Source organism: Tauraco erythrolophus, chromosome 13 (assembly GCF_009769465.1).
Source record: "Tauraco erythrolophus isolate bTauEry1 chromosome 13, bTauEry1.pri, whole genome shotgun sequence".
In the NCBI taxonomy this organism is placed as follows: domain Eukaryota; kingdom Metazoa; phylum Chordata; class Aves; order Musophagiformes; family Musophagidae; genus Tauraco; species Tauraco erythrolophus.
This window is the reverse complement of record NC_141477.1, coordinates 12,016,704-12,087,827: the sequence shown is the minus strand read 5'-3', so window position 1 is coordinate 12,087,827 and position 71,124 is coordinate 12,016,704. Positions and strand designations below refer to the sequence as shown.

At 49.2% G+C, this 71,124-nt stretch overlaps 1 protein-coding gene across 1 annotated transcript; it reads left to right on the top strand.

Annotated features, from left to right (window-relative positions):
• The first annotated feature begins 29,165 nt into the window (after window positions 1-29,165).
• Window positions 29,166-67,036, top strand: LOC104379194 (gamma-aminobutyric acid receptor subunit gamma-4). Its single transcript, XM_009986443.2, is given in 14 exon segments — window positions 29,166-29,221; window positions 34,596-34,744; window positions 34,948-35,015; window positions 56,428-56,526; window positions 56,528-56,649; window positions 57,254-57,336; window positions 58,753-58,890; window positions 60,395-60,547; window positions 65,248-65,303; window positions 65,305-65,401; window positions 65,404-65,450; window positions 66,745-66,808; window positions 66,811-66,891; window positions 66,894-67,036. Coding segments are annotated over 14 exon segments (1,356 nt in total).
• Window positions 67,037-71,124: the final 4,088 nt, after the last annotated feature.

The window sequence follows — 71,124 nt, the reverse complement described above, 5'->3', positions numbered from 1 at the left end:
TCCTTCCCACAGGATGCAATCCTTACCCATCAGATTACTCCAGCACAGGCTTCTTCCCCACAGAGTCACAGCTTCTTAGGGAGCTGCCACCCGCTCTGGCATGGGATTCTCCACGGGCTTCAGATACCTCTCCGCCTCATTGTCCACCTCCAGCAGCTCACAGAGACCATTCTCTGTGACCTTCTTCAGGCACAGGCATCTCTGCTCCAACATGGGGATCTCCAAGAGCTGCGAGTGGGTCTCTGCTCCACCGTTAATCTCCATGGGTGGCAGAGGGGCCACTACCGTCTCACCACGGGCTGCAGGGTAATCTCAGATCCGGCACACCTCCTCCCGCTCCATCTTCACTGACCTGGTGTCTGTGTGGCTGTTTCTCTCAGGTCTCAGTCTTCTCGATGAACCTCAGCAGTCCCAGCAAGACAAACTCCTCCCAGCAGATGCCCTGGGAGCAAGGTGCTTCAGAGCTCTCCAAGCAGCACCGCTGCAGCCATCTCCAGTCTGGTAGCAGCAGCCCAGCATGGGACCAGCCCACCACCTCCCCACTGCCTTTAGTGTAGGTCCAGCCTCAGTTCAGGCTCTTTTGTCCCTGTCTTAAACAGGGCATTCACAAAGGCACTGATTGGCTTGGCCCATCCTGAGGGAATGGGGAGGGTCTTACCTGGCCAGAGGTCAGTCTGACCTGATTTGGAGCTGGGGAAGCTTTTCAAAGCCACTTACGTGGCCGTTTTCTGCAGCCCCTCCCGTAAACCCAGCACATATGGTTCCCCTTGTAACATATTTAAATGCTTTCCCTTCCAATGGCAGGGGAGTGAAGGGCACAAGGTATGTTCAAGGCAGATTGGCTGGGGAGTTTGGGAACCAACTCAAAGACAGGATGGCAATGGTATGATGGGTGGGCACGAAGGAGACCCTGAGGTGTGCTCTTTTCTCGCAGTGTGTGGCCCATGGTTAGACTTTGCTTCTCCAGTAGAGCTCTTTGGCATTTCTCTATGTACAACATGAACTGAGCTTTCTGCTGCTCTACGGGCAACCAGAAGAGGACTTGGCCAAGACACTGGTTTATCCAGCCAACCACTCTGCAGCTGAACCATGCCTTAAAGAGACCATGGTAGGGACAAGGACATGAAGGCCCTTAGCCTAAATGTCTTTGGCCATGTGGTAAGTGGGCAGTTCAACCCACTCTTGCTGTGCTGTTCAACTGTTACAACGACTTCCACTGTTGCTTTGGCCCCCCCAAACAGCTTCCAGGCATAGCAGGTTTTACCATAGTCCAGAGACTTTTGCTGCAGGGAGTTTTGGTTGTGGCTACCCTGTTTTTGTAGATGTAATAGCACATAGCTGGCCATGCCATGTCACTTGGACAGTGTGTCATGTGCCCACGTGACTGTGTGGTCTGCTGGCAGGGAAGGTCAAGATGTAGGACCTGCATTTGGACACTTCATTGCATCTCTTCAGATGTATGACAAGTTATGTTTAGCAACTAGTAGAAAGAAGGATTTTCTCACTGGGTGAGAAGATCTGAAATGGAGTAAATCTCTTCAAATGCAAAAGCAGAAGAAAAATCACCTGTAAGAAATGCTGAAGTTCTTCCTATTGCACTAAGTTTGAAACATCCTATGTTCCCCTGTGATTTTTTTCCGCACTTTTGGCTAAAAATATCAATGATTTACCCAAATCCCACATATTCAACTAGGACTTTTTTCCCCCTCAACTACCACTGGGAAATAGCAGGAGAAGCAAATAACTCCAGTGACATCATTAGTTGTTTTCCATGCCTGAAGAAGGAATGAAACGCCCTCCCCGCTTCCCCGCATACCCTGAGCACCAGCTGGATGCTGCACCAGGGACTTTCTGGCGGGACAATATCTCCAAACATATTGCAACCTTGAACAAAAAAAGTTACGCATTTGAATTTGCTGCATTCAGCTGAATCCTCCTTCTTGCTCAGAGATTCGGATGACAGAAGAGGCTTGGGAGCGCTGGGGCTTGCAGCTGCTGTGGCAGATGGGTAGTTACCATGGGTCTTAGCAGTACAGGCTGCATACTTATGTCTTCCTGAGGAAGGAGCAGAGCTTGTGACCTTGGCAAGAACAGGCAAGGAAGGAGCCCACCACTGTTTTAAACCATAAAAGCTGGAACCTGAAGTTTTCACCCTTTACCCTGTCACCCCCCCACCCGAGTCCTTTCTCAATCAACTGCACAGGGTTGGCCCCAGCCTGAAAAGATCTTCCTGACTCAGAAGACAAAAATAAACAGCGATGTGAAAAGCTTCCCTGCATTATCACTTCTCTATTTGAACCTGGAACAAGGGCCCTGAAGAGGAACAGAGTGTAATTGCAGTGTCCACAGAAAAGACATACTGATGAAAACAGACAGAGCCGGGAGGATTGGCAGAGCAGAGCCATAGCTGAGCAAGTATTTATTACTCCAGCACTTAGTGCTCCGGCTGACAGGTGTCTTCGAAACACAGTAGCTGGGTTTTATTATTAGGTGCTTATACTACAGCCGTGCTCAGGGGGAGGGAACCATTGCTGTGTGACTACTGAGGTGCCAGATGTTGGGGAGCAGATGAATGTGTCCCCTATGCCAGGCTGTGACATGGCCGGCGGGGACAGCTCAGCCCCATCACCTGTGAAGGAGAGGGTCCCCTGGACCACAGCGGTCCTCTTCTGCCTTCATAGGGTGGCTGTTCCAGAAATCATTTCCGTGAACCACCTCCACACGAGGTGGGGTGAATGCCCTAAAGCCAACCCTAAGCTAGCTTTCATGCATTTGGGTGATAGGATCAGAAACCCCATCATCAAAGTAGGGTTCCCTCTGTGGAAGGAACTCTCTTCTCTGGTTCCTTCACCCTGTAAGATGAGTAGGTCCAACACTGCATGCCTCCCGTTCACAGGGCGCTTCCCAGGACCATTGCAGTGCTGGCCGCCTTGTAAGCAAACAGTGCTTTCTTCTGCAAAGCGCTATTCCTCCTGAACAAACACATCCATCAGCAGCAACATGGCTTGTGGTCACCCCACTCCATGGAGAACATCCTCACTTGGCAGATTTGTGGCTTGCCAGGATTCATTCTCCCTTACACTCCCACGCATTGGTGGGCTGCATGGGGGATCCCAGGCTTCACCACCACAAGCACACACTCACTGCCGTCAGAGGTGGGAAAAGGTGGCTGTCACTTCCCGCCTGCCCCCACCACCTTCCCTTTCCACGCTGAGCAGACAGGTGCTGTGTTAACAGCAGCCAGAGCAGCAAGCAGGGCTGCTTCCCACCACAGACACACTCAGCTCCTTCTGTGGATCCTCAGTGTCCTTCACAGGGATGAAGCTGTCCTCTTCTCCACTGCTAAGCAGGCAGCAAGTGATGGGCTGTAGAGGGGAACAGGTGATATGCCTGGAGCGGTGATTGTGGGTGTCAACCTCAGCAAAGCTTCTCACACTATGGCAGCAGGGAATGCCTCTCTGAGCCCCTGGTCAGGGGAAGCAGGAGAAGGAGCCCGTTCCAGCCCTGCTCTGACCCTAGGGCAGGGCAGACATCTTCAGTGTGGGAACTGCAGAGCTCCCTGGGTCTCATTCTCAGACAACCCTGCAATGTTACCAACAAAGCAGGTGTCTACCCCATGTACTGCCATGGTCCCTGCTCTACAGGAGGGTACCGCAGGTGGGATTCAGGTCTTCCCTTCCTCCCCACCGCAGGGCTACAATGGGTGTTTTGCAGTGGAGGGGTGGAAGACACAGCCACAGGGAACTCGAGTGGGACAGGGGAGTCAGCCAGCCCGGGGATGGCACGGACCCTGAGCTGAACAGGACTGTGCCACCCCAATCTCCATGGCCACCCTTTTGGCTAGCAGAGAGAAAATGTCTCTGAAAACGAGCACCGACTGATTTTCTTCAGAAGGGGTGAAGTGCAGGAACGAGCTGAGCATTAGGCATCTTATAAAAGCACTTTGGGATCCCTGATAAATAGCGATCCAGGAATTGACAGCAGTGGTTTCAGCAGAGGCGGTATTGCAGCCGTGATAGTCTAAGGACATAAGTGAGGCAAGGCTGGTAGGAAAAAGCAATATTTTTTTATTACACAGATAACACAGCTAGGAAAATAAAAGCCAAGCTTTCAGACCTACAAACTTTCCGTCATATGTGGTGCTGTAAACTTCAGACGTAGCCCTGGGAAGGACTGGTCTGGGCTAGAGCTTACAGTAATGAGGCAAGCAGAAGCGAAGGCTCCTAGCTTCTACGCAGAGTCGCAAGTTGTTTATAAGGGGAAAGGTAGTCCTTGGGCTTTTGTAAGGAATGGGGGAGAACAGGAGACAAAACAGCATTGCTGAGTTTTTCAGAGAAAAAAGGAAAAGCATGCAGTGATCTGGATTTAAAAAAAAAAAAAAGATATAAAAATGCATATAATACAGACAGAAACCTTCTTTAAAGTCAATGCACGGTTTTTTCAGCACATGCGGGTTTTACACTTGCTCAAGAAGCCTGGGAGCAGTAAGTCTCCAGTCTGACTCCAGCTCAGCTATACATCAGCCCAGATCTGTGCCTGAAACGACCATAACTCATCAGCCCATCTCCTGGCATTCGAGGGAAGCTGTTTAGGCTCCTCTTACAATTTCTCTTCGCTATTGTGAATCTTTGAATATCCATGCCAGACTATAATCCCCAGTTTGACTATAAAGCTAGCCTTTGCTTTCATACTGCCTTATTGCATCCTGCTTAAATTATGAGGGGTAGCAAGACAGGGTTGATAAGGAGGATTTATTATGTTTGAAGGACCATCTATAGCAACTTGTTGCTGAGTGACTCCCTCTCCCTCCTCTGGAGAACAGCTGCTACTAGAATACACTCATTTTCAAGTGTGAACCCTCAATCAACTAGAATTGGAGGACCTCACTCACAACCTCATTGGGAGGAGAGGACTGGGTTCACCTGACCATGGTTATAAAGGGAAGCATCTGTAACCAGCTGGCCTGGTGAGGGCCCTGACCCAGAGGAGATGTGGAGGTTGATCTGCAAGTGGTCCTGGGCAAGGGAAGTCCTGAGGTGGGGGTCTGTCATCACATGGCGGTGTTATGTCCTTCAAAAGGAGCAGAGATGCGCAGAGTTCCTTTCTTTGGGGTAAAGGTGCTCCAGGTGCTGGCAGGAAGGAGCCCTGGGAGCATCATGTGATGGCCATGGGGAGCTTGAGAAGGTGAGAAGCTGCACTTCTCCCAAGGCAGCAACTCCTCTCCCTCTTTAGGTTTCTATGTAGGCAGCATAATGCAAACTGGGTTCCTGGAAGCATGCGGGGAGCCAGCATCCCCACTGGGAACACTTGTTGCTGTCCACTGGGATGTGTGGGCAACTGTGCCACCTCCCAGGGCAGAAATCAAGTCTAACTTGTAACAGGGCACACCTGGTCTACTTTTGTAGCCCTGCAGGGGTACTGGGAGGAGGTCAGTCTTTTTAGTATGATTTTTAAAGAATTATTGCTGGGTAATTGGGTGATATTTTCCTTCCTTTGCTAAGTTTAGAGTGTAGTATTTATGCTGCTTGTTTGAGCTTTTTCCAGTCCTGCTGTCTGGGGATCTTATTTGCATAATTTTGTTGAGTCCTGGCTAATAATGACGTCACATAAAAACAATTCATTCTGCTGGACCAAGACTGGGATTTGTTGTCATGGTAACCTTTGATTTGGAGACTTGCTGGAAACGACAGGTAAGTGCTTGAAATTGCCATATTTCAGCATGGTTTCAAATGCCTCGGAAGTCTGAGGCCCATTTTTCATAAATGAAATTTCAGGGCTTGTTGAAGTACTTTGTAAACAAAAGTCATTTATTGCCTGAAGAAAATGAAGTGGAATTTAGTTGAAGAAAATACTTTTAGAAAAACGTAAGATTTCATGAAGCACTCTACAAAGGAATGGGTGTTAAACACAATCAGGATGTGCTAATGCTGCTTTGTTCTGCAAAACTCAGCCCTGGAGAGAAGAGATCCTTTCCCTGAAAGGGGAAATAGTCCAGTGGCCCTCAGGGCTGGCCCAGTAAGCAGATCTATGTGCGGGGGTTCATCTTCAAGGTATGAAGATGAACAGTAGCAGATCCAATGGGAACAATTTTTAATGCCTTCTTTGCCTCAGTCTTTAATAATAAGGTCAGTAGTTCCCAGGTGAGCTGGCCTAGGGTGTCTGAGTGCAGGGAGGGAGAGCAAATTGAAGCTCCTGTGATCCAAGAGGAAAGGGTCAAGGATCTGCTCCTTCGGCTGGATGCCCACAAGTCTATGGGGCCTGATGGTATCCACCCGAGAGTCCTGAGAGAGCTGGCGGATGTCATTGCCAAACCCCTGTCCATTATCTTTGGGCAGTCTTGGCTCACTGGGGAGGTTCCGCTGGACTGGAGGCTGGCGGATGTTACCCCCATTTACAAAAAAGGGCGGAAGGAGGATCCGGGGAACTACAGGCCTGTCAGCCTGACCTTGGTGATGGGCAAAGTCATGGAACAGGTTATCTTGAGTGCTATTAATGAGCACATACAGGTTAACCGGGTGATTAGGCCCAGTCAACATGGGTTTATGAAAGGCAGGTCTTGCCAATCAAAGCTGATCACCTTCTATGACAGGGTGACCCGCCTGGTTGACAAGGGAAGGGCTGTGGATGTAGTTTTCCTTGACCTCAGTAAAGCCTTTGATACAGTTTCTCATAGTGTTCTGGTTGAGAAACGGGTAACTGCTGGCCTGGATAGGCACACCCTCCTTTGGGTTAAAAACTGGCTGGATGGCCGGGCGCAAAGAGTGGTGGTAAATGGGGCTAAATCCGGCTGGAGGCCGGTCACCAGTGGGGTTCCCCAGGGCTCAGTGCTGGGTCCAGTTCTGTTTAACATCTTTCTCAATGACCTGGATGAGGGGATTGAATGTACCCTCAGTAAATTTGCGGACGACACCAAGCTGGGAGGCTGTGTCGATCTGCTCGAGGGTAGGGAGGCCCTTCAGAGGGATTTGAACAGACTGGATCGTTGGGCTGAGGCCAATGGCATGAGCTTTAATAAGGCCAAGGGCAGAGTCCTTCACTTGGGGTATAAAAACCCCAAGCATCGCTATAGGCTCGGGGAAGAGTGGCTGGAGAGCTGCCTGGCGGAGAAGGACCTGGGGGTCTTGGTTGACTACCGGCTTGATATGAGCCAGCAGTGTGCCCAGGTGGCCAAAAAGGCCAATGGGATACTGGCGTGTATCAAGAATAGTGCGACCAGCAGGAATAGGGAAGTGATCCTGCCCCTGTACTCGGCACTGGTGAGGCCGCACCTGGAATATTGTGTCCAGTTTTGGGCCCCTCGCTTTAAGAGAGATATTGAGCTCCTGGAGCGAGTCCAAAGAAGGGCGACTAAACTGGTCAAGGGGCTGGAAAATAAAACTTATGAGGAGCGGCTGAGGGAGTTGGGCTGTTTTGCCTGGAGAAGAGGAGGCTGAGGGGAGACCTGATTACAGCCTACAAATACTTGAGAAGGGATGGTGGGGAGGTGGGGGAAGGGCTCTTTACATTAGTGTTGGGTGATAGAACAAGAGGAAATGGGTATAAGCTTAGGCAGGGGAGATTCAGGTTGGATGTTAGGAAGTATTTCTTCTCTGAAAGGATTGTCAGCCACTGGAATAGGCTGCCCATCCCTGGATGTGTTTAAGAATAGGGTGGATGATCTACTTGGGGATATGGTTTAATGGGGATTAGGGATGGCTGGACTCGATGATCTCTAAGGTCTTTTCCAACCTAGAAATCTATGAAATCTATGAAATTAGTTCTAACTGTATCCCCCACAAGTGTGCTGTGTTTTACCCAGTCTGAATCAATGAGCCCATCTGTCAACGTGTACTGCATTAGTCAAAATACTCTGGAAGCCAAGATACTCACTCAGACCTAGATATTTACACGCTTATCTGGAGATATGATTATGAATGCTTATAACTTCTCTGAAAATCAGACTGGGATGATGTTACCCTCTCTGGGTATGAGGTGGTCTGAATTGGGGTTGCAGGGAGATGTCTCCAGCTGGAAAGCCCTGGCCTTTTGAAGAGAGATTCTCAGTTTGGAGATGCTGTGTAAACTCAGCAAAAGCTGTATAGGGCTGACTTCTTTTCAAAGTGAAAATCAGCCTGAACCCAAAGGCAGGCCACAAAAGGCAAAAGTCGACATTTGGCATCTGGATCCAGCCAACACTTTGGTCAGGGGTCTTTGATTCTGTGGCCCCTAAATATTCCCCAAGGGGATCCAAGGATCTGCAAGTGAAGTTGTCTGGCCAGACCATGGTGTGAAAACAAAAAGGATCTGGGTTGCAGTGTTTATCCACACCCTCTTCGGCATAACCAGTACCTCCCTGAAATGCTGAGTCTCTTTCTTTGCCTGGAATGGGGTGGCTATCTGGGGGAAACTTTCCTCTAAAGCTAAAAGAATCCTTTGGCACTTTAACTCTGGCATAGAGAATGTAGTTTTCTTCAAGGCATGTGGGAAAGGAAGCTGTTTCAGCCCAGCTGCAACTGGTGGCTTGGGGAGGGAGGAGGATGGTGAGATGAAAACCAGGTGGGCTGGTAGAAATCAACAGCCCAGGTACAAGCTGGCTGGGCCTCACTGCTGCAGGAAGCAGAGGTACCATGTTGTCATGGTTCAACCCAGCTGGCAGCTAAGGTACCACTCACTGCTCCCTCAGTGGGGTGGAGAGGAGAAAAGTGTAACAAAAGGCTGAGGGTGAGAAAGGAACAGGGAGGGAGCACCCACTGACCCTGGCCCAGGCAAAACGGACTTGGTTTGGGGATAAAATCAATTCAGTTTATTAACAATTACTTGAGAGGATAACAAGAAATAAAGACAGATCTTAAAAACAACACCTACCCCCTTCCTGCCTTTCCTCTCTTCCTGGCTCTGCCTCCTCCCCAGCGGCAGAAGGGGACAGGAATGGGGGCTGCGTACTGCATTAGTCAAAATACTCTGGAAGCCAAGATACGTTCCATGTTGTTTCTGCCGCTCCTTTCCCAAAGGAGGACTCCTGACACTCTTTCCCTGCTCCAGTGGATCCCCTCCTCACGGGAGAGTCCACAGACTTCTCCAACATGAGTCCTTCCCGGAGGATGCAATCCTTATCCATCAGATTGCTTCAGCGTGGGCTTTTACCACAGAGTCACAGATCCTTAGGAAATTGCCACCTGCTCCGGCGTGGGCTTTTCCATGGACTTTAGATGCATCTCTCCTTCACTGTGAGTCCCACTCCCCACGGCCTCCCTCAGGCTCAGCGTCTCTGCCCACCGCAGGCTCTCCCGCGCGCGTTTCCGGCTCCTTTGTCCCAACTTAAATGGGGCATCGGCAGAGGCGCTGCTGGCTTGCCTGGGCTGAGAGGATGGGGGTCTGACTGGGCAGAGAGTGACCCGACCGCTGTTGGAGTCTGGGAAGGGACAGGGGGTGCAGCCCCTCTCCCGCTGCCAGAACCCTTTCACATAACCCAGCACACATGTGGAGACCATTTAGGACATGGCTGGAGCAAAGGAGTCTCTGGGTCCTGCAGGCTGGAGAGGGCTGCAGCCAGTGCAGGGGCTGTGCCAGAGCTGGCACTGTCCTGTGCCTGCACAGGGTCCTGCTCCAGCCCCATGGGTGTTCTCCTGTGAATTGCACCAGCCCTGGCAGAGCAAGAGCAGGTTCCCATGGCAGGATGGAGCACGGTGGTGAGGGGGGAGCTCTGCGGGGGATGTAACCCTGGGGGAGAGCAATGAATTGGGTCTGTGCTGCTTTGGGCTTGCAAGAAGCCTGTCCATGGTGTATATGGGAAGTGCCTGAAATAGAAGCATTTTGGAAATAGCAAGAAAGGAGTGTTTCTGAAGGATTCCAACCCTTCTCCATGTGATTTGATCAACCCTTCAGAGCATTTGTTGCTTTTTTTGGTGGCAGAAGCTATTCAGGGAATTTGACCTGAATTTTTGCATCACTTTGGATGCCTAGAAATTGCATTTATTTAAAGAAAATATTGCCCAACTATGTGTGGAAGAAAAGGCAGGTATTCCTAAAATTAGCCCAGCGTTAGTTCAAGTGTTTGCTGGGCTCACAGTTTGCAGGTACAGAGGAGCTGCTATACTGGGAGAGCCCAAAGCCTTGTCTAAACAGTGTCTGGTTTCTGATAGCAGTCAAACAGCAGATGCTTCCTATAATCTTAGGCTCTCCTTCACTCTCATGCATCTTGCAGAGCTTCATCAGGATGTTCTCCCAGCCTCCAGAAATCTGTGCTCAGGGACTTGCCTGTATAAGCCACATCCTTATATTTAATTATCTTACCTTATCCTTGTGTTAAGGAGGCTGAGGTGTGACCTCACTGCTCTCCACAGCTTCCTGAGGAGAGCAAGCAGAGAGGAAGGTGCTGATCTCTTCTCTCTGGTACCCAGTGATAGGATGTGTGGGAATGGTTCAAAGCTATACCAGAGGAGGTTTAGACTGGACATTAGGAAGCATTTCTTTACTGAAAGCATGGTCAAACACTGGAACAATCTTCCTAGAGAGGTGGTCGATGGCCCAAGCCTGTCAGTGGTTAAGAGGCATTTGGACAATGCCCTTAGTAATTTGCTTTAACTTTTGGTGAGCCCTGAAGTGGGCTGGACTACAAGATCATTTGAGGCCCCTTCCAACTGAAAATATTCTAATAACTTTTGATGGATTATTGTTGTTGTTCTGTGAGTTGGCCCAGCTGCTTCTTGAACTCATATAACTGTGTCTGCAACACCCTCCAGAAAGGAGTTTCCTGGTTTAATTGTGGTATAAAGAACCACTCCATTTAGGTTTGAGGGCTATGATTTTCCCCTTCCATTTCATGTCTCCTTGTGTGCTTGCATCAGAAGAGAAAGTGAACTCTTTATCCCTGTCTGTCATTTGGAATTTAGGCACTATATCCCATCTTAAGTACCTCAGTCACAGTTCTGGGGGCTGAGGGAGCCAAGGGATCTGCATAACCAGTAATCTGACTGGGACGAGCTGTGCTGACCTTGGCAGACAAAGTGCAGCATGTTTCCTTCTGCCTGTGCCTCTGAGTACAGCAGCTCCTGAGCAAAAGCTGAGTACAGGGGAGCTGCAGCATGGTGTACATGTGGCCCACGCCCTAAGAGGCACGATTAACATGATTCTAGTCCAGTTCTATTCAGCTTTGTCCCTGCTGCTCGGTGCCTGACTCAGGGTTTTTTGGAGTGCCTTTGGTGATGTTTCCTCCAAGCAGAGCCCCCAAGTTCCTGTGCCCATGTGCCAGGATCTCCCCATGGCCAGTGGGATGTGCAGCGCTCCTGCAGCAGAATGCCAGAGGATGGTTTCTAGGACAGCATTTCAAAAAATGGGTCCACATCAGCCTGGGAAACCTCAGCCTAGGACTTCTCATGTGGCGTACAGGCTCAGTCCCCTTGCTCCATTGCTTTCCTACTGCCTGAAAGGACTGCAACTGGAGTGGGTCCAGAGGAGGGCCACAAAGAGGAGCTGGAGCACTTCTCCTATGAACACAGGCTGAGAGAGTTGGGGTGGTTCAGCCTGGAGAAGAGAAGGCTCTGGAGAGATCTTATAGCAGCCTTCCAGTACTTAAAGGGGGCCTACAAGAAAGCTGGAGAGGGACTTTTTACAAGGGCATGTAGTGATAGGACAAGGGGCAATGGCTTTAAACTGAAAGAGGGCAGATTTAGATTAGATCTAAGGAAGACATTTTTTACAATAAGGGTGGTGAAACACTGGAACAGGTTGCCCAGAGAAGTTGTGGCTGCCCCATCCCTGCAAGTGTTCAAAGCCAGGTTGGATGGGGCTTTGAGCAACCTGATCTAGTGGAAGGTGTCTCTGTCCATGGCAGGGGGTTTGGAACTAGATGATCTTGAAGGTCCCTTCCAAACCATAGTTTCAATAGCAGGAGTTGATGATAGCCCTCCCCTCTAGGGAGTGTTCACCCTTGGTCTTACAGGCTGCAGAGTCACAACCTGTTGTGCTTGAGGGCTCCTCACCTTCTGGAAGGGACTATGGATGAGCAGAGCCTGTTTTACAAAATGCTGCATTTTGCAGGAGCCAGTTGAATGAGTATTGTCATGCTGCAGCTCTTTCCTTTGTTTGCAGCATTTGAGGTAAATGAGGCTTACGTAAATGGGGGACAGATGAGAGCTACGTGAGGACAGCAGTGGTGCCTGGAGATGCTGTCTCCGAGCCTCCCTCTGCAGTGCCGGCAGTGGCCCTCTGCCCCGACCCCACCTTCCCTTCTCTTCTGGCTCGGGCTGCTAATGATGCTGTCACAGTTCTGATGAGGCACCTCCGTCCCCGTCAGCACCTCCTCGCTATTCCGACCCTGTCTTCGCTCCGCTCAGCAGGGGCACTTCAAGCTCAGGCTGAAGGGCTTCCGGGGTTTTGCTCCCAGCTGCTGACTGCCAGTCATGCCCAGCAATAGCAGGGAGTTTTAATGATGTAGGTAAACGTTTCTTGAGAGCACGGAGTACACTTTATTAGTGATCAGGACAGCTTTTCAGGGACAAAACATGGATTTAGAGCTTAATCCCTGGCTCCTGCTGTGTTTCAAGCACTCTGTAAAACCTTTGTGGGCATCAAGGCCATTTTGGAGTTTCAAAGTTAAACAATCCCTCTCTGCTCCTCCTTGTAAACACCAGGAGGATTGGAGAATCAAAGCCTCAGTTGTGGATATATTCTGGTTCTTAGGTGTCCCCCTGTCTTGAACCTGCTTGTGTGACATGACTCCAAACCTTCCTAGCTTATTTCCTGTGCTTAGGGCTGGAGCTGGTCAGAGAAGTTCAAAACAATCACAATCTCCCTGATGTGCAGATATGTTGCAAACAAAAGGGACAGTGAATTTTAGCATAAATAAATATTAATTTTTTCTTCTGAAACTTTTCATTTATTTGCCGTCTGTGATTCTTCTGATTAAAAAATCATCCCATCATCCAATCAAAGACTGGGAAGGACTAGCTGGGGCTTCTCTGGCTCACCCTGCGGCACAGAGATCACCTTGCAGACAGATGAACCCAACAGTTAATCCACACCTGACAGGCTGAAAATGGCTCATCAAAAGTATGAGGCAAAGAGTTAAAAATTTGCCAGGGCGAATTCAAGTGATGCAGTCAGACTCCAGTGCAGAGCTAATGTCCCCTGTAGAAGTGGGGGTTCCGATCACCGAAGCCCTTGCTTTGAATTACATTTTCCTGGCCAGCCCTAAACTTCTGGACATATCCTCCAAACGGAGTAATAAGATACTTGGGGAGAGAGAGGCAAAACACAAAAGGTAACCAATAAAGTAAATTGCAAGGAAAAAAAATCAGTGGACAAAAGGCTTTGCTTCGCCAGCAGTCAAACCATTCAGCCAGCCACAATAGTGTGCTCCCTTCCCATTCTTTGCACCCCAGCCCCATGCATTTGTGGTTTTTATCTTGTCTGGACCAGATTGGTGTTGACAAACAAAAACCCAGGTAGATTTGATTTTCCTTGTGTGTGTGGTCAAAGGGAAGGTGTCATCTGCCCCTCGGTGTCTGATTTTTCATTGTCCTCACTCCACTTTATTCCCTCCACACCATGGCATGGAACAAAGACTTGAATTATGGCAGAAGACAAATGAAGTCTTTGAAAAACTACTAGAACAGTTAAGCACTGAGGCATGGTGCTGGAGGGGGGGGGGGGGGCGGGGCGGGACAAAGGTGTCACCACTTTGAGGGCTTGAGTGCTGTGAGTTTTGGGAAGGTTTGGGCTGGCTGTGGAGCTTGTCCTCTGGAGGGAAAGCAGAAGGAGAGATATGCGGAGAAAAGCCAGGAGTGGTGACAGCTGCTGCCATCAGCTGTCCTGTGACTGGATACCTAGATAAGGTAGCCTGGCAGTAGTCAGTGTTTTTTAGCTCCGCTTCTCCATCCTGAGATGGTGTGGGAAGCAATTCCCAGCCCTGTCAAGGCAGAGGGGTCAGGAAAGGGAGGTACTGTCTGTATACCTGCCCCTTTCCTTAGCATCTCCTCTGGGAGATGGGACAAGCAGCACAGTGAAGACTTGGCTTTACCTACTGTGGCCTCTTCTGAAATGTGCTTTTACTGTGCAGATCTCCTTCCATATGTACTTGGAAAGAAAATTTCTAAGAAGTTCAGTGGTTATGATAGTGCAGTGTTCCTCAGCGCTAAGGGCACATGCTAAAGATAAGGATTATTTCTTCCATTACACAGCTGGGGAGCTGAGCACTGAGAAATCTCCTGCAGGCTCCAACCAAGACAGCTTCAGAGCTGCAAATAGCCCTAGACCACAGTATTTTCCAATGGATGATGTTTCTTCACATGATGGTAGGAGGGTCTGGCAATCTCTAGGGCACTCAGATGGTGAGCAATAGCAGTGTGGATGGGGGAGCAGAAACGAAGACCCACAGAGTCAAATCATTGCTGGAAAAAATGCACTGAGAGTGAAAAGCTAGAAAAGGAAATAACCTTAGCATAGCACTGCCATTAATTTAATGTTCATCAGATGTGATGGGAGGTGGGGTGGTGTATAGGTTTCCTTTCTGTGCATCTGTCTCCAGAGCACACCTTTTATCTTTTAGTCCAGGCTTGGAGGAAAGCTTTTACTCCCCTAAAATCAGACTTTGTGGCAATGGAAAATGAGATCACAACTCTGTTGCTGGCAGAGTGGTGACACACAAAAAAAAATAGTAATCTCTTTAGAAAAGAAAGTCCTGGTCTCACTTGGCACGTGTTAGTTATTTTTCCTAGCAAAGGGAGCCAGAAACTGCAGCTGGAATCTCTGGTTGGCTTCCCAAGGTACTACTGTGACATTTTAATGATCTAATAATTCCCCTCAAAGGTGGCATTTTCACTTTTTCCCCTGACCTACTGCTGTACATTTGCTGTGAAACAAACTATCTGCTATCAGCCCTGACATCTCAAGCTCTGAGAGAAAAAAAGAAGAGAAAAAAAAAAAGAAAAATGGACTCTTCACCCTGTTAATCCTTATGGGGGATGAGGATGTAGCTGGCCTTCTTCCCCACGTGCTCTAGGGCCACAGCTCTTCAGGAGCATGCCAGCATAATGCCGTTCACCTTTGCAGCTCCCGCGGGCAGAGACTTTGACTTGAGGAGCACCTGTGAGATGTTTCCTGGTCCATTTACACTCTCCTCCTGCACGACTAAAGGTGATTTCACGCTGGTGAGACCCGTCTCTTGCTCTGTAGTGTGGCTCTGCCCTGTTCAGAGGAGTCGCACCAGGCTGAAGTGGTGTTTGTGACAGACATGGCTGCGACAAGATGACCTGCTGAGGATGCGGCTTGCAGGATGCCCTGTGCCGCAGCCAGGCTCCGGCTTCTGCTCTCTGGAGATAAACTAGTTCACGCTGGTGTGAAATGTGTGCAATGAATAACACAACCACGGCAAAATACTTTATGTAAAGCACTGATGTGGGAGAAGTTTCATAAGAGATTTCATACCTCAGAAAGGCCTTTTGTCAAAAATAGAAGCATTTTCTCTAAGAAAAAAAAAAAATCAAGTTTCTTGCACAGTCTTACTGTCATGCTAGTGCTGTTCCTAGCTGCCATGGAGACCCTCTTTTCTCCCAGAGTGAGAGATGCTGTTACAGTCCTTTTCTGAGCAGGACAGAGCAGAAGAAGCCCCCTCGGGAGTGACTAGGCTGGGGACACTGGCTACCGCCCACCACAGCAACTGCCTTATGGCAAAGGCCATTTGAGGACTTGAGTTCTCTGTCTGAGAGCTTTTGAGGGGCCAGCTGGTTAGGGGGCATGAAGAGGGGCTGCCGAGCGAGCGGGACAGGAGAGCTGCTGCTGTGACCTGCAAGGGAGCAGAGATGGGAAAGCTGGCCGGGAAACGGAGTGCAGGAAAACATCCGCCTCCACCTGGAGACTGGGTTAAGCAAAAGCAGCTCGGTGCACATGCTGCTAAACCTGCAGGTAAACACGGGTGTCCAGCACCAAAGTTTTGTTTTCTTTCTCTGGGAAGGAAACAAGGATACAACAAAACCCCAAATAGGCAAGGCACTGGTGCTCCTGCTCCAAAGGGGCAGGGTGGCTACAGGGACGAGTAGAATCCAGGCAGAGAAACCAGGCCATGGAAATCAATGCAAATTACTTCAATCATGGAGTTTCAAGCCCGTTTGCTCCGTAGGAAGCACGGCTGTCAGCAGGGATAGGCAGTGAGAGGGGTGGGATCTCACAGCTTACAAGATGAAATGGAGAACACGGGAGATGCTTTTTTTTCTAGCTTCAGAGGGCCCTTGCTCAGGATGCCCTTAGCATCTCTTTGTGGACCAAAGGGAGATGATTTCAAGCTCCAGCCCCATACCCCTGCATTTTAGTTGGTGTCACCAGCAGCACGATGGGCAGCATTGGTCCTGTGCCTGCACGGTGATGGTGCCAGCAAGTGATGGACACCAGACAGGACTGGTGACTCTCTGTGCCCTGCGAACTGCCTGGAGGAGCACTCACGTGGGGAAAAGCTCCAGCTGTGTCAGTCATGGTTTCTAGGCATTTTTAAAAATAAATCCCTTTGGGACAGGGGCTCTGTTTTCATTCAGAGCTGCACATGATGGGATGTGTGCATCTGCTCTAGTTTCTGAGTGCCACTGTTGTAGGTTAATTACCATTAGTAATTAATTATCACCACTCACAGAAAGGCTTTTCCCTGCTGGTCAGGAGGCACACGGAGCATTAACAGCTTTTTTTCCCCTGCAAACACAGCTCTGCTTTGGCCTGGGGACTCCTCTGGCCCCAGCAGCTGCTTTGGAGCCTTGGAGGGTGGTTGGGGGGTGTCTGGGCTGTCCTGCCTGGTGACTTTTTTTGAAAAAATACAATTTAAATACAGCTAGCTAAAATCTCTCCATGCTCATGCGAAGCTTTGCACAGGGTCTCCTAGACTAAGTCTTATTGACTTTTTCCTGCTTTTAATAAGTTTCTGATGCAGTGAGGCAGCTGGGACAAACCCAGTGACATATCCAATGGTAACACATCAGTGTTCAAAGACGTAGCTGAAAAAAACCTAACAACTGTAGTCATTGCTTTTGCTATACTTAAAAAATAAAAAAAAGTAGGGAAGGTTATGTCAGGATGTTTCTACTAGGACCACCCCAGGAAAGAAGAGACCCTGGGAGACCTGGAGGCCTCGGGGTCACGAAGACATGGGCATAGCCATGAGTCATCTCTCCTGGCAGGAGCCACTTCCAGCATTGGCCTCTCTACAGCACTTTGGGGTTGTTTCTTTTTCTCACAGATCCATCCACCAGATCCTAAAATGAGTCAGGCATCTGGGATCATGGCATGAGCAAATTCATCTGGCTCAAGTTCATAAGGAACTCAGTTGCTTTTTTATCTTTTTTTTTCCAACTCAAACCAAATCCGAAACATACATTACGGGAACCAGCGCTTCCTGGTGCCTGCAGCTGCTCAGCAAAATTGACTTTTCTGTCAGCGCTGCCGCTTGTAGCACAAACCTGGCAGCTGAGTGCCGGACCCAGTTGGAGCCCTGCTTTTGGATTCAACAAAAGTTCAGCCAACTTGGAGCATTCCAGACTCAGCAAATTATTTTCTGACAAAAGTGTTAGTTTATTGGGAAATTTCCGGCTGGCTCTAATTGGGACAGCTGTTAAGGCGGCAGTTTTCACAAGAACTAAAAGTCGCTTTCAGACGAGTATAGCTCTTAAAACTGCTGCTGCTTTGATAGCTGCTCGTTGCCTTTCTTGTCTGATTATTGAGCTTAGTATCTCCCTGCAAGCTTAAAAAAAATCCACTTTGCCTCTCTCATCTTTCTCTTCACCAAATATTATCTTCTGCCCCTCCTTCTCCTTCAAGGAGACTCTGTCAGTTCAAATTTGACCCTAAATTTGAGCTTTGCAAAAATTAACGTGTATAGCATTTCAGATTAAGAGAATTTATCTTTTTTTTTTTTTCCCCTCAAGCTTCCCAGGGTTCACAAACACTGTCGAAAAGTCAAAGCAAACATTTGCCGTGTTGCTTTAAGATGGGAGATCCTGCCAAGAAAATTAACGGGGCCCATCTCCACAAAGGGAACAAACTCATCTAATTCTGATGGTGGTACTGAGACGTGCAGCTTGCTAGCTTTCTGTAATGACTTGGTTTTTAATTTAATTGTTTTTCCTTTCTACCCCACATACGGTTTTGCCACCAAAGCGAGGAAGTTGAACAAAGCATATGAAGGTTAGTAAATAGCTCATATAGTCCCAAAGTCTGTGAGCTGGAAATTTTATGTCCAAAAGCCCTTGATAAATGAGTGTTATGAGTCTTACTCTGATCTGCTGGGAATTCTCACCAAACTCTCCTTGCTCCCCACATGGCAATGGGAAGACCTGGAGTTCTAGAAGCGTCTGGCATGTCCTGGCTTTATAGTTCTTTCAGGAAGGACAAGAGCAGAGATGCATCCCTGGCAATAGCCCAATAGCCCAGGGTGGTGGCAGCCACACTTGCCTGGGGACAGCAGTGTTCTCATCTCAGCTAGGGATGAGCTGCTGCTGGGCTTCCCACAGGAGCGGGGCCAGGCTGTCCTCTCTCCTCGCTCTGCTCACGGCCATCTCACTGCCTACAGGTCTCAATTTCTGCTGGAGTTTTACCACTGATGGTTACTATGTCTCTGATGAAGCTGACCCTGTGCTGGGCACCTGGTCGCTGCTGAGACGGTTGAGCAAAACTGGCCAAGTGTTGCTTGAACATCCCCTTCTTGCCGGCTTCAGCTGTGCACAGCAAGAGTGTGTACGGACTGGGCTGCAGCAAGAGCAGCTCTCCAGGGAATACACATTGCAGATATGGAAATTGCTCTGGAGCAGAGTGAGGAATGGATTAAATTTGGTTCAGATTGAATCAAAACGCCTTCTTTTTTTTAATATGATTTTCCAGTGAAACAGGAAAAGTGAAAAAAAATTCATCGTCATCTCAGTATGTTATTCAAACGCAAACAGTGGTTTTCTACCCTTTTTATTTTTTTAAAAAATGAGTTTTAAATGAACAATGGCGTGCTGAAACAGAAAAACTTGAAGCATTTAATTTAGAAAATAAATCAATGAAACATTTTGGCATTCTTAAGCCAAACATTTTATCTCAGAACAGGTTGAAAAAGTGCTTTGATTGCAGCTGTTTTTTCTTGGATTGTGATTTTGTTTGGGTTTTTCCTTACTTAAACTATTTGCCAAATTCCGCCTAAATTTTCCAATTGTTTAGATGCCTCGGGACTCTGCTCTGCACCAGATTTGTGGTTCATTCAAAACGAAAAATCTTTGACTGCAAATCGCGCATATACAAGGAGCTAATGGGAGACTCCTGACTTTTGGGCCCTGATGTGCAGTTTTCTGCAGCTTATATGGGGAATGGCTGCACCTGACAGCAGTGCATCCCGTAATTCCCTTGTAGGCAACGTCCCATGGAGCACAGTTTTGCTCCGGTTCATAGACTGCTAGAAAACGGTGCAATGCCAGCGCTGTCCCTCTGGGCTCTGTGCCTCTGCCGCTGCATGGCCCGTTCTCAGGGGAAAAGAACCCAGCAGCCTCCCTGGGCTCCCCGGCCCTCCCCGGGCAGGGAGGGGGCCCTTCTGCAGGACTCTGGGACCTACAGAATACGTACAGTGCCTTGTGCCCAGTTGTCGGCCACAGTCCTATCCCTGGGTGGCAGAGAGAAGGGATTTAAATAAAGAGGAGCGACATTTATCTAGAGAGCCGGAGGATGCTCCTTCATCAGATTACGCTAGTTTTAAATAGGTCAGGCGGGAGACCCAAGATATCCGAGTCCCCTTCAAAGGCATCCGTCCGTCACTTATTATTCCAGGCATTTCCCTTTCGCTCTGCCTTCCTTTCGCAGCCCCGACCCTTTGTCACCGCTTCTGGGCTGCCCTGGCTCTCGCCGTGCTTCCCAACACTTGCTCCTTTCATTGCCTTTCCCAGCCCTCATCCCCCTCTGGCTCTGGTACAGTGATGGGGACAGCAGTGGTCTCAGCTGTGCCATTAAGCTGGGGGGTGCTCCAGGCCACTGTTTTGAGGTGCAGCCCAGCAGCTGGAGGCCAGGGAGGAGGTTGCACGCACAGGGCTCCTAGCACCATGTCCCCCCATGCCTGTGTTTTTAACCTGAATTCAAATGGGTTTAGATGAAAACAAGAAACCATAGTAATGAAAACATCCAAAATGCAGAAGAATTCCCCAAACCTCCCTGTTTATTCTGTGAAAATGATTGTCTGCCCTGATCAGCCTGAGACTTCTGGCCTTCTCTCCCCTGCAGCACCGGTAGCCAGGCATGCTTTCCATCTGGTTTCCCCTGTAATCAATCCTAATAAAGGCTCTGGACACATACAGGACCCTTCCTGCACATTCCTGGGCTGCCTTGCAAATGGATGCACAGCGAGGAGGAGAACGGCTTACAGAGTCTTGTCGCATGGCTCTGAAATGCAGCCCTGTCACCTTCATTACCCAGAAGGACTTAAATCCCCTCTCCTTTGGCATGGGCAGGTCTGACACGGGCAAGGGGATCGGCACGGAGCAGACCCCAAGGCTGATCCTCCAGCAAAGCACTTCAGTGTGCATTAAGTCATTTATTCCCAGCTGACTGAGGTTATTTGAGTGCTCATGATTACGGGCTTTGTAGGGTCGTGGCAGGAATCTTGCTCCTAGGAGGAGCGGGGCTTTGCCACTGATGGGAAGGAGTCTGCAGGCAGGCTGGGTGCGTCAACAGAGCCTTGTGCCATCCCAGAGGGCAGGTGTTTGTGCCGGTCTCCAAGCGGTCCGGTCCAGGCTGTGCTGGGGCAAGGGATGCTCCGGACCCTTCTGACACATTCCCACACCAAAATCACCAGCAAGTACCACTTGCTTGTTTTTATCAAGCCATTTTCTTCGCTCATTCTCAGCTTATTATATTTTTCAACTCTCAGTGGAATTTCTATTTTTTTTTTTAACTCAAGGTCTCTTTCGAGCTGATCACAAGGGAATGCTGAATGCTTGTTTTTAATATTCTGACAGGTGCTATTTTGCTATTTGCTTGTGATGATTCAGGACATTTGCATCTCTTTGTCCTTAATTAAAAAGCACTTCACCCTTGCTGCAGGGGTATGGCAGATTTCTCTTGATCTATTAATTTTGGGGGACTTTTAATCAACATATCCACTCTATCGGTGCGAGTGCATTTCTGACAGGGGGGTGAAGCGTAGCGCAGTGTGGAGAGCTGTGTGGGTGTAATTATGGCTTGCTTTTTTTTTTTAGTGAATTTGACTGCTCTTGAAAGGCATTTTCTAACAGCCTCCTAGAAGACAGGAGTCCCCTGTCCACCAAACACATGGGCAATGACAAAGGCAAAATTTGCTGCAAAGCCTGAAGCTGGCAGAGCTGCCTGGAGAGTTGGTGCTTTGCCCCCCTGCTGCAGGCTCTAGCCAAGAGCCTGCAGACAGACTGCCCCCACTTCATGAGACCCCCATTAGGTCCCACCTTGCTTCCACATACACGATCTGGTTCAGCTTACCTACGTCTCTGCACCACGACCCCTTCTGTGAACACTTGGGCTGGGCATGTCCCTCTGCAGTGCGTGGGACAAAGGTGTGCATGCTTGGTGTGCCACGTTGGGGTGCACTTGGAGTATGCCAGAGATGATCCCTGGTCTTTTCCTTCCATGCACATGCACTTTTGCAAGGAGAAAGGGCAGCACCTTTCATAGCAGGGCCTTATTTTATGGCAACACGAGTTGCCTTGGGCTGTCAGAGAGGCTAAAAGTACCTGTGAGCAGAGGAAGGGATTCAGCAGCAGCTTGACAGGCAGTGACAAGTACATAGTCTAGAAGCAACTTCCACTGCAGGAACTCCCCAGGCCTCAGGGAAGGATAAAAGGAGAGGGGAGAGGATGAGGTGCAAGGGTGAGAGGATGTTGGCACAAGGCTGTCTGCAAGGATGCTGCAAGGCAATGGGATGCGGGAGGAGTGAGGCAGCCCCAGGCAAGGTGGTGGGAGCAGAGTGCTGCACTGCCCCGGCTCCTTGCCCTGAGAGCCTGGGATGATGGGCAGCAAACGCCCTGTCTGGACGTAGGCAGAGACCACCTGCCTGAGACAACTCCTTCCATCCCCCCAGAACAGGTTGTTTCTTTGCAGCTCTTTCCACCTGGCTGCATCCCACTCATAGCTGGGGCAGTGGGAAGGGACCACAGACCCACCTGGGGGTCTCACCCAGGGGAAAGCATTGAGCCCCTCCTGTGCTGCTGGTCCCAGCCTGGTGGGGAAACAGGAACTGGGCTTTGCCTCAGGGACATGAGCCTGCCGGGCAGCAGCGACCCCAGGGATGCAGTTCCCGGGGAAGGGGTCAAGCCCTGGCTGCTGAGTTTCTGATATTCCAGCCTTAACTCTTCTGTCTCCTCCCACAAAATACCAGACTAATAAACAACTCCAGCAAGGCTCCCACTGCTGTTCTTAGTGTTTATCTGTTCCGCTTTTCCAGGCTGGGCATGCAGCCTCGTGGGAACCTTTGAAGATTATTTCTCTTCAGTTTTCTGAAGAGACTTCAGCCTCCTCTTGAAACTCTTTATTTTACCTCCTTTCAACACATCGGCCCGATTTCTCTGAAACTTATCAGCAACAAACAAGATTAAGATTGGAGCTTAGTGAGTATTAGGACATCTCTCGTTCTTGACGTGCTCGCAATTACCAGATCCTAGTGCCAGCATCTCTCTTTTGGAGAGGTGCTGTGTGTGCAGGCATTTCTGCTCCGATGACTTTGGGAGCGAAGAAGCTGGAGGGCACTGAGTGCGAAAGCCACGGCTCACAGTGTCGGCTTCTTTGCACTTCAGCTGCCACTGATCGCCTTCGGCAACCGGAGGGGCTGGGATGGAGGGGGAGAAACCCAACAGAGGGGTGGACGGCAGGTGCTGGGCACTGTGGCACCAGCTGTGTTAGCCAGACGGGGTCTGGATTTCTACCTGACGAGGTGTGAGGACTGTTTAGTTGGAAAGTAAAATCCTGAAGGGGGGGGGTACCTGAGTAGGGCTCACTGTGCCCGACAGCCACAGCAGCACAGCCCGAGCTCATGCACAGGACAGGGTTGATCTAGGTCAGTGTTTCACAGGGGATCCTAGCGCTGAGGAAGAGAGCAGTGCTGGCATTTTTCCATGTAATCTTGTGGTCACAGGCTGAGGAGCATCATGGATGCTCATAAGGGCGTGGAGGTGGAAAGGGTGCAAATGGCAGTGCCAGCAGTGGAGAGCAGCTGGCCACTGGATGGAGTGTGGACTGGGAGAGCAGCCCTGCTCTGCCATGGGCTCGGGGGTGAGGAGGGACCCTTGTGACATGACCATGGGGGGCTCTCAGGGCTGCTGTGGGGGCCAACTGTCCTGCTGTGTTCCACCTGGGCCAAGAGGAGATGGAAGGAGAGGCAGTCCTGTTGCTTCCCCCCATCTGGGAGTGGGTAATAGCAGCACAGAGGATGCTCTCTTCCCCCTGAATGAATGATGCTTTGGGCCAGGGGTGGAAAAGGGGCTGCTGAGCTGCTCCAGGTGAGGAGCAGGCACTGCCCTGCCCTGAGCAGGGGTATGCTGGGGAGCCCACACGCCGGATGGGCAAAGGGCATCGAGGTGTTCCAAGCCTATTCTCAGCTGGTCAATTCCCCGGTGAACTCTCATTAACATAGCCCTGCTGGGGTGGCACTGTGGACCGCAGTGCCACAGTCCCAAGCACTGCCTCCCTGAAACCAAACAAAAAACACCCTCTCTAAAATGTATCCCTTAAGTTCAGGCACTTGAGCGAGAAGGGCATTTCCCCCTTGCTGGAGGAGACACCAGAGCTTCACAGGGGAGGAAAATAAAGAGGCCCTGAAAATGCCTATTAGCTCCCAAGAAGGAAAGAAGTGTGAGAACATGGCCTCGCTGCAGGCACCTGTCCTGGGGCTTCAGAGTCAGTCCTGTAACTGGCAGCAAAACAACACAGCTCGTGTGACCCCAGATCACCTGGGACCTGCCACAGGAGGGACTGCGTTCTGCCTCAGCTCTGGGAGGAAAGCTTCTTTCACTGGTTTCTCCACTTGCCAACCACCCTGCATTATCCTCAGGCTGACAGAATGTCAAACTGCCAGGCAGATTGCAGAGCCGGGGCAAGCGGGAAAGCAGAGTGCAAGTCCCAGACCAGCTGCTGGAAACGGCTGTAATTGCAACAGTTAACTCAGCCACAGATGAGCAGTTAACATTATTTACTGGCGTATAAACATTCCCCTGCCAGTGTAGTGAGAAGTCATTGAAATCCCCGCGTCTCTGGACAGAAATGCCTAAGGGTATCAACAATAAAAGGCAATTGTGCCTCCCTTTCTCACTCTCTTAAATCCTGCCAGAGAGGCCAGCGGGTGACGATGTGCCCTCAGCTGAGCCTTCAGAGCTGCAGCACAGAAAGGGTCAGGCGGGGTTACTGCTGGCCAGGTCTTTCCATGGGGTTTTGGTCATGAGCACCATTTTCTGCATTCATAGGCTCTGCTCTGAGTCCTGGCATGGAGACTCGCAAGCCCAGGTTATTCCCAGCTATTGAGCAACGCTGGGAGGAATCACTGTGTGAAATAGTTTGCATCACAATAACAGCTTTTATTGCCTCCATGACCTTCCTGGCTCCTTTTCCCCTTCCCTGAACTATTGTGGCACAGCTCGACAAGGAGGTAGTGTCTCCATTCAGAGGCAGCAGCATTTCTACAGTGAAGAGAAGCAGCTACTCCTGTTCCTGCAGTTGCATGTCCCCATAGTTTCTGTCAGCAGTTGCACAGTATTTAAAATATAGATGTACTGCCTGGGAGTTATTCTGGGGGCGACACACCAAACTACCAGCTCACGGTCCTGTACTGGACATACAACATCAGGTGTACGGACGGCAGAGCTGCGAATTCCATTTGAAAAAAAGTATTGAAACACCTGGTGCTCAATTTGCTGGGATTTTTCTCTTTTTGTCAAACGTTGCCAATTCTCTTCCCCTTCCCACCCTTTCCCCATGTACGTTTTCTATTTTCACGTATTGCTCCCTAGGAGGAATGTAACGTGTTAAGCTCTGAGCTGGGGAGAGTGCCAGAAGAGCAGAACCATAAAAGCACAGGAAATGGCATCTTTCCCATCCCCAGGATGACAGCGAGAACTGTTCTGACACCCAGGATCAGATCACCTATCAGTTTGGTGATATCTTGCCACTGAGTAGCTAATTTTGAAGAGGGACTGTCCTCAGTGGAAGGCATGTGGAGACTCCTTCAGGCCTGGCCTGACATAACAGCAGAGGATGAAGGTAAAGTTCTTGCTCCTGTCAACGCTCTTGTCACCCTCTGGGACAGCTTGCACCAGCTCTTTCTACGGCCTGGGCTGTCCTCCCACACCCTTCATTCTCCTTGGAGAACGTTCACATCACATTTGTTGAGGCTCCGAACACATTTTTTTTAATCTGTCAGCACTGCAAGTTCACTCCAGCACCTAAAAACCAAACTGTGTCCTGTCTGCTTCATATATCATCGCTGCCCATAATGGTGGGAAGCCAGAGCCCAGCTGGAGCAGTTATTGATGTCGTGTGAGCCCAGATGCAACATCTGCTGCTGTGCCCGGTCTGCCCGGTGAGCCTGAAAAAGACAAAACCTCGGCTATGTTAAACAAATGCCTTGGTAGAGTAAACAAATGTTCCTACAATGCAGGGCACGCGCCAACTCGGAGAAAAAGGTGGAGGCTTATACAGGGCTTTTCATCCTCCAAGTTTTCCAAAGGGACCCTGTAATCAGCTTCTCCTCAGATGTCCTTCACTGCTCTCATCCCAGGCTTGTTGGCACACTGAACCTCACGAATGATGCTGCAGGAGACTCACAGCCTGACCAGCTTCTGCCTTCTGCCAGAGCCCACAGCTCTGGGCATGGGGAGGAGATCCATGGGAAACCTCAGCACAGGAACCTGCATTGCTCCCAGAGGATGCATTTGCTACATAACAGCATGAGCCCCGATTCGTTACCAGGAGGAGAGTGAGCATCAAGGACAGTGGCTCTAGCTGTGCTCTTTCCTCAGATAGATGACGTGGAGCAGTGATGGGAGGAGGGGAAGGCAAATTCACCTCCATGCAGCCCTTCAGAGCTGCCTGCTGCATGGCCCCAGCAGCGGCTGCCTGAAAACATGCTGGCAGCGCCTTGTCCTGGCGTCCCCAGCTCCGCCAGCAGTGCTCTCCAGCCTGACTTGTTCCTGCAGAGCCCTGTGGGATCTGTCTCTGCCTGTGGTTCTCTAGTCCCACTGTGGTCGCCTCGCTTCTCCACCCTCGAAAGATATCTGTCTGAAGAGGGTTTTACAAATGCCAAGAGCCTGAGCTTTCTCAGAAAAGATCTCCTAAACACCTTGGGTTAATACTTTTCTCCACTTGTACCTGTTTTCCCTCAGGACAGCACTCCTGACATAGCCCTCAGGACAGCACTCCTGACATAGCCCAGAAGAAGAGCAGTTTCCTTGGAGAGAGAGACTCCTTCTCTTTGGCTTTGCCTGAGGCAAGGAGTGACCAGCCCCTTGCACAAGGAAGAGGAGGGCAGAGCATGTCCTCCTGCTTTCACCTGCTGCTCCAGCCTGCAGTCATAAACACCATCCACCAATGCGAGAGAAGGCAGCACAGATTTCATGACTGACACTGCAAAGAAGCTTTTCAGAGAGCACAGCAGGATTCAGAAGGGGTTGCAGATGTGCCCAGCGTCATACAGGACTTTCCAGCTATGGAGCGGCTCCCTCTGAAAGCACTGCCAACCTTGCAGGATTTGGGATCCTGGGCGAGTGCTGGAATTATCTCCTCACCTCTCAGGGGTAAATCCTGCAGCGAGGACTGCACGATCAAACCCTCGTTTACTGTGGCAGCATGGCCTCCCAGGTGCTGTGCTCATGAGGACTTTAATAATAGATTTTTATTAGTTTGCCAGTTAAACTGAAATACCAGAAGGGACAAAAAGCATCTTGAATAAAACATTTAATCTCCTGTTTAAGTTTGAAGAACCCCATGACAGTAGACCTCAAAACAAATGTCTCTTCAAAGTGGAAAACAGGGGCTATTTCCTCCCAAAACACTGATGCAGGATATTTTGTCCTTCTCAGCATTTTGACTGAGGGTGGTTTTTCTCCTGGTCAGAATCATTCACTTTGAATTTGAAATGGGTTTCTCCCAGGCTGAGCCTATGCTGTTGATAAGTAAATAAGGTGTTTGCTTGAAAAGCAACACTGTCCCCTTGCTCTCCTACACCATCAACATGCTTCATTCTTATCCCTGATCCAAGTTAAACTCAAGACCAGTTTCAACAAGAAACCACTGTAGATGAAGGAGAAGACCAGGGAGAACAGCTGCTCAGACGCTCTGGTGTGTACAACTGTCTGGAAGATGTTCCCAAAACAGCATCATAAATGGATGTTGTGATTCTCTAACACTTCTCAGATCATCTCCAGCTCTCTCCAAGCACCAGTGCTCCCCAGACCTCTGTTCTCAGGTAGCAGAAGGGGTGGTCAAAAGAAATCAGTCCTTTGAATTTCCTCACATAACGTTTCACATCCTGCGTCTTGAGGGGGAGCTGAGAGCACATATATGAACCCCTGGATTTTCTGTGATCCATTCATGATCACAATCCTCTACAGCTACGTCCTCCCTGTGGCTGCTGTTGCGCCTTTCCCAACTTCCGCTTCATCTGGATCCCTGAAGAACTTCAGGGGCAATCCAGTGGTTTTGAAGCTTAAAGGGCTCTTTTCACTTTCACTGGTGCTTTGATATTCATGATTTACTTTTTTGACATGTGCTTCCTGTAAACTCTGCCATCCCAGAGCTGGCTTCTTTGTGTGCAGCAAAGGAAACGTAATCTGCAGCTGCTTCGTTACAGGGAAATGCCGTCTCAGAGCTGCGATGCCTGCAGCTGGCTCCGGTGGCTTTGAGGCTGCTTGGATCTCATGCTCGAGGGCTTAAGGTGATCATTGAAAGAATGAGCAAAGGAGAGCCTGCGTAGGAAGAGCCTTAAAAACCACTCAGGTGTGCTGCTGTTACTTACTGCTTGTACTCCTGTAGCGCTCCCAGTCCCCACTGAGACCAATCCTGGCTGTTAGACACTGAAGGCGCCTAAGGAACAGGCATTTCCCTGTCCTGCCGAGTTGAGCAAATGAGACAGCGGTTACCGGCACACTGCAGATGGAGAGCAGAGGAGGGATTTGCCTATGCTTGTGTGGGGAAGGCTGAGACAGGGCCGGGAGTGAGAGGGTCCGTTGTCCACAGTCCTACTCCAGTACCGGGGATGGTCCCACTCTAGGCTGGAGAGATGGAACCAAATCCCTATTTGTCATCAGTGTTACCAGACCCTCCGGGAGATGCAGGACCAGGCGTCTCTAGGGACGGGCTTCTGCAACTCATGGCTGTAACCGTGATGAAGGACAATATTGGTACCTCATGTAGCTGTAACAAAGTTGGTTCCAAGCAGCTCTCACCCAAAACTCACCAAGTAGGAATTTGTTATTCCTATTTGTGAGTCAGATGCCAGCAGTAAAAAGAAACGCCTAAGTGCAGCTTGGCAAACTGAGAGCACAGAGCAACAGGCTGATAACCCACAGCCCACCCACGACCCCTGGCTGTCCCACAGCTCCTACCCATGCACCCTCCCACCTGTTTTTGCGGGACAGCAGCCCCAACAGGTGGAAAAGGACCCTGTCCCGGCTGCATCTCCCTTGCAGCTCAGCCTAGCGGGGACTGACACCTTGCATATTTTAACAATAATTACCCACTCTTTTTTTTTTTTCTTTTTAGAAAAAAGCCCAACTGTTGTGCCTTAAAAAAAGCCACTATTAAGAGAAATCAAGCGCCTCGTTACGCAAAGTGGGAGCGAGAGCTCCTTACACCAGCTGACGGTGCTCGCTCCCCCGCAGCAGGCAGATGCGCGGGGCTGACTCTGCCGTGCGCCCCCCCTCCCCGCTGGCGCTCAGCCCTCGGGGGGGGTGCGGGGGGAGCCGGCCCCTGCGCGGGGAGGCAGGACCCTGCGCCGGGCCCCTCCCCGCCGCGGAGTCGGAGAAGAGATGCCCAACTTTCCCCTTCCTCCCCGGCGGCGCGGAGCGGTGCGCGGAGCGCGGAGCCCGGCGGGCGGCGGCGGGGCTGGAGCGCGGCGCAGCGGGCAGGGGGGGGGGCCCGCCGCCGCCCCCGCCCCGGCCCCACGCTGAGCCCCGCCGGGGCGGGCGCACCGGCGCCGCCGCCCCCCCGGAGCCGGTCCTCGCCTCGCCGAGATGCCCGGGACGGTGCTGCTGCTCTGCCTGGCCCTCGGGCCGGTCCTGCACGCCAGGTGAGCCCCCTTCCCCCCCGCCCCTCGCCGACCGGGACTCCCCCTCCCCGCCTCAGTTTACCTGTCGGGGTAATGGGAGGGGACTGGAGTCGCAGAATCTCTCCCCACGCCCCCGCACCCCGGCTTCAGCGGGGGTTTGGCACCTCTGTGCCCTCAGCGGTTCCTTCCAGCCGGCCCCGAGGCAGGACCAGGTCTGGTCGCGGCAGCACCTGGTGCCTGTATGTCCTTTGCACCCGAGTCCCTTCTTCGCATGCCGGGAATCGAGAGGACATCCCGTTTTCCACCCCGCCATCACCTCGCTGGCTGAGCCTCTCTGGGGATGCCCAGAGCAGGACCAGAGGGAGCTCAGCACCTCGTGGGGCCTCCATCCATCACCGGGAATTTCCATGCAGAGTCAGGCTGGGTGGGAAGATGCTTGCATCCCCTTCCCTGCACTCCGTCTCCTGGCACCCTGAAAGCCCCCGCAAGGCTAGCAGCCTGGCAGGAGGAGGGCAGCGCGGGCTTCTACCTTGCTCCACAGGTTGGCCCCAGGTCCTGGCTCTGAGTGCTGGCTGGGAGCCCTGTGTGAGCCCGATGCCAGCAATGCGCTGCGTGAAGGAGGCAAGTGGAGGCGTGGGGCTCGCAGATTACGGTTCTCTCCCAGGGCCAGCGGTTCGTAGCGCTTTTCTGTAAACAGCGATGAAAGGCCCCGTGCACAAGGGGTTTTCAAGTTTCTTTCTCCTTTTTTTTTTTTTTTAATTCCTAGCCCTGCTGGTGAGTTTAATGGCTAGATCGGGGAAAGAACATGTTGTCAGCAGATTGTTGCCCCCAGGGCTCGGGGAAGAGGGATTTTACTGGCTGAAGCTAATTGGCAGAATAAACCACCTTAAAGCCGATCAAATCCCATTACAAATGCAGTCAGGGACACAGAGCATGAATCCTGCTACTAATGGTCTGCTCTGCCAAGGCTTCCCGACCTCGGATGCGGGCAGATAGTCCGTCCCTGCCGCGGTCCTTCAGGGCTCGGCCTTCCTGGGGTCAAGGCAGTGAGAGCTGCCCCACAGCTCATGCCCTGACACCTGGTCTCTCACCAGTGTGCGAGTGCCAGGGGGCATTTGAGGTCCGAGACAGGGGTCTGTGGTGGTCCTGGTTCCTGTGCCCTACCATCCCTGCAGTGCACTGCGGTTTGAAAGAGTGAGTCGTAACCTGCAAGATCATATGGAAGAGCAATTAAGTCATGTATTCACATGCCCTTGAGGAGAAAGATTTACCTCATAGCTGGCCCAGCTTCCCTTCTGCCCAGACCCTCACGTCTACCTCTTCCCTGAGCCCTGCTTTGCCGGGGGCAGTATCTGTGCATGCTGGGGGGGTGATGGAGCGGGAGAGGAAGCCTGTGGGAGAAGAAGGGGAAAAGGAGCAAGTTATATCAGGGTTTGACTCTGTGTTCACTGCATTTTTCCTGGCTGCAGCTTTTGGGGGGTGAATGTCACCTGCCCTACAGTTGATAATGGGTTCTGGGATGAGGAGCCTGGTTCAGGTGCTGCCTGTGTGTGAGCTCTTCTCTTGGCACAAGCTGCAAGACCCGTCCCCTGGTGCTGGAGTGGTCTGGAGGCTTTGTGCTGAGTGGCTCAGCACTCTCCAGAATGTCCCCACACTGCAGAGCCTAATTCACCAGCATTTTCCAGGACACTGCCTTGGCTGGGACCAAGGTACCCAACTCCGAGCCCTGAAGGCAGGATACCTGCACAGCATCACACCACCAGGAAGCTGGGCTTGGCACGTGATTGAAACTGTGCAGACTTGACTGTTGGGGCTTTATGGAGTGTGCTGTGAAAGGAGAGGTTCAAAGACACGTGAAATGGGTAGGGTACAGTTTAGTGGGCCCCCTGTCCTCAAATCCTCTGACTGCTTCTAATTTAGAGTAACTTGCCTGAACATCCCCATGCCTACTACCCTTGGAGGCATTGGGACGGGTGGCTAGAAGGACACATTAACATGTAGTAATTAGGTTTGACCACAGTGCTTTTCAACCGAGGGAAATATTCTTGCGTTTTTGTTGCTGTCCGTTTCTCGGGAGCAGGGGAGGCTTGGAGCTGCATTTGGATAATCAGCCCCAGTATCTGCATCTGCTCTGGCACATTCCTGCCTCAGGGTTAGGGATGGCTGAGAGGGTGTGTGTCACCTCCCCAGTGGGTGCAGGTCTCAGTACAAAATTTTACTGATCTCAGACTTCATTAACACATGAGGTTGCAAATAATAGCAGGTAAGCACCCTGGTCAAGCACCGTCGGCTATCCTACCAGGCAAGGAGCAGAACTGTCTTTGAGGGCCGGTGGAACATGTTGCTCTTCCCCTCCTCCTGCCAAGGGAAACCTTGTCAGACTGCTTGGGCAGTGGGGGAGGGTGCCAGCTGCCAGCTCTTGGAGTGGCTTTTACTTTGACCATCAGTGTGCTTGGAAATGTCAGCGAAACAGGTGTCTGCTTGAGTAAAACAGAATTAGGGAGGCTAGGCAGAGACCACTGTCCTGCTGTAATGCCAAGGGTTGCCCAAGGAGGGTTGTTCAACTCCATCCATATACCTAAGCGCATCTGAAAGAACACCTCCCTGCCGTGCAGGCTTCTTGCTCCAGGCACCAGCAGCAGCTGCCACAGCCCCGAATGCATCTGTCAGACCAGGGGTTTCCTCGCAATGTCCCCAGCCCTGCCCTGCTGTCTTCCTCCCTGCCCACCCCCTGCCCACACTCATGGCTGCATCCCAGCCCCGTGGCTGAGTGCAGGAGTGCTGGGAGGCGGGTGTTTTGACATTTCAACAAGCAGAGGTGAGGAAACGTGGCTCTGCCTTTCCTCCTGGCTGCACAGAGACATATGAGAACTGGCTGTCCCCTGTCACTGAGGAGTTGCTTTGCACCAGGAGATAGAGCCGCCGGGCCGGCAAGTGTTCACAGCACGTTGGAGGTTGCTGCAGGTTTGCAGTGTGACATTTCCATTAGCAGCTGTGGAGGGAAAGCCACATGTCACCTTAATTCCTCTCCTCTGCAATAGTTCTTGGACTCTTCCCTTCTTGATTTGAAGTGGGGCCACGGGGAAGAGAGACTGGGGAGGAGGCAGGGGCCTGCATAGGTTGACATGAGAGTTACACTCCTGACCAGCAAGAGCTGGTGTGTGTCTGTGTGTGCATAGACACCCAGCAAAAGCATATTTTCTCCAGCAAAAGCTGGCTTGCTTATACTAAGATGGTTTACCATGGTTTAGTAGTCCAGGATTAGCTGCATTAGCAAAAAAGCATAGTTTTGGTAGTACCACTGCATCTGTAATAGGGATGTGACTCTCTGGAAATGCTACCCCAAGCCTTAGGGTGTTCATCAGCGACACTAAACGGGGGAAAGGCAGGAGGCTGAGGTCAGAGTAACCAGCCTGGTTTTGTTTGGCCCGAGAGGGATGTTGCAGACTCTGCTGTGGTTTCACAGCCTGCAGGAACTGGATTTTGGCAAGGCAGTGGGACACGCAGAGTTCAGTGCTGGCAGGTCGCCTGTCTTGGGCTGCCTTCAAGTATGGTAAAGGGAACATAGATAAGGTGTTGGTGTAGTTGTTCTCACTTTGCTAGGGGCAGCCTGCATCATCCAAAACACTGGCAGCAAGGGAAAGCAGTTAGTATTGCTTTCCCCTGCCCTGAGCCGGGCTGCGGGCAGAGACATGTGTCCTTTTTTGCACCCCGCAGAAGCGGGGCCGGCACCAGATTTTGGCTCTGGCCAGCTTTCGGGTGGGCACAGCTGTGATCCCCTGTGCCTCCTGTAGCTGCAGAACATCACGGGGCTGGCTGCTCAGCTGCATTTCGAAGACACACCACAGCACAACAGCCAGCCAGGCGAGCCCGTGCTGCCACCGCTTAGATTGGGAAGCGCATCCTGACAGCGTTGCTTAGGACTTCTTAAGCATCGTCAGAAAGTGCAGTGCGACCAGACAGGAAACAACAAGCTGATGTGTCAACACCTAAGGTGGGGCGGCAGGCAGCCAGCTGCACGCAGCCCGGCCCTTGTTGGGGGACCCATCCCAGCGCCGGAAAGCTGGGGAGACGCAAAGAGTTTTCAAGTGATTGTGAAAGCAAGTTTTGTCTGGGGTTTTAAAAGAGGAGCATCCGATAAATTGACTGCAACATGTCAATTTGCTGCTTTTTTGCACCTTGGAGTACCTTCACCAGGCTCTGCCTCCCCAGGCACGGCAGGGAAGGGTGTACCGGAGGTGCCTGATCGCACCTCAGAGCGGCCACGCTCCCGCTGGGAAGTGTCAACACAGTGACAGCTCCTGCTGTGAGACCCTTTGTGGCACTGAGCAGGTGACACGCTGACATGACAGACGTCGAGGGGGTGTGCCGGGTGTGGGATTGCTCGGCATCCTCTCCCGCATATGGCCCTGTCGTTCCAGGGACAATCTTGTGAATGAGCTGCCCAGAGCAGTGGCAGGTGGCTAGAATTTCCCCAGTGACCATGTGGACCTGTTTTAATTAGAGGGTTTAGGAAAACTTTTAGGAAAAGGGAGGGGTGTGAAAGGTTTAGAGAGGGCAGATTTGAAAGGTGGTGGGAGAAGCTGTTGCTTAGTGGATCATGTCCAAAGGAGGATGCAAGCTTTCCTTGGCGGGCTTGGAACTGGAAGATCAGGAAGATGGAACATCTTTAAATGGGAACTCTCGCCAAAGGCTGGGGAGGAAGAGTTGGTGAGTACAGGGAATGGGTTTTAGCAGGTCTTGGCCTGAGGGCAGAAGAGTTTGCCTAAGGCTTTAATTTCCCAGGATCTGTGCAGGGCAGATGGCTGAGTTCCTGGCAAGCTGGATGTATATGCTGCCTGCTTGGTAGTTTTAGGACCTCTTTTCTCTGAAATGCTTTTATTTGAAATGCCTTGCTCTCCAAAAAATGTTGTTTTGTCACTGTCTTCTTTATCAGAGGAAGCCTGTTTCAGGTGCAAGCAGCAGGCAGAGCAGCTGAGGTATTTGGGGTTAACAGGCAGTTCCAGGAGCAGGAGCTGCTGGCAGCGGAGGGCCAGGAGTGGGATGGGCAGGAGCATGGCAGGAGAGGGTGGGGACTGGCTCCCACGCTTTGAGAACGAGCCCTGTGTCTCCAAAGGGAGCTGGGGAGGATGTGGGACATCCCATGCCTGCTAGTCCTGACTGATGGCAGCAAAGCTCCTGCATGTCTGGGGATCCTGAAGAGAGCTAAGGTGCCAATTGAGTTGTGTCTTCTTGGCAGCATGGCTGAGAGGACATTCCTGAGCAACTTATGTTCTGCCTTTCAGCAGTGCTGCATCCTCCTCCTTTAGTATCTCTGAAACTCAGCTGTGCCCCTACTCCCACAAAGCACCAGAGAGATGCCACAGCAATTTCTCCTTTTGTCTCTCTGTTCCAGGTGTGAGAGCACAGAGGAATATGATTACGATTACCTCAGCATCAATAAAACCTGGGTCCTCACTCCCAAGGCACAGGAGACTGATGCCACACAGATCCTCAACTTGCTTCTGAAGAACTATGACAACAAGCTGAGGCCTGACATTGGCAGTAAGTGTCCTGTGAAGCTCCCTGTGGCCATGGGTGGTGACCTGGCCCAGCTGTGTCTCATGTTTTACTTGCTTTTGTGTCTGCTGTAGTTGGGATTTTTGGTAAGATGGAGCCATGCTGATCCCAGATGCTCCTCTGGTCCTCAGCCCTTCAAAAATGATCCTAGCCTCAGCTCACCCATGCCTATTTTATTTTCTTTACAGTCAAGCCCACGTTTATCGATGTGGATATCTACGTGAACAGCATCGGGCCAGTGTCTGTCATCCAGATGGTGAGTGATGTGATTGCTGCAGGGTTGTGATATTACTGCAACTGAGAGCATGGGAGGTAGCTGTCCCAGAGCTGCTGGCGGGTCGTGTCATGCTGGCTAGGCATGGTGTGAAGGTGGTGTTGTCATGAGAAGAGGTGGATTTATTTCATTTTCCTTGGGAAGAGGTGCTCTGACCCACTGATAGCTGGAGCTAGAAATGCTTGACTGCCTTCCCTGGTTGTGAGCAAGGTCCTCAAATGCCCTTGGTGAGCTCAGCAACCCTACCACGCTCTCATGAGCTCAGGGAGAAGGATGATGATGCTCTTTGGTCTCCACTGGCAATGTGTGGACAGACACCTCTGCCTAGTGGCTTTGCCCTTCCTGCCTGGAAAGTGTATGGGCACCAGAATGCTCAGGGCGACTTGCACCACCCTGCTTGAGCCCATGCGGTGGTGGCTGGGAGAGGAACCAGTGTACTTCCCACGAGGACTGAAATAGGTGCCTGGAGATGCTTTCCATGGCAACAGTCTGATGGTGTGAAACTTGGGTGCCCAGGCCTGGCCTGTGGTGCTGGGGAGGGGCAGGCGGGGTGCCTCAGGTCCAAAAGCTCTTCTTCAGTATGTAGCACCTTAGATTAATGTCACCATGACTGCTACAGTTGCTGCTTATGGCTCAGGACCCTGCTGTACTGGGAACTGTAGAAACACTCAACCGAGATGCTCCTTGGTCTGAAGAGCCTCCAGGCCATGCTTTGGAGAGCAACTGTTGACTACTTATTTTTCATGGGAAACTTCCATTATTATTTTCCCTGTGAAGTAGTTTTTTTTCCTCTTTTCTAGCAAGAAACAAACCTGATTGCTGTCACATTTTGAAAGACTTCTTTGGCCCACTGGGGAGTGGGGTGGAGAGGACAAAGGAGAGGTACAGCCAGGACAATTTGGCTTTTCTTGTCTCTCTCAATGCAAAATGGAGCAGAAACAAAACCAGCGTCCTTAAATCAAAAAAAGAAAATTCTCAGGATGTGCATGTTATTTTTAGATTCCCAAGTAGAAAATTTCCACTGAACAAACCTCTCTGAGGCTGGAGGAATGGCATTGTAGTTGTAGTATCACTTTTACTCCAAAAAGCATTTTGAAGCAGCCCTTCTTACCAGCCACCACCGAGCATGTGCCTCCGAGCAGCACCTGCTCACAAGCTATCTGGCTGGGTGCTTACTTGCACGATGAGGACATCATCAGGAGGTCCAGCAGGGATGGCCTCAAGGCAAAAAATTTCCTTTCATTGTTTCTGCGGGCCTGGTTTCTGGGAGGACGACCGCAGCCCAAGCCATGTGGATGTCATCCCTGGCTGCCAGCAGATATCACAGGCTCCTCCATCCCATGTGGGTTTGTGGACATGAAGCCACAGTGATGTAGGAGCAGCAGTGCAAGAGGAAGGGTGCAGAGGTTGGGTGTACTCACCTTCCCAGCCACTGCTTTGCCTGGAGGTAGAGCATAAGAGTCATGCTATAGGTGGCTGTCCCATCTGCTTTGCATTGCCCAAGAATATGCCAACAAAACCACGCAAAACCACAGTGCACATCCTCATTCCTTCTCTTTCTCTCTCATTCATTTACTTTACCCCTTTCCACCCCTGTTGGAAGCTCTGCTCTCCTCCCTGTCGCAGGAGCACTGCATAGCCATGCAGGTGGTAGTTGTAGAGAGTGGCTTATAAAATCCAGTCTTGCATCCAGAGTTCATGTCTTCTCCTAAAAGGAGATACCAGGCACTGCTGCTAGGTTGGTTTCCTAAGAAACACAGCTTATGCCATGGTGATGGGTATGTGAGAACGTGCGTACATATGTCCCAGTCTTTCAGTATTTTACATCCACTGGGCTAACACCAACCAGGTACAGCTGCAGGTATAGGAGCTTCAGGCATATTCAGCATCTCCGGTATTTTTGTAAAAACAAGATGCAAGGCAGTGACAACAGCCATCCCCACTGAGGGGAAAAACTGTTGTGTGAACTCAACCCTTACTAGACACCAGAGAATCATATAAGAGAGTGCTGCTGAAGGCAGCCCTGACCGTTCCTAGAGCAGCCCAACCCGTGTGTTTAGCTCTTTCTAAGAGTCAGCAGAAGCTTTTACGCTTCATGAAGTGGGTCTCCATGACTGCACAGGATCCCAGGGGATCCCAGCACATTTAATGTGAGCCAGGGGTGTGAAGGCAAGACTGGCACTTGGAATTGCCTACATCCACAGGGCTCTGCTGGGGAAGCCACTGCCATGGGGCTGATCTACCCTTATGCAGCCTTCCCACCTGGGGAAGGTATTGCTCTTTGTGGGAATGGTATGGCAAGGAGCAGCTCAGGCAGGGGAGGAAACCACTCGGTGTAGAGACAGTTGAGGGATTTCGTGGCATCAGTCACAACCAGCTGTGCAGTCTCTCTGAAGTACTCAGATGCTACAAGTCCAGTGATCCCTGCTGAGTCTCAACAGTCACCAGTGATCTGAAGAGACCTTGATATGACTCCCCAAGTAGACTCTCTATGGGCATCTCCCCTTTCCTGTTCCCTTAGGTAACTTCCTAGGCTTGAATCTGTGATGCCCTTGAGCTTTAAAATCTTTCTCCCTGAGATGCTGGACTGATAATAAAGGTACTGAGGATAGCAAGAGTCTCATAGCCTTGGATGGCAGCTTTCTGCCATCTGTACTCTGAATACCTCCCCCTGCTCAAGAGAGAGGCTGCATTCTGCTGTAGTGTCTCCTGAAGCAAGAGAAAAGAGCTGTGACAAAGCTGCCACAGTGTCACCTCTGGACTTAGCTGCTTCGCCCACTTGTTTTGCGTTTGTTTGCTTTCCCGTGCTGATGCAATGAATTAAATCATTCTGGGGGTCATGCCAGCCACTAGCAGTCTGGCATCAAATGTGTGATACAGATCGTCTTTGCTGGGGACGTGTCATTCCCACTTTGTCCATTTTTATATAGCTCCTCCCAGCCTGAGAAGCTCTGCCTTCTCCCAGCTGTCAGGCCCGTCCCACATGCCTGATCTTTCCCTTTTCCCATATGCAACCTAAGGAAATGCACGTTTCTGAGGGAAGGGAAACAGAATTTAACTCAGAGCTAGACCTCTCCTGAGCCCAGGGTGAGATTTCTCTCTGCTGAAGATACAGAGACTTGCGTAGGCTGGAAGGTCCACTAGAGGGAAAATGTCCCATTCATCTCATTTAGGTGTGTTGCAATGAGTGTCTTATGTAAATATTTCCCTTTCACATAGTCAGGCTATGTAGAAGATAAAAACCTAGTTCTGCTTTTAAGAAATGTAGCAGCATTACTGTGGCTATTAGCTTGGACCAGCATCGTCTGTGCATCTGAAGCTGAAGTCTATAGGATGGCCTGACATGCTGGTGGAATAGAAGGGTCCAACTTTAGCAATGCAGTTTGAATACTGGTGTCCTGTGATCTTCTGCTCTCCCCTCAAAGGGTTAACTGCTCACCGCTGCCTTCAGCCTGGTGATGCTCTGTCAGGGCTTGGAAGCTGGCCCTGAGTAGCCACTGCTCCACCTCCAAATGATAAATCATGTCAGGAAACAAAACTGATTCCGGTCCTTAAAAATGAATAGGTGATTTGAAAATGCCCTGTGCTGGGTGTGAATTCTGCATTGTCCTCATCAATCACTTGTCATAAATAACATTAACATTCAGGAGCCAGCAGAAGGCAGGCAGGTTTGGAGGGGGAAGAAATGTAAAGTGATTTACTGGTATCTTTCGTAGAGCAGAATGTCAGTCTCGTTTCCCATTTAGATAGTTGAGCAAATTTTACATCCTCTCCTCCCTGGGGAAAGGACCCTCTGTGCTCTGCCAGCCAAGATGTGGCATTAACCAGAAATAAAGGTAGGAGATGGTTAAATGATAGGAGGTGGAATGGGGCTTGGTTGAAAGATGATGGGCTGAGAGGGAAAAGTTGTAGAAAAGTGGGACCATCAGGTTCCACAGCTGTAGTTCCTGTCACTGCATGGACTGGGGTTTCCTCCACATCCCCATGAGCCCGTTGTCTTTAGGTGGGACTGAGGCACCTGGTGATTCTCAGGGTGGTGGGAAGCTGTGTTTACACCATCAGGGAAAGGATGCACCCGGCCACAAGCCCTTCCAGAGCTGCCTGCTGCCACTGGATGCTGGCCAGTAGCACCTCAAGTCAAATGAGTTATCACCCACAGCGCCACAGCTTTCCAAGCTGTGTCGTGGATCTGGATGCTCAGTTAGATTCCCATTAACACATACAGTGTTTAGGTGTCCTTGGCTTATCATTAAGCTGAGCCTGGTGCAAAGACTCACCTTGATTCTCCGAGCGTGTTTGTGGGAAGAGGTGCCAGGGAGGGCTGCAGCAGCAGAGACCAATGGAGGCAACACTGGGTTCAGATTTTTCACAGACTTGTTTGCTGGAGAGATTTGCTCCTGGTTTTGTTTTGTAATGGCTTTATTGCTATAGACTGTAGCTTTAACTGGTGTCAAGGGCACCTAGAGTTCTGGATCACCTTCCTTTAGGGATGCTTAACTCTCAGGAAATGATGCTGTAGAAGTAAAGTGATTGCCAACTATTGGGGCTGAGTGTCTTTCAGTCCTGAGGATTTCCATGAAGTGTCCATGAGAGCCATCATGGGTGGGAGTGGAAAAAGTGCTTCTCTTCTGAGCTTGAGGATGGAGCAAGTCCTGCCCAGATCTTCTGAGATTCCTCCCAGACGCCAGAGGTGAACATACTTTTCTTCCTTTCTTGTGCAAAACTAAGCATGAGGCTCAGAGTTGAACACAGAGAACATAGCCCAAACACTATGGTAGCCTCCTGGCTGAAGTGAGTGGCATGGAGACATGCCACTCATCCAGGGACCTGCCTTGGTTACCTGCTTCAGGTGTCTGGGATCAGAGACAGTGCAGCCAGAGCTAGTTCAGGTACTGGAGACTCCTCTTTTTGGTAAGTGCGAGGAGATGCTCTTGTGTGCCAAATTCTGTAGCAAAAACTTGATGATAGCACTTCTGCTGGGATTGTGCACCACCTCAGTCTCATTACTTAACGATAATAAAGATGGAAAGAGCAAAATTTGCCTTTGTCATTCATGGGGCCAGATTCTGCTGCCTCTGAAGTGCCTGTGATTTCCAGGGGGTAGGGCTAAGCTCCTGCCTCCATTATTATAGCAAATTATTCTCTCAGCTCTGCCTGTGAGTCGGGGACTGGAACCCAAAGAGCGTGATGTGTCTAAATGCGTGTTGAATATTCCCCGCCTCTTCCTGTAGGAAGGAGATGCTGTGCACTATTAAATTCATAATGCTGTACGTGGCTGCATTAGTTACCATGCAACAAACTAATGAAACTGAGGATGAAGAATATATTTTCCCACGTTTGGAGCACTGCAGAATAGATTTAATAGATTTGCATGTATGGTGCATTTGTGAAAACACTGTGAAAAAGGGAGAGGGAGGGAAGGGGGAAATGTTTATTCGTTATCAGCTGATGAATAATTAATTTACAAACGTTGTCGTGTTAAATATAAATTAAATCCTCGTTTGACACACTTTATAATTTAGAAATATAAGCCCAGCATGAATGAAGAGAACTCCCCACTGACTGCTTTCCTGTAAATCCCGAGGAGCCAGGGAGGGAGGTTTGGCTTTCAAAGTTAAAGCTGACAAGGAGTAGTAGTGAGGAACGGGCTGCTGTGACAAAGACAGCGTGAGGACCTGGGGCACTTTGTCTTTGCTCATGGGTGCTTTCCATGCAGGGATGGCTTGGCAGGGCAGGGAGGCAGTGGCTCTCCGCACAACCTTCTTCCAAGGCTTGTTCCCTCCCCACTCCGAGCTGTGGGTGGCCAAGCTGCTAAATCACAGCTCTTTGAGTAAAATCCCCATCGTTGCCACGTTATCTGAGTGTGCAGCAAGCTGGCAGCTGCCTGTGAATGGCTGAGCTATCCCAGCAGCAGAGGCAAAGGTCCCCAGGAGAGGAGCCAGGATCTGCAAAAGCCATATGGGGCTAAGCCACCGTTGCCCTTAGGCCTCTTGAGGCATCTCCGCACAGAAGCAGAACTGCATCCCGAGGAACGTGCCTGTGCTTGGTTGGAAGGCAGTTAGTGTGGGAGCTGCAGTGAGAAGCCTTGGGTTACAGCCCTGGTGTCCTGCTGTAAGGCTTGGGTTAATATCTTCATTTCTTCTTAATAGATGGAGAAACCGAGACCGGTAATAATTGTCTGGCTTTGAGGAATACTTAAGTCTTGATTATACCTAGCTTTGGCTGCTTTGGAATAAGCAGGAAGGAAATGAAATGAAAATGGCACACTTTTTAAGATGCTTGAATGTGTTGCTCTGGAGCACAAGATAAGCCTATAGGTAAAGGAAATTTGTTACCTCCCTCTCTTCTTCCCTGATAATGATAGACTCCAGCGATTGCACAGCACTTCTCAACTGAAAGGACTTAAAAATGCTTCACAAATCATCTGTCTGGGAGGCAATAGCCCAGATGCACCCACTTCTAGGGTAGATTGCAATGCCTGAAGCATGCCGCAATGCTCTGCCAAGGACTACGTGCTCTTCTTGGCCTGCCCAGTGTGCAGCAAGAGTCAGGCATCAGCATAAATCTAGTGAAGTCACACAGGACATGCACTCATGTAATGAGCTGGGTCAGGTTTTGGTCCCTGATAAAGATGCATATTGTAGAAATTTAAAACACTGGAAAATGAGTATTGCACTAAGGGCCCCAGTGCTGTTTCTGCCTGTTAGTTCCTCGCTTGAGAGATGGCTCAGTGCTGGTGGTGCATTTATAACATCTTCAGAAATACTCATTTGCTTGGAGAGTGCTCCTATCTCTTGATTCCTTGATACCCAGGAACGGTCACCTGAGCCCATTCCTGTGTGTCCAAGTGCATGGAGAGTGACTGTTACTCGTGTAGCTGCTCATGTTCATGTGGCAGTGAGGTTGGGGACACAGAAAAGGGCAGTGGCTGTCCTGTAGCCATCGTCTGTCATTGCCTTAAGGAAGAAAAAAAAGCATGAGGCCACTGAGGAATAGCACCAGTCGTTTGTGACTTGCAGGACAAATCATAAACCGCAACAGAAGGTCTAATGAAATAAATGAGTTATTCCCACCCTGAATGTATACCAAGAGCTTCTGCAAGTTTCAGGGTCTGCTCCCAAACCGGAAAAGGGCTGATTTATTCACTATGAATAATTCAAACAGCTCCTTTTATTATCCAGAACATACACTAATCCCCTCTAGATGTTTTGTGTGTGACATCCATGTCGGTATTTTATTTATAGGCTGTTTATTGTGCAGAAAACACGAGGAGCCTGTTATCAGGAAAAATGAACAAAAAGCAGGGGTTTTGCCTCTAAAATTTAGAGCTAAATAAAATATGAAAACCTGGACAGTGGTGTCCCAGAGGCGGAAAGTGCTTTTCTTCAGAGGCATTTCTGAAGAACAAAGCCCTAAAGTTAATTAATATCTGTTCTCCCCAGTTTGACACTAAATGGGGACTGTGGCTGTACTCAGTCACATTTCTTAAATCGGAGCACCAGTCATGGCACACAGGTGCCTCCATGCAAGCCCACGGCTCTGGCAGCCTCTGGCCCTTGGGCAACACATGATAAATCAACATTTATAATTAAGTAAGTGGTTCTTGAAAATTCCTTCACAAATACAATTTCTGTCCTTCTGCTGGCAGGAATGGCTCAATCCCACATTCATCTTGTGTCAGTCTTTGGAGAAAATTCACATTTCTTCAGCCAGGCTGAATAAAAAGGAGTGTTTTGCTCTGAACCCTTGCAGGCAACCTGGGAAAGATGCTTCCTGTAGGCACTTCCTGAGTAGGTAGTGTGCGTGCTGTGTCTGATCTGAGAGCATTCTAACTCGTAATTCTTTACTCTTACTCATAGAAGACCTTTCTAACGCAGCTCATGCCACAGCAGCTGCTCCTGATCTCCCTTTCCAGAGATCTCTGTCAGCAGCTGGGTTTCCGTTTGTTAACAGACCACGATGACAGTTTTCCAGCAACCAGGAGACTCTTCTGGACTGTGCTGGAGGGATGTCCCCTGCCCGGGCAACTCTGGAAGCTAGCAGCTCTCTCAATTTGGTAGGAGCATTAAAAGAGGCTTTGCCATAATGCACAGACAGGGACATGATTGCAGTCGCTGGGCGATGGGAGCACAGCCTTGCCCATCACACGCTGGTGGGGACGTGCTTGGGAGGTGCAGGCTCATGCTCAGAGCTGCTGCGTGCAGCTGCATCTTGTGAAGAGAAGCGTGGATGCAGCCATGTCTGTCACACGCGTGTCAGCTACTGGAGTCGCTCTGCAGCTCCCCAGCGGCCCCGCTGCTCCATACGGAGATGTGTGTGCGTGGACAGGCCAGGAAGCACGTGTTTGATTTGGGTACTGATCTGTGCTCTGAACCTCATTAAATTGATTCTTCCAAGTCAAAGGGAAAGCACTATTGTGTCAAATTGGAAAGATATAGGCTCTGAGCTGTACCAATAGTTGTCACTTGATGTGCTGAATTATTTTTAAGGCAGAGTTGATTTATCTGAACTGAAGGCTTTAGATCTCTCCACAGGAGAGGTATGGATATTTCAGGTGCATGGGAGCCAAGTCAAAGAGCTGGGCAGAGGCCAGGGTTTCTGGTCTAGAGCGAACAGCCAGCATCGTAGGGGAGGGGGGTCTCACTCTCCCCTCCCACTTGGAACAAACAGCCAAAATTCTTAAGCATTTCTGAGGGAAAATGGATTTAGGGACAATCAAAACATTTATGTTTAGTATCATCAAATTGTTTTGATTTGCTTTTCATACAGTGATAAATTCGGTCCTATAAGTAAAGCAGGAAAATGGGTATTTGAAAATAAAAGTAAAATTGAAATTAATCAAATAGAGAAGGGTAAAGCAAAATATTTTGTTAACTTAATGAAGAAAAAAAGTTTCTGAATGATATGATGAAGTTGAGGTAATTAATTTTAGATTTCGACAATTTTAATTTATTTTCAACAAAACATTTTTTTTTCAATAGAAATCGGTTCTATTTATTTCCTGCATCCTCAGATAAAGCAGTCCTACCATCTCCCCTAAAAGGCTGATGTGAAATCTGCCTGCTATAAATGTGTTGTGAAATGGAGACCATTTCTCAGAATTCAGTGGGTATGGGTGACCAGAGGCGATATGCTTCGAGGGCATCTTCATGCCTCGATGTTAGAGGCTGAATATTCAGACTGCTACATCCCATCTCCGTGCACAGGAAGAGTTTAATTGCCCATGATACAAACAGCGAGCACACAGCAGTGGAGCAGTGATACTGCCAGCCTGAGCCTCCCCGTGGCACTTTGCTTTGCTTCTCCTCCCTGCCACCCCTGGCATCTCCTCTGTGCCTCTGTGTCTTCAGCTTGGTGTCTTTTCTGCTGATAGGAGATGGGTGTTAGGGTCAGCAAGTGAGGAGACAGGTAGATCTTGACAGCCAACTGCTGCGATGCCTTGTACGGGTCAACAGCAACCTGTCCTTCTCTGCTGTGGGTTTGCTGATGTGGCAGCCGTTTCAGACCGGCACTGCTGAGACTGACCCCACCAATTCCCAATACAACAGCTCCATGAAGCCCCAGAGGAATCATGGTGACTGCTTCTGGGGGAATCCCCCGCTGTGGGTGGGGGAATAAGTCTGGTCAGGGGTCTTGGGCTTGGTGTGTGCTGGTAGTATGGAGCTGATGATAGCTGTGGACCCTGATATAAGTCTTGCTTGTCCGTCTTTGTGTCCAGAAGGCTTTGCTGTGAGGATTTCTGTGAGTTGTTCTCTGACCTGCAGTTTAGCTGGGAATGGCTCTAACCGTCTGATCAGCTTTGCTCAACAGGAGAATTGCGGGTGGTGATAATGGCTCACCCGCAGGCAGATGCACATGGGATGTGTGAACCAAAACACTTAGTGAGTGTGGGTGGGGGAACACCTTGTCTCCATGTGGCTGGGAACAGGGAAGGTCAGAGCAAGGACTTTGCAAATGTTGTAAGCCTTGTTTCTGACACTCTTCCCCAATCTGCTTCTCTCTCACTCCACCTTTGCCAGTGTACCTGTTACACCTCCCACACCAGACCTATGTCCCTCAGTCTGTCATTCTCCTCCACAGACGTCCAAAGCCACCTTAGTAGTGTGACGAGGACAAGAAGGGAAAGCAGAGTGGTGAGGTAGAGAAGTGGGAAAAATTTATGGGAGTTAGGCTGGTTGTTCCTACAGCCACAGGGAGGTAGGAGGGTGAAGTTAAGATGATAACTGGCTCATCTTCTCTTCATTTGCTCCTTGAAAAGAAAAGCTGAAGGCAAAGAGAACAGTAATATTTAAGACAACCATTTCCTTTCATGATCTGGCAGCAGTGGACTGACAGACTTGTCCAGAGCTTGCAGCCTTAGTTTTTCACTTGAATTTGCACCTTATGAGAAGGCACAATGGACTCTGGTTCCCCCCACCACAACAAAGAGCCACATTGGTGGCATGGCTTGGAGCAGTGTGCCAGGGGGATTTCCAGAGCAAATCTCACCAGGAGGCTTGGGGAGGAAGGATCTCTGCAGAGAAGGCAGGAGATGAAAGGAGCACTGGGAATAAGGATGTCAGGCACCCAGTTTGTGGAGTGAGCCATTGCGTGAAGCCAAGCTCCCTTCCCGCTGCTCACGGCTGTTCCCATGGCTTCCTGCAGAGCTGGCGGCGAGCTTCAGTCCAGTTCTGCAGCGGTGAGGTCAGGCGCTGCTTAGACCCTAGTCTTCTCTCCCTGGATCAGCAAGAGAGGAGAGGAAAATACCTCAGTGTTGCTACTATCACAAAAAGCCAAAGGCAGGTCCAAGTGCTGGGATTTGGTAAAGAGCAGCAGAGAATGGGCTGTCCAGCTCCTGGGAAATTTGGACTAAGCTCAAGAGCCAAAATTGTTGGGTTTCTTTGTATGTATGATTCTGGGTTAAGCGACCTCTGCCAGTGCATTCCTTACACCTCTGTGCAGAAAAGCTGAGCCTTCCTCTTTTTCTCTGCTCCCCAAAGATGTCCTAAAACCACCTACGGGAGCTGGGGAAGGTAGGATGGTTGAGTTTTAAAGGAGGCATCTGCAGTAGTCTGGGTCTCTACAAAACAGTTGGGAGCTGGAAAAAAGGACTGGGAATACCAGCCCTCAGTTTCCCAGGCAAGTCGTTTCCACCTGCCAAGTGCCATGGGAAGAGAGCAGCCCAGAGCAGCAGAGCTCTGCATGTCCTGCTTGCCCAGTGGCTGGTGTTCTAGCTTCTAAATGACCACCACACTTGCCCTGAAGAGTGGATGTATGATGTATGACTGGAAAGGAGAATCAGCTGATCTGGCATCCCTTCTGTAGCAACAGTCCAGCTTGCTTTGCCCTTTGAATACCCAACAGAGGAGACAGAAAGAAATTGTTCTTTCTCTGTAACCTGATTCATTTCTCCCAGGTGCTTTCCTCACTCTGGTGCTCCCTTGAAATCTCATTAGGGCTGGGCTGTGATTTTGTGGTGGCTTGAAAAGAAGAACTGTAAAAGGAAAAACAGAATGAAGCGGGGAAAAGGAGCTGATTCAGGGAACTGACAGGACAGGAAGAGAAAGCTGGCAAGCACAGCAAGGGGGCATGAGAGACAACATGAAACAGGTTTCCTTGAAAGAGTCAGTGAAGCAGAGTACACTGTCCCCACCTCCTTCTTCATCTGGGGCCAGGAGTGAACAGTGTCAGGAGTGAGGACGTCTGCAAAGGGCACAAAACCCTCTGTTTTTATGAAAGTAGAACTTTCTCAGATTTTCTGAATGTGCTTTTTTCCTTGAGGATGAGGATTAGGAAGGGATTTATACAGGCAAATAGTGGTTTTCCTCCTGGCCAGCACAGGCATTTCTGTACAATGGATGGCATCCCAGGGACATGGGTGCACTGTGCTTTCTCAAACTTGTTTTAGTGGGAGGAGGACAGAGTAGCATCAGGGTTTGGGAGATGGGCCTCTCTCTTAGGTGCCACTCTGGCTCATGGGTTCTTGGAGAGCTGAACCATGCTGCCCACCCAGGCCCTGTTTCCTCATGATGCTTTGTGCTGTGTCATGACTCCTCATGTGGGGCAGCCCGTTAGCCCACCATAGCCTGTGATTCATCTCCCAGGCACAGTGCAGCTCCCACGGCTGGTGGTGAGCATCGCTTCTTCAGTGCCAGTTCCAGGCTCTGCTGGCTTCTGCACCCTGTCAATGTGCTGCCCGTGAAGGTGGTTTGACAGAGCTCAGTGTTTGTTGGATGCAAGTGGTTCTCACAGAGGAGGGCATGTTTAGAAGAAGACTGTAGTGATTTTCCTGCTTCTTGTCTCTGTTCCTAAGTTCCTGTGACTGGCCACTGTAGGAGGCTGTTGGGACACTGCCTGACATTGTTTGCCCATTCTTATCCCCTCTGGTTTTGCATGCTGCTGTGCCATGCCATGCCATTCAGTTCCTCCACAGGAAGGATGCTTCTGGCTCTGATCCACACAGAAAGCAGAGCTCCTATGGCTCCCTGTCTCTGCCACCCTTTCCTTCCTGTCTTGACCTCAAAGCACAGCTTCTGTAGCAATTTCTTCATCACTAAGACTGCAGTGGGAGGGACTTTGTTCTCTTTGCATGACAATTGGCATCCAGTGGAGATCACTAGACACCTTTCAGTCCATAGAGAGAGGCAGTCCCTGCCCTGGAGACTTATGCCTTACTTGAAAAAGCAAAGTCTCATGAGAAGGTGCGAAGAGGGTGGGAATCATAGAATCATAGAATCGTTAGGGCTGGAAGGGACCTTCAAAGGTCATCTAGTCCAACCCCCCTGCAAGGAACAGGGATATCTCCAACTAGATCAGGTTGCTCAGGGCCTCATCCAACCTGGCCTTGAATGTCTCCAGGGATGGGGCATCCACCACCTCTCTGGGCAACCTGTTCCAGTGTTCTACAACTCTCATGGTAAAAAATTTTTTCCTAATATCCAACCTGAATCTACCTCCCTCTATTTTTAAAACCCATTACCCCTTGTCCTATCACAACTGGCCCTCCTGAACAGCCTCTCCCCATCTTTCTTGTAGGCCCCCTTGAGGTACTGGAAGACCGCTATAAGGTCACCCAGAGCCTCCTCTTCTCCAGGCTGAACAGCGCCAACTCTCTCAGCCTGTCCTCATAGGAAAGGTGCTATAGGTGTCCTCATAGGAAATGATGTGATGCTTGAACAGGGCCATTACAATTGAAGCTGTTTGTTTGAGAGGGGTATGGGCAGGGTGGTAATGACTTTCTTGCTGAGAGAGCAGCAGAGCCGTGAGCTACAGACCAAAGAGTGTGGAAAGGGGTATGGAGAGGAGAAGGAGGAAAGAAGACTAGAGCAGGGAGTGAAGAGAAAAGAGGGAAAATGCAAGAAAGCCTGGAAAGATGAAAAAACTGCAAAGGGAGTTGGGCAGCAGGTGTGGGTTGTTCAGTCTCTGAGCAGACAGGGAAAGGTGCTGAGACCTTTACTGTGGACTACTCTACCTCTCCAAAAGCCTCAGTCCCTCCAAATAGGGATTCGATGTAAATGAGAATCATGCCTTAAATCTCAGAGGCAATGTTGACTTTGTGACTCCCTAGTCCATCTGGTGAGCCAGCAGCAGCAGGCTGTACTGGGATCTGGCAAAGCCAGTGGCGGGTCCCTTCTGTATGAGGTACTAGACTGGTTTGCAGGGAGACAGGCCCAACTGGGTAGCCCTAAGCCTAGGAGGATTCTTGCTCCAATACTTCAAAACCACACAGCCACATGCCTCTGATAGTTGAAGGCATTCATGTCATTTAATGTTTGAAGAAGTTTCCTGCCTTCCTTCACTTCACCTGAGGGCCATTTCCCTACTGCTGCAACAGGATGCTGCTCTTATTCCTGCCTCTCTATCCCAGGGAGGAGGCAATGAGGCTGCAGTGTCCAGCTCTTGAACTGAGCAGGAGCCTGCAGGCAGCCTCATGGGAATCCAGCAGTGCAGGACAGTGGATTCGTAAAGACAGAGAGATGGGGCAAGGAGCACGCCAGAGCTGGAAGAACAGACAATGTTCCCAGGCAACAACAGACTTGCAGATGTCTCCATGGGGACAAGCTGACCATCCCAGACACCCTTCCCCAGGAGTATTTAGGACTAGATGCCTTGAGTGATTCGTGGGAACTCCTACCTTCCTTTGCCTAGTACAAGGGAGCTGCAGCAGCTGCTTTCCCAGTCCTGGGCAGTATTAGACTGGCCATCCCAGTGTTTCATGTTAATCACAGTGGGTGGTATGGGAATGGGAAGAACAATTAAAGAAATTCCAGCTTGTCACCTGAATCTTGCCAAGCTGTCCTGGAGGAGCAATCCTGGAGAGTTAATTGTATGCAGTGAGAAGGTTTGTCTTCTAGCCCTTTCAAAGGAAATTTCTTTTTTTGTCTCATCAAACACCCCATGATCTTAAAGGACAAATAAACAAGAGCACCTGCCCAAAGTGCTAAGTATTCTCTTCCAGTTATCCTATGTGCTTCTGTCCTCACCTCTTCTCTTCCCCCACCTGCTTTCTTCTTCTGGCACAAAGTGGCTTCAAGCTCAACATTGTGGGGAGCATTTAAGCATTTAGCAGTAAGGTTTGACATGCAAACAAGACTTTGAACAAGTGTGGCTTTGCTCTGTAAGCAACCCAGGCATTTTCTAGAGATCGTGGTAACTATGCTGCATTCTTGTTTGCGTCAGAAAGTGCTTACACTTGACTTTCCACCCAGGCCATGTCCTGCCCTGGGAGTGGTGATAAACCAAGCTAAAAGGAGGTGGCTCCTTCCCTGTGGTGCTATGCATAATATTTCATTCAAGTGTTCAGTATCTTCCCCTTTAATTAATTCTGCCCCATCTGCACATAAGCATCCTGTATCTGTGCCTCTGCCTTTCCAGTAATAACCTCGTCAGGGACAGTGCAGACAGACTGTGCTTTATAAACCAGAGTCTGGCTGATGTCATGTCTCGACTCAAGGACTTTCCTTGATCCTTTGGGTAACGACTGTTAATCAGATGCTAAAACACACGTCTAGGTCACATGGCCCTGGGGCTCATAGTGAGAGACTCTGTGTGCCAGGCTGCATTCCCATGAAAAGAAGAATGGGCACCATGGCAATCAGCAGCCATCTTGGGGTGGCATTTGAGGAGATAACATTACTGAAGGACGGAAAGCGGTGATACAAGGTACAAGCTCAGAAGAAAGAGTTTGGGGGAAAGAAACAATCTGCTGTGGTTGGCTGTCATGAGTATAAAAGCTTGCCTCTGGCTGTCCCTGCTTACACATGTATGGGAGCAGGTATGAACAGAGGTGTGTGGGAACAGGCAGGTAGAGATCTCAGAAGCCAGCACTTGGTTTCGAAAGCTCTGTCCAGTTCCAGTCTACAGAGACTCCAAGGGTGAGCAAGCCATGATTAGGGAGTTTGCAATCAACAGAGCAGCATGTACAGCATGTCTTGTTTGAAGGCTCCTGGCACGAGCACAGGAAGTGGTGACGGTTTTTAACAGCAAGTTTGTATTATAAAAAGAACGCTATCTCAACTGAGATTCCCTGGGCAGAGGCAAAAGACATTCACACAAGGACGGAGCTGCCAGTGTTGCTACAGAAGTGAAACAGATGGGAAGTTCAGTGTGTCACCTTGAAAACACAGATCATCAGAGCTCTGCTCCTTTTGTCTTTGCAAGCTCCCCTAGACATTCCGGCATCATGTCCAGAAAGCTCACTGGGGACTGATTTGGAGAGAGGAGGACCTTGGAAACATAATAAGACTTATATTCTCATTCTTTTGCTCTTTATGTTGGGGAGACAAAACTCACTCAGAGTAGGGACACGGAGGCATCCACAAGTGAGGAGTCTCACGCTACTAAGGGGAGAACTGAGAGAAGCCTGATGCTGCCCAACTGCTCGCTGAAGTGGTCAGTGTCAGGTTGTTAGTACATGTCCTCTCTGCTTGTTGCCTTTGGAGAGTGCTTGCAGATGTGCTAGAAGCACCTTTGTGCCCGCAAGCTGTGGCGACAACAAGTTGTGCATCAGATTTTAAGATTATTCTAAAATAAGGTTATTTTGTTTAGTTATCCAAGCATGGAGAGTGTCCAGACTTTTTGCTATTATTGTGTTACCTGGGACAAGGAGCTGGCTACTGGGAGCAGCCCAGGGTTTGTCAGAGATGTTTGCATGCTAGGAGGGATGCGCGAGATGTCATGGAAAGGAAAATACTCGCCTGTGCAGGGCTGTGGGTGCGTGGAGTTGCTGAACGCAGTTCTTGCCTGAAGGGAGGATGCTTGGGCTGACCCCTGTTTTTCAGAAGAGCGAGACTGGAAGAGAGGCTTTCTGGCTTGCCTCAAACTGTGCAGAGCTACCTACCAGCCCTTGAAAGAAATACGCTCCATTCCTGGGTCTCCTCCTGTAACTCCTGAGATTTTCCTGAATTGCAGCACCCTGAAGAGTTTGCCTGTAATACCTGCTTGGCTCAGCTCTGTGATTGACAGCAGGGACTCATCAGATTCACATCAGCCCACCTGAAATGCTGGCCATGCTTCCTAGGAAAGTGGCCTGCTTTATCGTACTGCAGTGAGGGATTTGTCTGGAGGTGCAGAGGGAAGGGCGCTCTATGAATAAAGACAAATATCAGAATAATAAAAGCTAGAATAAGATTGGCTAGGATATTAATCTCTCAACCCCACTGTTATTTAGGATTTTTCCAAGTTCTTTCTCCAGCAGAGGAAAATGGAGGAACCTGTTTCCAGGTCTTAGTCTGCTCTGTTTGGAGGTTTTCTTGTTGCTGTTGAATACAAGTGCAGTTACAAAAAAAAGCCTTTAAATTCTTAATTTTATCCTAATTTAGAAAGACATCTAAGACATCTTCATCTCATGGCTTTGCTTCTCTCTTTGGCATTTGTCAGAAAGCTGAGTTCTTAACACAGAAAAAGAAGCTCATAGAGGGATACAGAGGAACCACGGGGTAACAACTCCTCTGCATCCCACTAATTGCACCCTTGAGAGGGGTCAGCTGAACTGCACGCACAAACTTGCTTTAAGCCATTAAAAAAAGATCTTCTGGCAGGGCACTGCTTGTGTTTATTTGGTGTATAAGGTAACCTGAAATACAAACTGCTAATTTCAAGTTGTGTCATGCTATCCCTGTGAGTTTAAGCTGTTAGTCTGAAATTGGGTGGCCCTCACTCCTGTCTGCTCTGAACCCAGGGTGGAACTTAGTCTAGAGTTCCTGGGGCCAATCCAACGGGAAATATGGTCTGCTTCCCCATGTGTGTGCACATACACACAGAGGTGAGAGAGGAGTCACAGGGAGGAGCTAACTGGGATCAAGCCAGGTGTCCTGGCTCTATGGAGAGATGAAGATGGGGAGCAGGGAGGTGCTCCCAGGCCATGAAGGTTAGGGCAGAGCAGCTGGGGTTGGGATGACCCAAGGAACAGGGCTTAGGGTAACACACAATGAGAACAGTGGCCAGCTCCCCACACTCTTGTGCTGCTGACAGGCTGATTCCTGAACCTGTTTATTTTCTTTTGGATTGAAAAATTTGGGATTTTCTTTGAAATCACTTTTCACACAGAAATTCCATAGCTTTTCACTTATATTATGTTTTTAAAAATGAAAGGGTTTGAGAGTGCAGTAAAATATTTTTGTTGTTGTTTTACTTTTTTCTTCCAAGATGAAATATTCTTGTCAACTCCACATCCCCTTATTCCCACAAATGCTCTTTTACAGTACAGGGTTTTTTTCCATGAAATGTTTTCAGATGTTACCATTTTCTGGAATTGGGTATCCACCAGCATCTGTGCTGCCCACATGAGGAAAACAAGGACTGATCAGTGATGTTGCAGCAGTGCCAGGTGATGACGATGACCAAAGGCCAGCAGGGATATACTGAAAGGGCTGTTGGACACGAGCCCACACAACTAGCAGTGGTGGACGCTGCAAGGTGTTCGTCAGCATTGGATAAACACACACGATAGTATTTAGGGTAGGCAGTCTTCAGTGTTTGCCTTACGGATTTATAATTTTATGACTGAAGTTTGATGTAATATTGCATGCATGCCAACCTGTGTGTGCTACCCTACGCATGATCTAAATGGCACGACCTAGCTCTTAGACTAATTCCTCTTATTTCGCTAGCTCCTTCTGTTGGAAACACTAAAAAGCCCGTGCTTTTATGGAGAAGTTAACAACGTCCATGTGCTGCATAGCAGATGGCACAGTAATGTTGGAGGCGTATTTTACAATAACCTTTTTACACATGAGGAAACTGTGAGGTATTGAGAAGTCTCCTTCTGATGCTTGAGAATAAATCAGGGGCAGAGAGAAACTACAGGGGTTGCAGGACTTCAAGAAACAGGACTGCCATAAGTTTTAGGGGCTGAGCTCATCCTGCCAAACTTCAGCTATTCAGACTTGAGCTATTCAGCTGTTAGAAGCCTAGACTCTTCTAAGGTTAGTAAGAGTGTGAGGCATTTCCAGAAGACAACTTGGAACTGCTTCATATTGGGATCTTCCTGCAGAACTGCCTACCCCTCTCCATGAATGTAAGGAACCCATGGTCAAACACTTCCTATTTTAATCACCTTGATCAGATGCCTACAGCTAAGTGGGATATGATTAATGCTCAGAGAAAGATCTTAGCACTGTCTCACAGCTGATCAGTGCAGAGCCACAGCCGTGTGAGGTTCCTCAGCATCAATGCAAACCGCACCTGATGGAAACAAGTGCTAAGTCTTCAGGAACTGTGGTAGTTTTAACCCCAACCAGCAACTAAGCACCACACAGCTGCTCATCAGTCACTCCCCCAGAAGGATGAGGGAGCCGATTCGGAAGGGTAAAAGTGCTCCCAAAGGCTGGAGCATTTTGTATAAATCTTGCCTCAGATAATTCTGAATGAAACTACATTTGTAAATGCCAACATTTCCCAATGGATCCTCCATGGAGAGGCAAGGGATCCGCTCAGCTAGTAAATTCTTCCTCGTGAATAACTGTGCTTATAATAGCCACTTGAAATTAGATCAAACCACAGGACAATGACAATTGTAATTTTTCAGAAGAGCTGAATGACTTGTGCACTGCACCTTTTGCAAAGGCTGGCTATGAATGGCACAAGAGGAGCTCTTAATGCTGATACCTTCTGAAAATCTGGGCCTGACACAAATACTAAACCCTTGGGATAGCTGACCCTCCACTCTCCCGAAATGTTAGCTTTGATTATCCCAGACCTGAATGCTGAACTTCACAGCAGGACATCTGACCTGAGCAGTCAGCCCAGAAAGCTAGATCTCACAAGTGACCTCCAGTTAGGAGTTAGAAAATTATAGTGGTCTCTAACAGGGATTTATGATTGCATTTTGGTTGCTTTCACCTACACCAGAGATATTGCTGAGGAGGAGCAATGCAAGTTCATACTTGTTCAAACAGAGTTTGCTGGGCTGGGGGAGAATATGTCAAATGTATTATTTTGGCCCCAACAGCTGGCGAGGAAAAGAAAGTGGCTCCAGCAGAATAAAGTCAGCCCTCCCCATATATGTTGTTTTCTTGGGCTACCATTATCCCATCTTGCCTCTTCTGCGTCAATGCTTCTTTGCCTGCCTGTGGGCTCTGTTTCACTGTTTCACAACCTGATCCCTGCCTTCATCACCACATACCCTATGTCCAAGCAGGTACTTAGTGCTATTCAGAGGCATTCAGATGCTGGAATGGTCTCTCTACACCTCCTGTTTTTGGGGCAGTGGCCATGCTTGTGCGCTTCAAGGGCTGCTGCTATCCTAGCTCTGTGTCTCCTCATGTCTGTTTTGAATGAACTGTAAAGGCAATGCCATCACTTTGAACGTGCTGCATCTGTCCCCATTTAGAGACATGTTAGGACCTCATCCCAGTCACCTCTGCTCATCCTTGTGTCTAACCAGGGTGAAGGATCAGCCCAGAGAGTGACTCGACCGCCTGATGGCAAATGCTCTTTTCCTTCTGATCTCATTCCTATGCAAGGGACGTTTCGATACCATCACGCATCACTGGTTGGCTGACAGGGAGCAAGGGCAAGGAAAATGAAGCAGGGAGTCGTGCGCTGCCCTGCTCTGCCTCCCCAGGCAGGACATGCTGTCCAAGGGAGCGCTCTAAGAGCCCCACATCTATTTCATCAGCATGGTTCGAGGAAGTCAGGCTCTGAACCAGCAGCACGGGCAGCGGAGGGAGGATGTGCTGCAGTCATAAAAATTCCACTGAGATAAATCAATAGAGGGAGGGAGAAGAATGGGACGGAGAGATGGCAAAGTCAGACATTGTTCATCTCTGCCCACAGGAGAGAGGGAGATGGTGCCTCCGTGGCCATGGGGGTTAACAGGAGTGAAAGGGAGCAAAGTCCAAGTTAGAGATGAGCTGTGGACTCCAAGTCAGGAGCAGGTGACAGCCTTTAGTATGGGCTAGTGGAGCTCGAATTGGGGGCCTGGTTCAGACAGCCACTGAGTGCCAGACATGCTCCTGTATGGCACTAATTATCACCTTCTCAGGCAGGCTGAATAAGAGGGTAAGGAGCAAATTGGCTTGCAGCAGCAAGCAGCAGTACAGTGGGCTAATGATGTGGACTACTGCCAGTCCAATCCAGACAGGTGCCACCTCCCAGAAATACTAGTTATGGGTGAGCTAGGACACCCTGTCGTCTCTCACCAAAACCAAGGGTCCTCATTATGTTGGAAACTCTGTTTTCTGTGTGCAAAAGACTCAAGATTTTGACGTGGTTGCATGAAGAGCTTCGTCCATAGCAGCCCCTGCCTCCACTTCCATTTCTAATCTTCAGCAAGGGCTATCTGCCAGGAACCCTAGTGCTCCAGTTTTTCATATAAACGATTTACAGCACAAGTCCTGCAGCAAGGGATGGATTCTCACTAGGTTTATGCAGAACAGTGTTACTGCTATATGTACAAATTAGGAGCATGGAGCACTGCTGGGCTGTATCCTAATAAATAACAGAAAGAGCTGCCTGCTTGCCGTCTCTGGTAAGTTGGTGAGCAGCTTTCCTTGCCCATGTTTGAAAGGTATAGCTAAGGACTGGATTCTGCCAACGTCCACACTGCCTCTTCACGCCTGGGCTTAAAAGGAGTGTTTGGTTTGAGTTGTCTATCAAGAGGAAGCCCAAAACCGTTGTTAGTATTGTCTTGGCTTTCCAGGCATGGGTCAGGCCAAACATGCTATGGCTTAGCCCATCAGTCAACACACAGTCTTTCCCTCCTCCTAAGTGTGACGTGGATGTCCTGACCTCAAGCCTGGATAAGCTGGAAAGGTGAGTCTGGAAAGGTGTCAGTGGTCACCAACACCTGCTCCCAAACTTGAAAAGCAAATGTTCTGGCTGTGGCTCCATATGTGGTCTGCAGACCAGAGGACAGGGCTCTGCTTTGCCTGAATTCCTCTCAGAAAGACATGTTCTTCCTTCTCTTTCACAGGAATACACTATTGATATCTTCTTTGCTCAGACGTGGTATGACCGACGTCTTCGTTTCAACAGCACCTTGAAGGCCCTCACGCTGAACACCAACATGGTGAGGCCGCATCTGGATCCCAGATACCTTTTTTAGGAACTCCAAGCGGGCTGATTCCCACTCGGATAACCACTCCTAATCAGCTCTCCGCATCTGGAATGACGGAAAAGTACTCTACACACTCAGGTACATCCAGCAGGCACTGTAGCTGGCTGCTGAGGTGAGGGAACAAGGAGCTGGTCAAAGTAGAGAAGGTTTCCAGGTACCCTAGGACAGAGTTAGTGGAGATGTCTTCCCAGTGCAATGGGAGCACACATGCAGTACTGGTTGCAGAATGGGCTTCCTCTTCCAGCATGAAGGCTTACAAAAAAAACCCAAACTGGCTTTTTCTGTATCATACCTACAAAAAAGCCAAAACTACGAATGGCTTCCTAAACCAAAGTCCTTCAAAAATTCATGTTGGTCAGTCCAGCTATTTAATTCTGATAATAAACATTTGGCTTTTGCTCCCATAAATTCTCACTCCCTTAAATGATTCTGAAAAGCTCACTAAATAAAAAGCTTTTTGAATGTGAAAAATAGATGTCTTTTCTCACTTTGAAAATACCCAAACATATGTTTTGTTTTGCTGCTGTTTTGAAAGGTTCCTGCAAACAGACTGATCTTCAAGAAATTAGGGTTTCTCTCTCAAAGAAGCGAGAATCCTTCTGTCACGTTGTGGTGTTGGAATCAAACCACCTTCACCAATACAAAATCTTTGTCTCTCTCTCTCTCTCTCTTCCTCTCTCAGGCTGACGATCGAGGCTGAATGTCTGCTCCAGCTGCAGAATTTCCCAATGGACACTCACTCCTGCCCTTTGGTTTTTTCCAGTTGTGAGTATGCATATTTTTAAAATAGTTTTAGAAAGCAAGTAGAGAAACCTCAGTAGAGTAAAACTCTTCTGGGGAGACCATTGTCCCTTTTAGCCCCATTTTTCACCTAATCTCTACTATTCTCTTCCTGGGCCATTACCCATCATGCCCTGAAGCATCCTCCTGCTCCTGAGGTAGCAGAGGTGTTCTGGGACAGATTCACAGCACCTCCGAGTTTCTCCATATTTTGGAGGAGACAGTTGGAGGTGATTATTTCACTGACCTTCAGGTCACTCTGACCTACTAGACAGAATATATCCCTTTAACTGGTAGACAAATGGCACCTGTCCCACCTTGCTCCTTCCCCCTTCTCCCCCTCTCTGAGGGGACAGGCCCACTTTCTGCACCCCAAGGCCATTGCAAAGGAAGGGTACTCAGACCTCCCCTCTCAGTCCCCACTTGTCCATTCTCATCAGCAGACCAGTTTGCTGATGTTGGCACATCTCCACTGGTAATTTTGCAGGAAGTCTTTCTGTACCAAGAGATTCTTGTCCTCATGCGTTGGTTGGAAATCTGATTTAGTCATCTTAGCTTGGGTTCGCCTCTCCCGCTTCCCCTGCCACTGAAGAGGTGCAGCTCACATGGCTCTGAGGTGCTTCAGAGGGAGGCAGCATGCTGAGGAGATACCATTCCCTCATCTCCCACCATCTCTCATTCTTTGCTAATTAACAGTATATGCCATACATGCTTGATAATTAGAAACACAGTTAGCTGCCAAGCTCTTGCTCCTTCCCTCCTCTGAGGAACTCTCTCGTAGGTGTCAAGGTCCCTGCTTCACAGTAGGCTTGTTTCCTCATCAAGAAAGCCAGAGCCAGGAGAAGCTGTGCTCCAGCCTGCAGGAGCCAAGTCTCCTTCTCCATGGAGAATGCACCTCTCCTTTTTCCATACGTAGATCAGCTCCCAGGGCAAGAGGTACAGAGATAGTCAGAGCAGCCAGAGCCATGCTACTCCCCATGTTGGCAGCTTTGTATTTCTGGTGTACTCATGCCTGGGAAGGAAAGGTAGTCATGAGGAAGGGTCGCCTATGCTGCTCCAGGGAGCTAAAACCCTTGAAGATTTCAGTCTAGGGGAGTCCTCTTACACCAACTGAAGTCTCATTCCTACCAGTGCAGTCCTTAGAAAAGTTCTGGTTTTAGCATTGTTTTTCCCATCCCTCGGATTTGAAGCGGTCCACAAGGGGAGATGCTGTCCCTACCCCTATTGCATGTGGGGGATGCCTAACGGAATCTAAACAAAAGGCATGAGAAATACCTGCCTGAATGCTACGTGTTTGTAAAACAGCTAGACTGAGATGCCAGTGATTTGGCAGTCAGGGTGGTGAATGAGGTGGAGAGATATGATGTACTCTTTCATTGATGTCCTTGCTCCTTTTCCCAGATGGCTACCCACGCGAGGAGATCATCTATCGCTGGAGGCGCTACTCCATTGAGGTCTCCGACCAGCGCACCTGGAGGCTTTACCAGTTTGACTTCACAGGACTGAGAAACACATCAGAAGTTCTCAGGACTGGGGCAGGTGAGGCAAAGGGAGACAGCCCACAGAAACACCAGTGTGTTGGAGACCTCGTGGGAGGCAAAGGAGTCATCAAACAGCTCCACGATGGTGGAGAAGGAAGGTCACAACAGCACAGTTAGAGAAATCTAAGAATGAAGGGATGGATGTTTGCCAGAGGGAGACGAAGTGACTTGAGATGAAGGGTGAGGGGAAGGCGAAGCAGGGCTAGGCCAGAACCACTGACATCTGTGAACTGTGGGGTGACAATGCTGATGTGAATGAAGCTATCCCTAATTGAAGGGCCAGGAGGGAGAAGAGATGGAGCTCAGATCCCCTTTTGCTGCAGTATGTGCATACTATGTGATCCCTGGGTGATGCTTATAACTGGAACAGGGGTGGGGAATCAGAACTTGCAGGTCTCAATCTTTCCTTCTGTAAAGTTGTGTGGGGCTGATGAATACCTGAATTGTGCTTTAAGAGACAGGAACAAGGCTGCATGTGTGAAGAAACCAGGGAATGGAGGCCCTTCAGCTCCTCCTCCTCATAATAGCTCGCATCCCTCTCCTTCCCACAGGCAACAGAGGAAAGCCTCTTTCGGTTCCTGCAGGTGGGGTGAGCTCATATTTTTAAGCCCTCTGAAGCAGCAAGCTCAGGTAGTGCTTCTCCCACTCTGCAGAATGCTGCTGTTGCAGACACTGGCAGCCAGCGTAGAAAGGCAGCACAAACCGGGACAGAGTGGTGCAGTGAAAGTGTCTTGAATGCACCAGTGGCTGTCTGACGTTTGTAATTCTCTTTTTTAGTAGTTGCTTGCAAGCTCCACCTTAACCCTAGAGCTGTCGGGTGGCTTTCTTCCAATACTCACTAGGAGCCTCTGAAAAGAAGAAGAACCTCAGCTGTTAAGTTGCCAACTGAGCAATTAGGACATACAGCACCACATGCTTTTTCCAGGGGCAGATCCAGAGTCTCAATGAAAGTGATTGAAGGGCACCTCCTTTGTCACAGCTCAGGTAGTTAGTTGGCAAGCCAGGCCATGTAGCTTGTTACAGCTAAATAGCTTCTATAGAAAAGAAACCCTTGCAGCAATCAGCTGAAGTGAATACTCTCTGTAGTTTCTTCCCTGAAAATTTTCAGACAGTGTGCTTAGACACATAGCCAGACCAGTACAAATGCAGCCTGGTGGCCACATAGCCAGACAGGCAGAGAGCCAGTTGGGCAACCACAAAGTCAGCTCTTAAATTAGTTACAAAGACATTAAGTAAGACAGCTCCAGCCAGGTAGCCACAGAGTCCACTAGCCCCAAAACCAGCAAGCCAGCCGCCATGCCAGTAAGTCATTAAACCTCCTCAGCCAACCACACAGCCGTCAATGAAGCTAAGAATCTAGGCAGCCACAAAACCAGCCAGCCAGGCACTTAAAATGAGAAGAAAACCTCATCAGAAACACTCCAAATTCTGAAACTTTGCTGATTTTTGTGTTTTAGGAAGCCACGTGTTATGATTCCAATGCCTCTGTTGCTTTTTCCTAGGGGAGTATATGGTGATGACAGTCTCTTTTGACCTAAGTAGACGTATGGGTTATTTTGCCATTCAGACCTACATTCCCTGCATCCTGACTGTTGTTCTTTCCTGGGTTTCCTTCTGGATCAAGAGAGACTCTACACCAGCCAGGACATCCCTGGGTAAGAGACAGGTTGTTGCATGTCTGATGCTTGTCGTACTCTGCAAGGCTAGCAGACTGGCAGTGTTGGAGTACAAAATCTCCTAAAGCACTTAGCCATTTTCTGGTATTATTCAGCTTACTGGAGAATAGTTCACTCCTCCATCGTTCTGTTTGTACCACAAACAACCAAACTCAACCTCAAGCTCACCAACCCTCCCAACTGTGTTGTCTTGGACTATCGGATTACTTCAGGATAGCACAACACTCTCATATCTTGATCTGAGACCTGAACACAGTCTTTTCCAAGCTGACAATGTGTATTCTTATGCACCGAAAGGGTGAGGGAAGGGGTGAGCTGTGGCATTGCAATGCTGGCCAAAGGGCTCCCCATCACATGCATGTATTCTGCATTTTGTCATGACTTTCAAGGGCTCAGTGTAGGACCAGTGACATGAAGGTAATGAGCCAAAGTTGCTCAGCTGTATCCATAAAGTCCCAAGCTCTGGCAGGATGTGGAAGCTCTGTAGGTACAGCCTTTCTCTGTCAGTCACACCACAGTGGGACCATTGTTAGATTTTTCTCGGCAACCTGCAGTGGCTCTTTGAAGCAGGAAAAAGCTTATGAGATTGAATCCTGCTCTGATAGGAACTAGAGAGGTCTTTACGAATCTTTAATGCACTCTGGCTGTATCTGCATTTTGCAGCAAGCTCCACTTCCCAGTGCTGTCCTTCCCATCAGCCCCACTGACTTTCCCCTTTAATGGAGGTAGCGTTCCTAGCCCTGCCTGCAGGCCTCTGCAGGGAGGGAGAGGAGCCCAGCCATCCTGCCATCTCTTCCCACCTTCCTATCAAAATCAATTCTTTGGTGCCCGTGGAGAGTGCAGGAGGAGGAGTGGTGGTGTCATTTCCAATGGAGGTGAGGGTATGCCATAGTCCGTGGCTGGGAAAGGAATGAACAGCAAGCAGCAAAATGTTCGCACCAGCTGACACCACTATGGTGGCTGTCTCAAAAACCAAAAGGCAAGTTTCCCCCAGGAGGGGCGGCCTGTCTCTGCGGAAAGGGACCTTACATATCAAGACTAATGTATTCTCTCCACAGCCTCTGTTGTACTTAATACAAGTGATGCCCAGTACATTTTAAGGCCCGTCAGCCTACATTAGGGAGATGTAAACCGGACCAGTTCCATTGGCGGCTCAAATATGGGAAGTCACATCACATCTGCTACACAAATACAGCAGGAAATATGAAAATCTCTTGCCATGCTCCCACCCAGAGCCAGAGAGTGACTGCAGGAAAGGATAGCAAGTGGATTTAGATGAATGCTAGAGAAGGAGGAACAGGTGGAGTTCCTGCTTCTCCACATCCTGAAAAGCAGTGGATGAGATTACAATATCAACTCTTGCAGCTGACCCTTTGTTGGCTCCTGATACTTTCTCTCTGGAAACAGGTCTGTGAGCATTACTGCTGCTGCAAAAACAATTCCAAGCTCCACTCAAGTCAAAAGAGATTCCTTATCATCTCCTACCCACTTGCCCTCTATGTCAAGAAAAGGATAGATTGTGAAGAGCTGTCTCTGAAGAATAGCCACAAGCAGGTTGAAAGCTTATGGGTAAGAATTAGAGACCAAGGCAACAAATGGAACCTTGTGGTTGATGTCTACTACAGGCTGCCTGATCAAGGGGAGCCTATTGACAAAGCCATCCTACTCCAACTGCAGGAGGCATCACACTCGCAGGCTCTTATCCTGCTGGAGGACTTCAACAACCTCAACATCTGCAGTGAGCTGTAGGCAATCCAGGAGACTCCTGGAAGGCATTGACGATAAATTCTTAAGCCAAGTAATAGACAGCACACCAGAAGGGATGCAATGCTGGACTTGATGGTCACCAACGCTAGTGAGCTAATCGATGACATCAAGATTGGAAGCAACCTAGGCTGCAGTGATCATGCATTGGTGGAGTTCGCAGTCCTGAGGGATATAGGACAGGCAAAGAGTAAAGTCAGGACCCTAAGTTTCAGGAAAGCAAAATTCCAGCTGTTCAAGGAATTAGTCAATAGGACTTCTGGGAAGCTGCCCTCAGAGACAAGGAAGCAGAACAGTGGGAGCAGATCTTTAAGGACACTTTCCATAGAGCGCGAGAGCTCTCAGTCCCCAGGTATAGAAAATCAGGAAAGGAAGGCAAGAGATGATTGGCATGGATGAGTCAAGACCTGCTGGTCAAACCTAAGAGCAAGAAGGAAATGTACAGGCAGTGGAAGCAGGGACAGGTATCCTGGGAAGAATATAGGGATGCTGCCTGGTTGTGTAGGGATGGGGTCAGGAAGGCCAAGGCACAGATGGAGCTGAACTTGACAAAGGTCACAAAGAATAATACAAAGGGCTGCTATAGGTATGTCAGCCTGAACAGGAAGGTCAAAGAAAGTGTACCGCCTCTGATGAACACAACTGGCAAACTGGTAACAATGAATGAGGAAAAGGCTGAAGGACTCAACTTTTTGCCTCAGTCTTCACTGGCAACCTCTCTTCCCACACCTCTCAAGTGAACAGACCACATGACGGGGACTTGGGGAGCAAAGTTCCTCTCACTGTAAGAGAAGATGAGCTTTGTGACCACCTGATGAACCTGAACATACATAAGTCTATGGGATCTGAGAGGATGCATCCAGAGCCCTGAGGGAATTGTGGCTGATGCATTTGCCAAGCTACGCTCCATGATATCTGTAAGTCATGGCAGTCAGGTGAAGTCCCCAGTAACTGGAAAAAAGGAAACATTGCACCCATTTTTAAAAAGGATAGAAAGGAGGACCTTGGAACTACTGACCTGTCAGCCTCATCTCTGTGCCTGGGAGGTCATGGAACAGATTCTCCTAGAAGCTATGCTAAGGTGCATGGAGGACAGAGAGATGGTTCTAGACAACAAGCATGGCTCACCAAGGGCAAGTCTTGCCTGAGCAACCTAGTGGCCTTCTATGATGGAGTGACTACATCAGTGGGCAAGGGGAGAGCTACTGATGTCATCTATCTGGACTTCTGTAAGGCCTTTGACATGGTCCTCCACAACATCCTTCTCTCTAAATTGGAGAGATATGGATTTGATGGATGGACTTTTTGGTGGATAAGGAATTGGCTGGATGGTCACATCCAGAGAGTAGTGGTCAACGGCTCAATGTCCAGACAGAGATCAGTGATGAGTGGTGTCCCTCAGGGGTCCCATATTGGGACCAGTACTCTTTAACATCTTCATCATGACATAGACTGTGGGATCAAGTGCACCCTTAGCAAGTTTGCAGATGACACCAAGCTGAATGGTGCGGTTGATGCGCCTGAGGGATGAGATGCCATCCAGAGAGACCTGGACAAGCTCAAGAAGTGAGTCCATGTGAACCTCATGAGGTTCAACAAGGCCAAGTGCAAGGTCCTGCACCTGGGTCAAGGCAACCCCCAATATCAATACAGGCTGGGGGATGAAGGGGTTGAAAAGCAGCCCTACAGAGAAGGGCTTGGGGGTACTGGTGGATGAAAAGCTGGACATGAGCCAGAACTCACAGCCAAGAAAGCCAACCGTACCCTGGGATGCATCAAAAGAAGCGTGGCCAGCAGGCCCAGGGAGGCGATTCTGCCCCTCTACTCCACTCTGGTGAGACCCCACCTGGAGTACTGCATCCAGTTCTGGAGTCTTCACTACAAGAAAGACATGAATTTGTTGGAATGGGTCCAGAGGAGGGCCACAAAAATGATCAGAGGGCTGGAACACCTCTTCTAGAAGTAAAGCTTAGAGAGTCGAGGTTGTTCAGCCTGGAGGAGAGAAGGCTCTGGGCAGATGTTATTGCAGCCTTCAATACTTAAAGGGGCCTTATAAGAAAGATAGACACAGACTTTTTAATAGGGTGTGTAGTGATAAGACAAGGACTAATGGTTTTAAACTAAAAGAGGGTAAATTTAGACTAGATATAAGGAAGAAATTTTTTACAACAAGAGTGGCGAAACACTGGAACAGGGTGCCCAGAGAGGTGGTAGATGCCCCATCCCTGTCAACATTCAAGGTCAGCTTGGATGGTGCTCTGAGCAGCCCTGATCTAGTTGAAGATGTCTCTGTTTATTGCAGGGGGGTTGGACTAGGTGACTTTTAAAGGTCCCTTCCAACCCAAACTCTTCTATGACTCTATGATGAGCTTTGCATTGAGCTGAATTCATCCTGGGAGCAAAACACTCAAAGACAAAGGGAGAACAAGAACAGAGCTTTGCATTCCAGCTTAGTTCATATCAGACAAAAATAACAGTCCTGTATCATTTGAGACATTGCCATGCTTATTGCTTACTCAGCCAGATATCACTGACTGAATACCAACTCACCCATTGCTTGCCCAAAGCCATCCAGTGTTACTGCCTCTTAGCATGTCCTTCCTTTGGACTCCAGTCATCCAAGCAGTTGTTCCTGTGTACAGCCTTAAGCAGAGACCGAGTTCCCAACTCTTTTACCAGTCCACATTGATGGCCTGTGTGACACCTGGGTTTTGAACAGCTCTTTTTCCGTAGAGCATTGTCAGAGGGCATCTCAAGACCAGAGTCTTGCTGAGCAGAGCAAAAATGGGACCAGACAACCGAAAGAATTTCTCTCCCACAAGAGAGGGGGAAATGGGGATGTTCTGGAGGCTGGATGCATGTAGAAGACAGAAGTGCTCCTCTTCATTACTTAAACCAGCTCTCTTCTCTCTCAGGTATCACGACTGTGCTAACAATGACCACCTTGAGTACCATCTCCCGCAAGCACCTTTCCCCGTGTTTCCTATATCACAGCCATGGATCTCTTTGTCTCTGTGTGCTTCATCTTCGTTTTTGCAGCTCTCATGGAGTATGCTACACTCAACTACCTGGTGGGAACAAGAAACCACTTGAGCACAACAACAGGAAAGCCAGGCTGGTAGGTCAAAGGGGCTAGCAGAGGTGGATGCTGTTAGAACCCCAAGCTATTTAGAAATATCCCTTCTGAGCCTGCATTGGAAACTGCTGGTGTGGTTTAGTGCCTGACCCATACTGTGTTCATAAGGTCCTCAGACCACTCTGTGTGCTGGGTATGAGCAGCTGAAAGGTGAGACACAAACCAGAAAAAGCAGCTGAAGCTTCTGGAAAACAAGGAGATCGCTGTCAGAGCCAGGCATCCTGTGCTCTCTTCAAAATTGCTGGAGAGCTTATCAGTACAGTTTAGGATGACTCACATGACCAAATGTAAATGTCCACTTTAAGACTGCATGATCTACACTCAGGTTCTTCCGATTGTACAGGTTGATCTCTGTGGATTACAGAGATATCTTAGGTCACAGAGATGCAGAAACCTACTTTCTTTTGTGTCTGTCCATCAGCAAGTCTTCTAAGGGTGAGGATGTTGAACCCAGAAGGGGTCATCATCCTTTTGATATCTCCCCAAGCTCATGGAAAGTACTTCTGACACATCATCTGAAACAGGCTTCTAGACCTCTGAATTGAGACAGAACTGAAACCGAAAAAGACAGATCTCTTCTGTGCTAGCCTTATTTCACTGCAAAAGTGGAGAGAACTCTTCCATGAGGCTGATGATATGCCTCTTCTCCTGGGCCAAGAGGTTCTAAGTCACATATGGCCTTTCACCCAGGTTTTCTCCAGCAACTGACAGCCATCAGAAGACATATGTGGACTGTGTGCTGTCTCTTCAGAGACAGCTGGGCATGAGGGAAGAGGCTAGCACAGCTGAAACCAAACAGGTCTATTTCTGCACTATTAGTGGCATAGATGGGAATCAGAGCAATTAGATATTTGCTGACTAAGGCTACGCCCTAGGGTGCCAGGGAGGAAACTCATAGTCATGCAGGGAGCTGCCAGTCCCCACAGTATGCCAAGGTGGTGATTTACAGCCAGGTGCAGAGATGGGGGATTGTTGCTCACCAGCCTGGCTGCGGCACCAAGGACGCTGTGCATCTTCCGCAGCCAGGAGGAAATGGCCTGCCTCTTGTGGGCGGATAGGTACCTTGAGTTGAGTAGATAATTAGTAGTTCATTAGCTCAACTCAGTCCAGCTGGATAAGAATGATTGGTGCCATAGGGGATGATCAGTCATCCCTCTCCATTGAACTGCAACTATGCTATGAACTGAGCTATAGGCCAGTGGATGGGTTTTGGTGTCTAGAACAATTTCTCTTGCCTTTTGCTTCCCTTTAATCCACCTACCCCTCCTCATTACAGCCACCTGCCGGTGCACAGGAGATGCCATCCTTTACCACCATCAACATCAACAACATCATGCACTGGCCCCAGAGATAGAGAAGGATGAGGATGAAGACCCTGGCTCCCCATGCCTAGAAGGAAAAGAATGTGAGAGGTTCTTCTGCTGCATGAGGACTGTCAGACAGGAATGTGGCGGGAGGGTCGGATCCGCATTCACATCTCCCGCCTGGACTCCTACTCTCGTGTCTTCTTCCCCACTGCCTTCCTGCTTTTCAATATTGTCTACTGGATTGGCCTATCTTATCTCTAGCTGTTCTTTGTTCTCAGCTGATGGACTGGAGACCATTGAGATGGGTTTCTAAGGAGCGTAGAGAACAGCGTCTCTTCTGTTGTAGTCTATTGTTGGTCTGAACAATCCAACCTGGTAATTCCCTCTTCCAGCTCTCTCATCTCTTCGGAAAAGAACCAGACAGCTTTTTTTTCAGCCTTCTAACATATCTTTTTAGAGAATCTACCCTTCCCAAACAACCTCCTCTCCAGCACCACCAGCATTTTACTCCTTGTAAGATTGCCCAAAATCGTCCTGTTCCTGTCTCAAGCATTACGGATTTTGTCAAACCAAAAACTTTAATGTGTTTCATTTTTCCATCCAATCCCGCTCCAAAATTCCATGGGAAGTGATGGCAAATTGAGGTTTTGCATAGTTATTAAGGCTGCAAAGGAAATAAAGTAGATCTTACAACTTCTGCACCACTTCCGCCAGAACAGACTTTGTGGAATGCTAGAGGCTTGGAAAGGTTAGAAGGAAAGAAGTGTGAAGGAAGGTAGCAGTACAGCTTTTTCTGAGTAGCTGGGCTTGGCTAAAATGTTTTCAACCTGCCCGGAAAGCTGACAGTGGCACTGACAGGATGGAATAGCTGCAAAGCCTCTACCAGTTCTTGGTACAGTATCTGTGGAGCATTCCCTCGTGGATCACTCCACTTGTTGTACCAAGTGACCCCAAGGCATTCACCCCACTGAGGCATTGCTGATTCTAGTTAGATGGTGGTAAAAAGCACTTCACCAGTTTGAAGGGCCCATCTGCCTTACTGGAGCAGATTCTTCAGGGCCCACAGTGCCATTCTGCTTTGAGCAGGCTGTGCAGCTTACTTGGGCATAGCCAAAAGAGGAGAATGTCCTTGTGCTACAAAGACCAGAAGCAGTCTCATGAGCCAGTTGTGAGGTACCTTTCTTTGGCCTGTCTCGTGTGAGCTGGGCCCTGTTGTACCATGCATCATAGCAGGACGGTGCTCTCCTTCACAACGACACTTGTTGAAACCATCAGATTTGTTCTTGGTTATTACCAGGTGCTAACCTGAGAAAGGGGCACTAGAAAAGGGAACATGATCAGCTACCAGTGCTGCACTTACCAGTAGTGGGGAGAGAGCATACCTGCAGCTCAAATGTGTTTCCTTACTTCTTTTTATTAATAATTACATAAAAAAACAGACTTCACTAAAACTGTATGGCTCCTTCCAGTTGTCACCGATACTTGGCCCTTTTCTTCTCAAATCAGGAAACAGGGCAAGTCATCCTTGGTAGATTTCAGGAAGGTCAGACATAAATGAGATGGTTCCTTATGGTCCAACTTAAAGGACTAGAGAAAATGCATAATACAGTCTCAACTGGGAAGAAACAGCATAATGTAGAAGAGTAAACTCAGGTCCAAGGTCCATAAAGTGAACATTCAGCTGCCTCCCCATTTATACCAACTGCTGATATGGCCCACAGCATGATTGTGAAAAGTAATGTGCATTAATAGTTACTTACTGTGTAAATAACAAACAAACAGAAAATTTAAAAACAGCATGTTTTAGAAACAATTAGTACTTAAAAGGCTTGCCATGAGAAGAAAGCCTGGCCTGGCTGCAGAGAAAAAGTTAGAAACAGCTGGCTCAGGACAGCTAACAGAGGCAGGAGGTTCTACACATTCTTAAGAGAGCAATCTGATCTGGTTAAAGATGGTTTTTGACACTGTTAAATCTGATCTGAATAATAAAGTGTCATGTTTATTCATTCATAATACAGCCTTACCTTGGTTCCAGAGGAACAGCTAGAGCACTAATTAAGTATACAATAGTACAACACTCAGCTAAGTATAACCTAATGGGGTCAGACCAGCGTAGCTCTGGAAGGGGAAATTGTGCCTATCGTCTAACCTGTTACAGTTCTTCTTTTAAAATACCAAGTAAGAGACAAAGGTTACCCAGAAGCATAATCGCTTAGCTGCTCCGACACCTTTTGAAGGACGGAAAGAAATTAGGCGGGTGGTTCTAACTGAGGAAATTGATTAGCAAAAGAATTATTAATGAGGTTCTATTAGAGGAAATTAACTGAGGAGAGGGAAAAAAGAATTGTTAAGGAGGCTCTAATTAGAGGAAATTAATGTTTTAGAGAGAGAAGATACGGAGAGGGAGAAGTCTAAGAAAAAGAATCACAACAACTTCCAGACAAAGAGAGCTGCTGGGTGACAGTGCCGACGCCCAGCCAAGCGGGTTGACGTTCTGCTCCTGATAGCAAAGTGCTACTAGATGTAGCAACAGAAAAACCTCCTATGACTCAACCTGCACCGACAGGGAGCTGGATTAAACAGGGCCCTGTGATCTCTGTGGGGAGCCAAAAGGAAAGAGCATCCTAATATTAAACTGGTTCACGCACAGACTCTGAGTGAAGCACGTCTTCACGTATCAGAAGGCAGCTGCTAGCCTCTGCGTGGGAGGGCGCACCATGGTGGCAAACCAGGGCCCGTGCCAAATGTGCTTATAACAGTACGGTGGCATAAAAGGTGTGCAGGCAATGTAGGCTGCAGCAAACACATGTAGAGAAGCATCTGAGAAGGGGTGATAGAAGGGAAAATTCAACATCCATGTGCAAAGGAGTCCGAACATCTGCAATACACTGTGGCTTCAAAGCACTTGAAGCCTTGTATGGACACAGATGATTGTCTTGGACACTGGAGTACAGACTTCAGCCCTGAGAGCAGCTGCTTGTTACAAATTAGACCTTTTACAGAATCAGCCCAGGGAGATGCAAGGTGTACAAGAGACCTAAGAGGCTGACAGGGACCTTGGGCAAAGTAGACTTGAAAGATTATAAGATTCACCAAAAAAGATAAAGCCAACACACACCTAGGTAATTTAAGCAATGATGGAGGATTTGACAGAGGAAATAGCCTAGCGTGGGCTGGAGCACAAGGAAGCTGATTACTAAGGCTGGGCAAGGAGGAGGGAGGGTGGGCTTTTGGCTTGGGAAATCTGTGCCCATCATAAATAGCTCAATAAATAAAGGCATGCACAAATTCAATCATGTTTTAAGTTTCTACAGTATCTCAAAAAGGAAAGATAAGTAAAGACAAGAAAGAAAAATCTGCCATTTTTGGAATTACTTTGCAAAGCTCCTGTTTCCTGAAAAAAGGTTTCCCTGCTACTAGCAAAGAATCCAGGACCCAGAGGCATCCAGTAGCCATGTGTGGCCCTGGTCAGCAAGGCATGGGAGCCGAGCCCCACTGGTCCCCTCCTAGACCGTCACAAACCATCTGCCCTTCCCTGCATGCTGTAGTTTCTGCCATCATGCTGGAGTGGGTTGTGGTACCACAGCCACCTTTCAGCCCAGTGTCTGACTAGCTCACTTCAGGGGACACAGGAGGCTGAGAACACGGGGCTGAGCTATGCTGCACTGGGCAGAAGGGATGGGTGACACCTGGCAGTTGCAAGACACCTGGGTGGCTGCACTGCCTCCTCCCTCTCACGTAGGTTTTGACTTTTTTTCCCCACCCAGGTAACACAGCGGAGGAGCCGCGTTTTGCCACCATCCCAGGCGAATTGGCCTCACCTCCTCCCTCCCTTTCCCGGGGACAAGCAAGTCACCTTCCCACCTCCAGCGCCTACAGAGGACCTCTGTTCAGACAGCTACTACTTGACAAGTTTCCTTGCTGAGAGTGGCACGAGATGTGCCCTGATGCTCTGCTATCCTGGCTGATCCCATAGCAGAGAACACACATCCCAAGTTAGTGAACTTTGCTGTGAATGTGGGCAAATCGTCTCTAACAACTTCCAGGATGAAAGTGGACAATGAACCATCTGCCATATCTGCCTTTAGGCTCTGCTCTAACCTACAGAGACTCCCTGTGGACATAGGTACTCTTTCAAATGCCTTGAAAACCTCATGCAGAGTATAAATTGTCCTGTGGATCAGAAAAGCTTTTTCCAGCAGTGCCATAAGTCCAGCCTCTAGTATGAAACTGGTTGGATAAGCTGATTGTCTGTTGTCCTTTCAAGGCAGAGTGTCAGCAGACAATGCGCAGTGTGAAGTAGAAGCTCATCGCAAAACAGGTGTCCTAGTTTCAAGAAATACAAATCC